Source organism: Macaca fascicularis, chromosome 14 (assembly GCF_037993035.2).
Source record: "Macaca fascicularis isolate 582-1 chromosome 14, T2T-MFA8v1.1".
Classification (NCBI taxonomy): Eukaryota; Metazoa; Chordata; class Mammalia; order Primates; family Cercopithecidae; genus Macaca; species Macaca fascicularis.
In genome coordinates, this window is record NC_088388.1 from 9,997,552 (window position 1) to 10,066,558 (window position 69,007).

Consider the following 69,007-nt stretch of genomic DNA (forward strand, 5'->3'; position numbering starts at 1 on the left):
CTTGGAGGCTGAGGCAAGAGGATCACTTGAGGCCAGGACTTTGACACTAGCCTGGGTGACATAGCAAGACCCCCATCTCTACAAAAAATAAAAATAAAAGATTTAATTAAAAAAAAAATAGCTGGGCATAGTGTCATGCACCTGCAGTCCTAGCTACTCAGGAGGCTGAGGCTGAGGAACTCCTGAGCCCTGAGTTCAAGGCTGCAGTGAGCTGATTGCTCCACTGCACTCCCTCCTGGGTGACACAGCTAGACCCAGTCTCTTTTAAAAATGACAACAACAACAAAAAAAAAGTTACAAAGAATTCGACAATTTAAAAATACAGCCCAAGGTAACCTACAGAATGGGAAGAAATATTTGCAAATCATGTATCTGGTAAGAGATTAATATCCAGAATATAGAAATAACTCCTGCACTCAACGACAACACAAAAATCCAGAACTTAGAAAGTGTTCAAAGGGGACTAGGCGTAGTAGTTCATGCCTGTAATCCTAACACTTTGGGAGGCTGAGGCAAGAGGATCACCTGAGGTCAGCAGTTCGAGACCAGCCTGGCCAATACAGCAAAACCCTGTCTCTACTAAAAATACAAAAAAATTAGCTGAGCATGGTGGCAGGCACCTGTAATCCCAATTACTTGGGAGGCGAAGGAAGGAGAATCTCCTGAACCCGGGGGGCAGAGGTTGCAGCGAGTCGAGATCGTACCACTTCACTCCAGCCTGGGCTAAAGAGTGAAGCTCCATCAAAAAAAAAAAAAAAACAGAAAGAAAGTGTGCAAAGGACTTAAATAAAAATTTATCCTGGCTGGGTACGGCCGGGCACAACTACTCAGGAGGCCAAGGCAAAAGGATCACTTGAACCCTGGAGGCAGAGGTTTCAGTGAGCCAAGACTGTGTCACTGCACTCCAGCCTGGGCAACAGAGCAAGACCCTGTCTCTAAAAAAGAGAGAGAGGCTGAATGCAGAGACTCATGCCTATAATCCCAGCACTTTGCGGGGCCAAGGCAGGTGGATCACCTGAGGTCAGGAGTTCGAGACGAACCAGACCAACATGGTGAAACCCTGTCTCTACTAAAAATACAAAAGTTAGCCAGGCATGATGGCACATGTCTGTAATCCCAACTACTCAGGAGGCTGAGGCAGGAGAATGACTTGAACCCGGGAGGTGGAGGTTGCAGTGAGCTGAGATCAGGCCACTGCACTCCAGCCTGGGCAACAGAGTGAGACTCTGTCTCAAAAAAAAAAAAAAAAGAATTAGGGACAGTGTCAAGTCCGTCCATTCTGGCCGCAGTGTCCAACTTCAGGGACAGTAGGTGGCTTCTGGAGCACAGAGCCAGAGGCTGCAGTGGGGCCAGGCATGGCACCCCGTGTTCAATGGTGGCAGTGGCCGACCGCTCCTGTGGCCTGACTTTGCCTCGGGTTCTGGGAGCCGCACCCTGTTTCTGTGGTTCTCCAGCCTTCCTGGTACCTCCAGAATCCCTTCCAGCCCCCAAGGATAAGGTTATGTGCCCCAATCTCACGTGCTCCCTGGAACCACTTCCCTCGCAGCCTCATCAGCTGAGGTCTTTGTCCCCACACCACACGAGCACCCACTGAGGGCAGAGACCAAGCTTCATCTTGTCCACTCCTCTATCCCTGGGCCCAGCTCCAGCCTTACACATAGAGAAAGTTCTCATTGTCAATGAACGCCTGACTCTTTGGAAACAGAAACAGAACCAGGAAAGGACTGGTCCAAAGTCCACTGCAGAGATTGAGCTCCCCCAGCCCCAACAAGGCCCCGCACTGCAGAGGCCTAGGGAACAACCCCAGAAGGGAAATCAGGAACCAGCCTGGGAATGGAATGTCCTAGATCTGCCTGAGATCAGGACCCTCATTCCCTTCCCAGCATGCAGTGACCTGCAAGAGTCACACAGAAGAGCGAGTCCTGGGACCATTCTCCCTCCTACAAAGAAACCCTAAGAGGCAAAGCTGCAGCAACTGCTTCAGAAGGACAGGCTGAGTGGCTGGGCGCGGTAGCTCACGCCTGTAATCCCAGCACGTGGCGGGTGGATCACCTGAGGTTGGGAGTTCAAGACCAGCCTGGAAACATGGTGAAACTCCGTCTCTACTAAAAATACAAAAATTAGCTGGGCGTGGTAGCGGGTGCCTATAATCCCAGCTATTTGGGAGCCGAGCCTGAGGCAGGAGAATCACTTGAACCTGGGAGGCGGAGTTTGCAGAGGAGAGGTCACGCCACTGTACTCTCCAGAGCCTGGGCAATAGAATGAGACTCCATCTCAAAAAAAAAAAAAAAAAAAAAAAAAAGGACAGGCTGAGCTCCAAGCTCCCTGGCTTCTGGGGAGAGAGCAAGGGGCCTGCCCAGAGCTGAGTGACCCGGGATGATGGGTGCAAGGGAAGATGACCTCCCTGCAAATTAATGAGGCAGCTTCTGTTCATAAACCACCTCCCATGACAAGCCTGACCTGTTCCCAAGATAATGTCCAGGTTCAGAGCAAGCCAGATCCAGAACAGTTTCCAAACTACATTCCAGGGAACCCCAGTACTCTACAGGCGTTCCTGGGTGCGCCATGGAGAGCCCTGAATTAAACACACATCACGATGCAGGGCTCCCCAGAGCATTTAATGCGCTGAAGCCCTTGATGACTTTCCAAGAGGCAGCACAGTATACGGCTGATGACACCCTTTTGCTATCTATCATAACCTTACAACCTCCTTGAGCTCCAAGGAACATAGCTTGCAAATGCTGCTGTGGGCAGCACCCCACTACCTTCCACTGAGAAACTGAGGTCCCATCTCTTAAGTCTCACTCCCACCCTCTGCTGGGGGCAGTGGGGAGCCAGCCTGTCCTCCCCTCGTGGGGCTCTGCACACACAGCACACGCCTCCCTCCAGGGAAAGGGGTGCCAGGGAACTTCTGGGCCTGATGAGCCAAAATACAGACTTGGAGTGTGAATTGGCCAAGCCTCTGCCTCCTCCCTGGGAGTCCCTCCCTTTGGCACCTGCCGCCTTATCTAGGGAGAGGCCACCGTGGCACAGAGCTCCAGGCTCCATGGGGGGCTACTGATCTTCACCCGCCCCTGGGCCAAGTCCACTCTCTCTTTTTTTTTTTTTTTTTGAGACAGAGTCTTGCCCTGCCACCCAGGCTGCAGCGCAGTGGTGCAATCTCAGCTCACCACAACCTCCGCCCATGGGTTCATGTGATTTTCCTGCCTCAGCTTCCCAAGTAGCTGGGACTATAGGCATGGGCCACCACACCCAGCTAATCTTTGTATTCTTTTAGTAATGATGGGGTTTCACCCTGTTGGCCAGGCTGGTCTCGAACTCCTGACCTCAAGTCATCCACCTGCCTTGGCCTCCCAAAGTGCTGGGATTACAGGTGTGAGCCACCACACCCAGCCCCAAGTCCACTCTCATTCTTGCCCTACCTCCTGCAGGCCACAGGACAACCCTCGGTAGTAAGCACTGAAGGCTGGTAAATAAACAACCTCAGCCCCTTGGAAGTCCCAAGAGATCCCAGCTCCTTCCCCTGCCTTGTCACCGCACCTGAAGAACGGTGGTGTGTGGTGGAAGGAGCACAGCCCTGCTCCCGGCCGTCAGCTACCTGCATGCCCCCTCTGCTGGAGCCCTGGGCCTCTCTGCTGGGCCAGTGTCCACTTCCCACCCCACAGCCAGGCCAGACTTCCTTAGAAGCTCCCCATCACTGAGCCCACTTCCTCTGCCAGTTACACATATCACCCAGATGGGGTGATTTCTTACGGCAGAACACTTCGTTAATTGACACACCATTGAACTGAGCTGATGACTCCTGTGACTATGTATCCTTAGTCCCTGAAATGGTTTGGCTGTGTCCCCACCCAAATCTCATCTTGAACTGTAGTTTCCATAATCCCCACGTGTAGTGGGAGGGACCTGGTGGGAGGTAATTGAATCATGGGGGTGGTTAACCCCATGCTGTTCTCATGATAGTGAGTGAGTTCTCATGAGACCTGATGGTTTTATAATGGGCTTTCCATCTTCGCTCATTCTTTTCTCTCCTGCTGCCCTGTGAAGAAGGATGTGTTTGCTTTCCCTTCTCCCATGATTTTAAGTTTCCTGAGGCCTCCCCAGCTCTGGGAGCTGTGAGTCAATTAAACCTCTTTTCTTTGTAAATTGCGCAGTCTTGGATATGTCTTTATTGGCAGTATGAGAATGGACTAATACAGTACCAATGCGTTTTCCTGATTCACTCATGGCACCTGAAGATGGGAGGAAGTAGCACAGACACAGCCGTAATTTCCAGCCCCTCTATGAACTGCATGCTGACCCTTGGACGTGAAGATTCTCTTTCTTGGCTCTGGACGGTGTCAAGAAACAAAATGATAAAGGGAGATGCAGCCTGGCTAAAGGAGAGTCCGGCAGTAGGGTGGACTTCAGGGTTGCTTCGATCCAGCAGCTCAGCTGTGCCCTCAGGACTTGACTTCTTTCCTCTCTCCTCTGTCATCCATACCCTCAGCTGGACCCTGAAGTACAGTCCCCTTGGGGTGACAGGCTGGCTGCCAGCCACCATTAGGGCTCGGTGCTTCCTCATCTGTGACCAGCAGAAATGGGTGAGCATCTACCCCAGCATCCCATGCATTCCAGCAACTGACCTAAAGCAAGCTTGGAGGGACCAGAAAGCACAAGTGGGAGGAACAGGAGCTGGGTAAGCTACACACACAACGCAAAATCACAGATCAAAGCCACTTGGTCCTGGGCCAGGCTCAGAGTCCATGCTCAAATATCAGCTACCACTTTTATTCTGTGTAAGCCAATATTTGGGCTAATAACAAGCCCATCTTTCCTTGATGCTAACAGTTTAAGGGGTGGTGAGATGACATGAAAAGACACCTGGAGTCTCCACCAATGACTGGCCTCATCATCACAAGCAAGATCTTCCCATACCTTTTCCATCCGCAGAATGAGGGTTAAAATCTCTCCCCACCAAACTCACAGGAGAAATCATGCTTTATAAATGCAGAGATGTTGGCCATGAGGCTTCTGATCCTTGCTACATGCTTTCAGATCTTTATTCTGAGCATTGGCAACAACATGTTTCTGAGAACATCTCCTTTGGCAAATGGTAGGTCAAGCAGAACTGCTTCAACTGAAGATGTTTTGGCTTTAAAAAAAAAAAAAAAAAAGTATATGCCTTTTAATCCAACTGGCTGAATTGCTGATTCAATCAGCAAACATGGAACAGACTGAGAAAGTGCAGCGTGAGCTTCAAGACAGCAAAGAGGGCCATGAACTTCAAGGATGTTGAAGTTCAGCAGTTGCTGAAACCAGCTTTCCAAAGAGGTAAGTCTCCACCAGGCAATAGGGAGGCACGATGCTGGGAGTGCCGTGGGATTTACAATGTTCATTAAGTCCATCAGCTTCCACCTCCCTCTGCAACTTGCATATCCAGCTCAGCTACTCAGGGGCAAAAACAAGGTATCCAGCTAAATTACCAAGATTCTTAGTGCCCGGCTGCACACCCACAGAGCACAGCCCACCTCAGCACCTGCCACCCCTGGGGATTCCAGGACATGTTGACTGTCTCCCACGTGCTCAGGTCCAAGCTCACACCTGGCTTCCACCTGGCCCCATCCTCTCTGCATCCGCTGCTTCTGCTGGCCTCCAGTGTTCCCAGGCTGCCAGTCCTAGAGAGTCAAGGTTAAGCTAGGGTTGGGGCAGAAACACACGACTTTGTGCTGTCCCATAGCTGCACTGTTCTTTGTCACCCAGGCCAGAAGGGACACCGCCTGAGACCAGAGGTTGGCTACCACTCCCAGAAACAGATCCCCAGGCCCCAGCCCAGCCATCGCTTCACAGCATCCACTTCCACCCTTCTTGCTGCCCCTTCCTCTCCCAGGGCACCTCTGCACCAAACGACTTCTTTCTCCTCCAGTTCTGAGAGATAAAACCAGCGTGCTTGTCTGTTCCTGCAAACAGGACTGAGTCAACACAAGGCCCCCAGGCCCACAAAGAGCAGGCTCTGTTCCCAGTACAGACGCCTCAGGGACACCCTGCTATATCCATGTCAAAATTCCCTTTATTCATGAATAGAGGTGGGAAGTGAGGCATCGGGTGTGCTCAAAAGCTTTGCTATCGGTTAAGAATTGCATCTAGGGCCGGGGGCGGTGGCTCAAGCCTGTAATCCCAGCACTTTGGGAGGCCAAGACGGGCGGATCACGAGGTCAGGAGATCGAGACCATCCTGGCTAACACAGTGAAACCCCGTCTCTACTAAAAAATACAAAAAACTAGCCAGGTGAGGTGGCGGGCGCCTGTCGTCCCAGCTACTCGGGAGGCTGAGGCAGGAGAACAGCGTAAACCCGGCGTAAACCCAGGAGGCAGAGCTTGCAGTGAGCTGAGATCCGGCCACTGCACTCCAGCCTCGGCAACAGAGCGAGACTCCGTCTCAAAAAAAAAAAAAAAAAAAAAAAAAAGAATTGCATCTGGCTACAAGCTACAGAGAACCAAAATAACAGTAGCTATAGTAAGGGAGAGGTTAAATTTTGCTCTCATGTAAAAAGAAGTCTGGAGGTAACCAGCCCAGGGTTGATACAGCAGCTCCACAGCCACCAGTGACCCAGGCTTATTCTATCTTGCTCTCTGCCGTCATTAACATGAGGCTCCCAACCTTGGGGCTACCTCATGATCCCAAAATGGCTACTGCAGCTCCAGACATCACATCCACATTTCAAGCAGCAGAGAGTAGAAAGGGGCAAGGGGAAAGGACATGCCTCTCAGCTTAGTCAGCCTCCTTTGGAGAGCTTTCCCAGAAACCATATTCAATAACCTTTGCTAGTATCTTATAGGCCTATTTCTGAAAGGTTAGGAAATGTGGTGTTATAAAAAGCCCATTGACACACCCAACACTATAGCTTTATAGCTTTTATGTTGCTAAGGAAGCTAAGGAAGACAGGAGTATGGAAAATACCAGCCTCGGCCATACTTTTTTTTTTTTTTTTTTTTTTTTGAGACAGAGTCTCGCTCTGCCGCCCAGGCTGGAGTGCAGTGGCACGATCTCGGCTCACTGCAGTCTCCACCTCCCAAGTTCAAGTGATTCTCCTGCCTCAGCCTCTAGAGTAGCTGAGATAACAGGCATGCACCACTGTGCCTGGCTAATTTTTGTATTTTTGGTAGAGACAAGATTACACATGTTAGCCAGGCTGGTATCGAACTCCTGGCCTCAAGTGATCCGCCCATCTTGGTCTCCCAAAATACCAGTATTACAGGTATGAGCCACTGCACCTGGCAAACAATACTTTCTAGAGAACTGAATAAAACTAAGAGGATAGGACCCCAAACTAATTTCTCACCTGGATTCTTGTGGAGAATAATACAACAGTGATTATGACACCAAAAAAGAGGAGGCAAAGTACCAGGTGTTCTCAGCCCATTCTACACCTAAGATGCAGCACTGTTTTGTGGTGCTTACCTTAACAAATCTGCTATCATATTCCACTGCTGACAGCTGGTGGTCTACTGGGACCTCAGAGTCTTCATCTCTTGAGTGTTCACACAATTGATTCCTCCTCTTCCATCTTTCATTTGTGTTCTTTGCTTTTTCTCCTTGAAACAGTTTAATTTCATGGGCTGCATGATGATGTTTTGGACAATAAAGGACCATATATTCCGTGGTGGTCCCATAGGATTATAATGGAGGCTGGCTGTGGTGGCTCATGCCTATAATCCCGGCACTTTGGGAAGCTGAGGTGGCCATATCTCTTCAGGCCAGGAGTTCGATACCAGCCTGGCTAGCATGGTTGAGACTTGGGAGGCTGAGGCAGAAGGATTGCTTGAAGCTAGGAGCTTGACTCCAGCCTGGGCAACATAGCAAGAGCCTGTCTGTATTCTTAAAAAAAAAAAAAAAAAAAAAAAAAAAAAAAAAGGAAGAAAGAAAAGAAAAGAAAAATAACAAAAATAAAAGATTATAAGGGAGCTGAAAAAATTTTATCATCTAGTGATGTCATAGCCATCATAGCATCATATAGTGCAATGTGCCACCTTTTCTATGATTAGATATGTTGAGATACACAAATACCATTGTATTCCAATTGCCTCCGCTACTCAGCACTTCCTGCCACACAGGTTTGTGGCGTAGGAGCGATCAGCTGTACCATTTAGCCTAGCTGCGTCGTGGGCTACCCATCCAGGTTTGTGTAAGTGCACTCTGATGGTCACACAATGACGAAATCACCTAACGATGCATTTCTCAGAATGTGTCCCCGTGGCTAAGTGACTCATGGCTGTATTCTGGAATCTTGTCATTCCAGACCACAGTCTTCACATTGAGATACCAAGTTGTGGATCAGAATGGAAAGCTAGGCTATGATGAGGGACAACGCGCTGTCACATAACTGACATGATTTATTTCACAAAGACAGCAAATGGAGCTGCCATGCCACCTCCAGCAAAGGGAGCCCGGGGCTGGTGTCTGTGGAGCTCCAGGCTCTGCAGAGTCGGAGTGAGAACCAGATCCTTGGGGCAAAGAGAGCTAAAACGGGTAGCAGAGGAAAGCGAAGCACCACACATCTGCTAGAAAGAAATGTTTCTCAGGCAGGAGATAACCTTGAGAGGCAGCATAACCGCTTAACCACTGTGGTTAAGGGCTTAGTTCTGAAGCAGGGAGGCCTGGGCTCTCGGGCCAACGCCTGTGGATGCCTTTGTGTGACCTTGGACAATTTACTTTCACTCTGTAATCCTCAATTTCTTCATCCACAAAATGGAAATAATTGCAGATGATGATAATGTAGAACCTGTTCGTGAAAGAAAATTGTAGACAGTGCTGGGCCCGGTGCGTGGCTCCTGGTACAGGGAAGGATTCAATAATAACATTAGCCATGACTATTAGGTATCTAACAACAGCGGCAGCAGGGATCCCATGTGTGACCTTCTACCTGTGTGGCACAGGGCCTGTCACATCATGAGTCTCAGTAAATGGGCTCAACATCATTGCTACTCTTGTTATTAAAGGAAACAGCCAGAAAGTGCTTCCTCTTTCCACAGGCAACCACAGACACTTTCTCTGGACTTGACTCACTTGGGCAAGAAGAACCTTCCGGGCTGAGCTTCCAAGCCCCAGCCAGGGGAGATGCAGGGCACGGAAGGCCCCGCTGAGGCGGATTGGAGAGCTCAGAGCTGCAGAGTCCGTTTGGCGTCTGCAGCTCTCGGTGGAGAAACGCCTGCCCCCGCTAAGCAGTCAGTGCCCGCCTGGCCTCACGGGCTCCCAGGCAGCCTGCCTTGTGACAGGTCTACAGGGACATCTGTTGGTGAGCAGGCCCTGCCAGACACCTGTTGGCCCCCGCTGGGCAGGAAAAATAACACAGAGAGGCTCCGAGGACCTGGGTATGGCATGGTGGGAGTAGGGGACACAGCAGATACCCTTACTCTGTAGAAAACCAGCTTTCCACTACAGTGGGTGATGGCAGGGAATTCTGGCAGAGAATACTGGTTTTTGAGAGCTCCTAGCATAAAATTGGATCTGTGTCCCTATGGAAAATTCCACATTACAGAAAGCATGGCCCAGGGAGGCAGAAAGCCTCGGCTGGGCATCACAGGAATTCGTTTTGCCAGTTGGCAGCCCTGTGGCTCTGGCTAAGTCCCTTCCCCTCTGTGCCTCAGTCTCCCCATTAGGAAAGTTCAGGAGGTTCATGAGGTCGGTGGCTCCATATCTTGAATATACACCATGGAAGGTTGTGGGTTTTTTGTGTTTTTTTTTTTTTGAGACAGAGTCTTGCTCTGCCACCCAGGCTGAAGTGCAGTGGTACAATCATAGCACACTGTAACTTTGAACTCCTGACCTCAAGCAATCCTCCCGCCTCAGCCTCCCAAAGTACTGGGATTATAGGAATGAGTCACTGCACATGACCCTGGGAAGCTTTTTTAAAAGCAGATTCCCAGACCCCACTCCCTGAAATTCTGATTCAGCCAGTTACAGGGGGCCCAGAAACCTGCCTGAGGCTCCTCCCAGAGGACCCCACTCCCTGGTTGCCTCTCAACCTGCAGTTTCAGGCATCCCAGAGTGCCCCACTGTCTCCCAGACCCCAGGGAGAATCAGAAAGAGTGGGGGCACCGTGGGGAGCAAGCAGGAGGGAGGAGTCACAGAGGCCCCGGCCGGGTGACTGCTGTCTTCAAATCTCCCAGAGCAAACTCACAGAGCCGGCCCAGGACCCGCCCACCTTCGGTCCAGTGCGATGGGGGAAGCTGTCAGATGCCAGCATCCGTGTGAGGTGCACTTATGGAAACTGCCATCCCTGCCTTCCCTGCTGAAAAGTCCTTACCTCTGAGGTTTTCAGGAATCTGAAAGGAAAGGCTTCTTTCCATGAAAATGTGCCAAAAGACCACTGCACACCTGCACGTACGCGCCGTCCTGTGGGAGCCAGCCTGAGTCGGCCTGGCTTGGATGGCAGCAACCTCCATGCCCCACCCATCCCAGGGGCCCTCCTGCCCTCTGCCTAGGAGGTGTTCCAAGTGCTTGGTGTGCATCACTTGGCCTTATCTTTGCAAAGCCACGAGGCCGCCAACGTTATTGCCCCGTTTCATGGAAAAGGTTACGAAGGCACAGAGAGGGTCGGTAATTTGCCCAAGGTCACCTAGCTAAGAATCGATGGAGATGGGCTTCACACTCCATCAGGGAAGCTCCTGAGGCCAAGCTTTGAGACCCGCTTCATCTTCTAGCTTGGAGATATATTCACTATTTTTTGCAGTAGAGCCCTTTTCAATGTAAAAGAATCTGTCAAATGTAACAGAATCTTACATTTGACCCCAGCATAAGAAACAGATCAAAGCAAAGCCACTCTGGTTAAAGGGGAGGGACTATCCAGCCATCCTGCCTCCCCTTGCCCTGCTCATGGAGACCTCCTCAGAGCACCAGGGTTCTGCAGAACTGAGTCTAAGAGTCAACAAAGAAGTCATGGCTCAGAGAGGGAGTGTGCCTTGCCCAAGGCCACACAGCCTGCAGGTGGCAGAGTTGTTGTGACACAGGCAGCATCCAGAGAAACATGGGATGTGTGGGGCAGCCTGGGAAATGGGCCCTGCTCACCTAGCCAGCCCACACGGAGCACCTAGATGGGGAGAGGAGAGCACTGATGGTCCAGGTTGACCCCAGGCAGGGGGCTTAACTGGGGTTGCTAGGGAATGGCTGAATCTACAAGTATATTCATTTGTTCACTCAACAAACATCACCTGAGACCTACCATGTGCCAGGTATGATGTGGCACCAAGGATACAATGGTGAATGATGTGGACAGTCTTGTCCCTCCCCACCATGCTCATATCACAGACGGACAGAGTGATAATTAAACAATGACAGCAGGCCGGGTGTGGTGGCTTATGCCTGTAATCCCAGCATTTTGGGGGCACTAAGCGGGTGGATCACCTGAGGTCAGGAGTTCGAGACCAGCCTGGCCAACACGGTGAAACCCCATTTCTACTAAAAATACAAAAATTAGCCGGGCATGGTGGTGGACACCTGTAGTCCCAGCTAGCTGGGAGGCTGAGGCAGGAGAATCCCCCGAACCCGAGAGGTTGCCGTGAGCTGAGATCATGCCACTGCACTCCCGCCTGGGCGACAGAGTAAGACCCTGTCTCCAAAAGAAGAAAAGACAATGACAGCAACACAGAGGGATGGCTGCTTCGAAGGGAACTGCTGCCTACTGAGGGCACACAGAGTCGGGGCTTGTAGGCTAGTGGAGAGGTCAGGAGGGGCTGCTCTGCGAAACAAGGCCATCCGAGCATTAACGGATGACATGGCATCAGCCTGGCCAAGAGAAGGGGAAAGCGTGCACCACAGAGGGAACGGCACGTGCAAAGAATGAGCACAATGCATTTGAGGACCTGGAAGAGGTTTGATCTGGCCAGAGCCGAGCCCATGGCAGGAGATGGTGAGAAAGGGGACTGGAGAGGTAACGGGCCAGGCTGCATGGGTCATGGAAAGAGGCGTGGGCTTTATCCTACAGAAGTTGAATGATTAGATATGTGTTGCTCTCATTGTTTTAACTCCCCTGGCTTCTATATGGAGGACCGTATGGAGGAGGGGTGGGAGATGCTTGGGAGGTCATTCATAGGGAATAGTGGTGTCCAGAGAAGACACAATGGTGATTTGATGTGATAATCACGGGAAGGAGAAGAATGGACGATCTGCCAACATCCATCCCTTTCTTCGCCTCCTCTGCATTGAGGGAGAGAGGTGAGGGGGGTAGGTAATAAGTCTGGCCAATGACATGGCCAGCAGTGATATACATCACTTCCAGAATATCCCCACACTCTCCTTCACCCCCATCTCCCTGGGATGGTAATGTTCCCAAGGTAAGCCTGGGAGCCTCAGGCCAAGTCCCTAGAGCCTGCATCCGAGAGCCCCTGGCTCCCTTTGCCCCACTGGACTGCAGCAGGAGGGACCTACCACGCCTCTCTGCCCTGAGACAAAGACCGGTCCCCTCTCTAATAACAATCCTTATCTCTGGAGGAGGAAGAAGGATGGATGGGGAGGAATCTACAACCACTCCCACATTAGTGATGCTCATGCATGCATACATGCCTGATCATTCTTTGAGCTCTTCATCTGTTTTTCATTTGTTTGTTTTTTCTCTATTTCCCCCTTAACCACGGCCCATTCAAACAGGTAACACTTGCCTTAGGGGAGGCAGGTGTTAGGTAAAAACACCTATGGGTTCTGGGTCACGCCTGTCAACCCAGCACTTTGGGAGGCTGAGGCAAGCGGATCACGAGGTCAGGAGATCGAGACCATCCTGGCCAACATGGTGAAACCCCGTCTCTACTAAAATACAAAAAGTTAGCTGGGCGTGGTGGTGTGCGCCTGTAGTCCCAGCTACTCGGGAGGCTGAGGCAGGGGAATTGCTTGAACCCGGGAGGCGGAGGTCTCAGTAAGCCGAGATCGCACCATTGCACTCTAGCCTGGTGAGAGAGACACGGTCTCAAAAAAAAAAAAAAACACCTATGGGTCTTCTTAACTTTTGTCCTCCAAAACTCCAAAATCCTTTGTCTTGGAGAAAAAGGAGAGCCAGACTTGGGCATCCTGAGAGCAGAGATTCCTGCCTCTACTTACAGGAGACTGCCAAGAGAAAGCCTAGGCCCCGGGGAGGAACTATGCTGGGGCCTCTCAACAGGGGGCCCACTAATGGCTTCCCCAGGGTCTCTTGCCCCAAGTGTGCCATGGAAGGATCTTGCGGGCTTCGAAGGCTGGGGTGTGGACGTGTCAGAAGTTCCTGTGTGCACCCATGATGGGGGCCCCCCCGACCCCTACTTGCTGCTCTGGTCCCTCAGAGGTCTGTGCTGCTGTGACAGGGCCCTGAGCAGGGCAGGAGATTCCCCAGGAAGGTTGGAAGCCTCTTCTTCTCTGCCAGTTCAGCCAAGGTCTTGATGTCAGAAACACTGCTGAGTGGTTAAAAACAAGTGGTGGGAGCGGGTGGCTCACACCTGTAATCCCAGCACTTTGGGAGGCCAAAGCGGGCAGATCACTTAAGGTCAGGAGTTTGAGACCAGCCTGGCCAACATAGTGAAACCTCGTCTCTACTAAAAATACAAAAATTAGTTGCATGTGGTGGTGCACACTTGTAATTCCAGCTACTTGAGAGGTTGAGGCAGGAGGATCGCTTGAACCCAGGAGGCAGAGGTTGCAGTGAGCTGAGATCGTGCCATTGCACTCCAGCCTGGGCAACAGAGTAAGACTCCATCTCAAAAAAAAAAAAAAAGTGATTTTTCTTGCACACCTGAGTCAGTGCCCTGAGCTTCTTACGTGTTACACAACAGTTATTAGGGACACCCTCCCTCGGTGACATCTGAGGGCAGCTGTGGAGGGCAGGGTCTTCCCCACAGCAGAGCCAAGCACCCCTCCTGGGAAGGCTCAGCTTTGGGGAGGAAGGGCTTCCCTTTCCAAGCAGGCCAGGGACTCCCCACACACATCCCAGGCCGCGACTGCCCTGGAGATGAAGTCACAAGCCAGCCTCAGGGTTACCTCCCAGCTCCAGTCCCCCCAGCCTGGTCCTGCGGTGCTCCTCCCCACAGCCCTTCTTTCCACATTCACAGGCGAAGCAAGATTCCTGGAGACAGTTCCCACCTGGTCCTGGTTCTGTCACCGCTCCCCTGACAGCCCCCACATGCCCACAGCGTCACCAGCACATCACTCCACGGTCAGAGGGGTCAGTGGCCGCCCGTGCCTGCTCCCAGCTCCCTTCTGCAGCCTCCGGGCCAGCCCCACCCAGCGCGGAGAGTCAGGGCTTCCTGGCGGGGTCTGAGTGCCACATCCCCCGGCTACAATACAGCCCCAGTAGAGAACAGGGTCTCCGTGGAGGGGAATCAACTGGAAGAATGAAGTGTTTACTTCAGAGCTTCTACCATGGCGCTGTGTGCTTCCCTCAGAGAGCAACACACTCACACACACTCACACCCACACACACACACTCACACATGTGCATTCACACACTGACACACACACACTGACACACACTAACACACACTCATACACACACTCAACACATTGACACACATTCACACACATACACTGACACACACTGACACACAGACACACACACATTCTTATGCACACTCACACATTCACACACACACTCATATGCTCACACACTGTCGCATGCTCACACACAATCACACTCAACATAAGCTTTGCTCACTCACACTTATATGTCCACACACTGTCACACATGTTCACACATGCACTCCATCACACAAAACACACACAGGCTTTGTTCACACACATTCATACACATTCACACTTACACATGCAAACACAATCTTCACAGCACACACCTGCATACACACCCACACACTTGTGCTTACACAGTTACACATCCACACTCATCCACATTCTCACACTCACATGCGCTCATGTACACACACTCCCGTACACCCACACACTCGTGCATTCACACGTGCTCGCTAGCATCCCACATTCACTCATACGTCTTCACACACTCACACAGACACACAGGTTCTCACACACAATCTCACACTGACACACGTATTTACTCACATACGCACATTCACATACGTAAGAGTGTGCTCCCACCCCCATCCTGGCCTCTGATGCCGAAAGGGGAAGGCCAGCTGCCCAGGGAAGGGGGACCGGGAGGGAGGGAAGAGCATCGCCCTCTCTTGCCTGGACATGGGTCCCTTCCTGAGCAAGCCTGAGCTGGTCTCAATTTTCCTGGGTTCTCCTAATAACTTTTTGGTAAGCTGCCTTTTGTGGGGGAATCCCAGCATGCCACGCACTTTGCCAAGGGTTTGGCCATGCTCCCGCCAGCAATTCCAGCGGCTGTTGTTCTATCCCCACTTCACTCCAGAGGCCACGGAGACTCGAGGCCACGGAGACTGAAGCCCAAGTGGCTCTGGTCACGACTGCACAGCTGAGAGGGGAAGAGCCCTGGTATGAAGCCACTGGGCGGCTCAGCTCTTGGTTCTGCAAAGCTTCCCTGCTGCCCAGCTCTCCTGCCCTCAAGCACGCCCACTCTCTGGGGGGCCTTCAGCACATCCCTGGAGTCACTCTCTCCCTCCCCCATGCAGACTGTGCCCCAGCCCATTCCCGCAGAGACAAAGGTCAGATCCACAACTTCTGTCCTTCGTTCCCTGCTCATGGTCCACAGCACCCTCCACCACCATCACGGGCCCAGCAGGGCTGCAGGGGGACTGCAGGGCAGGAAAGGGAGAGCATCCGCTCCCGCATCAGCCTCCAGGAGCTCCGCCAAGAAAAATGAGGGCAAGGACACACTCCGCTGGCGAGGCCTGCCGTTTCATTTTAAAGGAGACAGTGCTTCCTGGATCTTGCCCGTGCTGTTGCAAGTCATATAAAATGATAGGATCTTTCTGAAGGGCAGTGTGATCACATATATCAAAGACCTTTAAAATGTGCATGCAGGGGTACATCCTTTAGCCTATTAACTCCACTTCTAGGAAAAGTATCCTAAGGAAATATTTGAACAGGTGAGCAAAGACGTAGGTACAAGGATGTTCACTGAAGCACTGTTTAAAATAGCAAGGAGCTATAGCCAAAAATAGAAACAATCTAAATAAATCATAGCATACCCATACAATGAAGCACTCTACGGCTACAAAGAGTAATTGTAAAATATAGTCATTGACATAGAAAGATATTCACAATCTATTTTTGACTTTAGACAGGCTATAATAACCTATTTACATTTTGATGCCATTTCAACTAAAAATCTGTATCAATAAAGAAAATTCTAGGCCAGGCATGGTGGCTTACACCTGTAATCCCGACACTCTAGGAGTCCGAGGTGGGAGGATCACTTGAGTCCAGGAGTTCAAGACCAGCCTGGACAACATAGTGAGACCCCATCTCTACAGAAAACAAACAAACAAACAAAAAAATCGAAAAATGAGGTGGGAGAATTGCTTCAGCCCGGGGGGTTGAAGCTGCAATGAACTATGATCATGTCACCGCCCTACTGCCTGGGTGACAGAGTGAGACCCTGCCTCTAAAAGAAAAAAAAGAAAGAAAAACTTAGAAATGAATGTATCAGACCAGGTGAAGTGGTTCACACTTGTAAGTGGCACTTTGGGAGACCAACGTGGGTGGATCACCTGAGATCAGGCGTTCCAGACCAGCCTGGCCAACGTGGTGAAACCCCGTCTCTACTAATAATACAAAAATTAGCCTGGTGGTACATTGCGCACCTGTAATCCCAGCTACCTGGGAAGCTGAGGCAGGAGAATCGCTCAAACCTGGGAGTGGGAGGTTGCAGCGAGCTGAGATTCCGCCACTGTACTCCAGCCTGGGTGACACCGCAAGACTCCATCTCAAAATAATAATAATAATAATAAATGATGCATCAAAATATTAACTAACACAGATTATCTATGGAGAGTAATGCCATAAGTGATTTTTTTGAAATCTCCTTTGTATTTACTGATTTTTCCTAAAATTAACATTTAATTTATATGAATTGTTACTTACACATACAAATTATTATATATTTGTTCGACTACACATAAATATTCCTGGAAAACTACACAATAGCACATTAGCTCCCTCTGGCAACAACAGAAGGTTCGTGGCTGAGGGTCAGCATGTGGAAGAACATTTTTCACTATGTACTTTTATGGAGCCTTTGAATTTTGAATCTTATGAATATATATATATCATATATATATATATATATATATATATATTTTTTTTTTTTTTTTTTTTTTTTTTTTTTTTGAGGCAAGCTCTCATCTCACTATGGTGTCCAGGCTGGTCTGGAACTACTGGGCTCAAGGGATTCTCCCTCCTTGGCCTCCCACAGTACTGGGATTATAGGAGTGAGCCTCCACACTCGGTCAAATTTATCATCTTTTCACAAATACAAATACAAACTAAATTTTAATTTTAAAGCAAAATAAATTTTTTTTTTTTTTTTTTTTTGAGATGGAGTCTCGCTCTGTCGCCCAGGCTGGAGTGCAGTAGCACCATCTCCGCTCACTGCAACCTCCGCCTCCCGGGTTCAAGCGATTCCCCTCCCTCAGCCTCCTGAGTAGACGGGATTACAGGCCTGTGTCACCACACCCAGCTAATCTTTGTATTTTTAGGTAGAGACGGGGTTTTGCCATGGCTGGGTTGGTCTTGAACTCCTGACCTCAAGTGATTCGCCCGCCTCTGCCTCCAAAAGTGCTGGAATTACAGGCACGAGCCACACCGCGCCTGGCCAAAAATAAAAGATTTAAGGGGCGTCTTTGAAATTTCACAAAGCCCGTTTTTGTGCAGCAGTGACCATGGAAGGAGACTGTTTATATCAGAGTCACAAACTCAAATGCCTAGATGGGCCAGAGGGATAAATGCGGGACAGAACTGGTGTAATAATAGGGAGTGGTGGGGACTGCAGCAACCTGGAAAGCAGAGACCCTGTCTGTGGTGGCAGCGTGATTCTACTCCAGCTGATTAGACCATGCGGGAAGACTGCCCTGGGGCCAGCCCCTCCAGCTCATCAGTAGAAGCCTAACATCTAGGATTCCATATGCTTTTCCTCATTTTAGGCCAGGCGCGGCGGCTAATGCCTGTAGTCCCAACATTTTGGGAAGCAGATCACTTGAGCTCAGGAGTTCAAGACCAGCCTGGACAACTTGGTGAAACCCCATCTCTACAAAAATACAAAATTAGCCAGGCATGGTGGCGCATGCCTGTAATCCCAGCTACTTGGGTGGCTCAGGTGGGAGGATCACTTGGGCCCAGAAGGTTGAAGCTGTAGTGAGCCGAGATTGCACCACTACATTCAAGCGTGGACAACAGAGTAAAACACTGTCTCAAAAATTTAAAAAAGTGCTGACCCCAAAAATGACTTTCCATAGGCCAGGCACAGGCCAGTTTGCAATCTCTACATTCATATGGAATATTTTTGTTTACACCCCCAAAGTAGTTTAGGGAGAAGTAACTTGCTTAGAGTCAAACAGTAACTCTAGAACTTTGAGATCCTCAGCCTCCCTAGTACTGGGATTACATGCATGCACCACTATGCCTGGCTAATTTTTTTATTTTTAGTAAAGACAGGCTTTCACCATGTTGGCCAAGTGCTGGTCTCGAACTCCTGACCTCAGGTGATCCTCCCACCTCGGCCTCCTAAAGTGCTGGGATTACAGGCATGAGCCACTGTGCCTGGCCAGAACTTTAGTTCTAACAGTAGTTATTAATAGTTAACAGCAGGCCAGGAGCGGTGTCTCATGACTGTAATCCCAGCACTTTGGGAGGCCAAGGGGGGCGGATCACCTAAGGTCAGGAGTTTGAGACCAGCCTGACCAACATGGAGAAACCCCGTCTCTACTAAAAATACAAAATTAGCCAGGCATGGAGGCGCATGCCTGTAATCCCAGCTACTTGGGAGGCTGAGGCAGAAATGCCTGAACCCAGGAGGGGGAGGCTGCGGTGAGCCGAGATCGTGCCATTGCACTCCAGCCTGCGCAACCAGAGCAAAACTCCGTCTCAAAAAAAAAAAAAAAAGTTAACAGTGACTTGGAGGGAGCGAGAGGTTTACAGGGCTGTCGGACCCTTTCGGGGGCACCAACATTTTATCAGAGCAGGAAGCCCAAGCCTGCTCACTGAGGACATTTGAAGAGTGGAGTGGAAACAGAAGCCCAGTGCAGGAGGGTGAGCTCTCCTGGCACCCCTGGAAGAGCCAGCCTTCATGTTAGGCAAGGCTGGTCAGCAGCCAAAGTCAAGGTATAGAAGCAGGGAGCCAGACCTAAGACCTTGAGCACTGGTCTCTGGCCTCCCTACCTCCCTGCCTGTGCCCACCATGTCCCCTTCCACTCTGCCGGTTTACACCCTGCATCTCAGTCACATCTATCTCCCACCCGCAGGCTCCCTGACCACACAGAGAAGAGGCAGGATTCAAACAAAGGCTGGCTCATTCCTCTAAGTCACTGCTCTTTCCACCCCAGCATCCTCCCTTCTCTGGGTTACTGCATCCTCTGAACCCGTTTCTTCACCCCTGAAATGAGGCTAAGTACTCCAGAGGCTGAAGCAGAAGGATTGCTTGAGCCCAAGAGTTTGAGGCTGCAGTGAGCTATGATGGCACCACTGCATTCCAGCCTGGGCAACAGAGCAAGACCCCATCTCTAGGCCGGGCGCGGTGGCTCAAGCCTGTAATCCCAGCACTTTGGGAGGCCGAGACGGGCGGATCACTAGGTCAGGAGATCGAGACCATCCTGGCGAACATGGTGAAACCCCGTCTCTACTAAAAAATACAAAAAAAACTAGCCGGGCAAGGCGGCGGGCGCCTGTAGTCCCAGCTACTCGGGAGGCTGAGGCAGGAGAATGGCGTAAACCCCGGGGGCGGAGCTTGCAGTGAGCTGAGATCCGGCCACTGCACTCCAGCCCGGGCGACAGAGCCAGACTCCGTCTCAAAAAAAAAAAAAAAAAAAAAAAGACCCCATCTCTAAAAGCTAAATCAGGCAAAGCATGATGGCTCACACCTGTAATCCCATCATTTTGGGAGGCCAAGGTGGGCGGATCACCTGAGGTCAGCAGTTTGAGACCAGCCTGCCCAACATGGTGAAACCTCGTCTCTACTAAAAATACAAAATTAGCCAGTTGTGGTGGTGAGTGCCTGTAATCCCAGCTACTCGGGAGGCTGAGGCAGGTGAATCACTTGAACCCAGGAGGCAGAGGTTGCAGTGAGCTGAGATCACACCCCTGCACTCTAGTCTTGGGCAACAGAGTCAGACTCCGTCTCAAAAAAAAAAAAAAAATTTTTTTAATAAAAGCTTAATTAATTAATTAATAGGAAGAAATGAGGCTAAGGATACCTCTTTCATAGGGTGACTGTGAGTTACATGGAATGAGAGGTGAAGAAATTGAAGATGAGAGACTATTTTGCATCTACCCAATTAGCAAAGGTTTTGAAATGGTAATACTCAGTGCTTGTGAGTATTTGATGAAATGGGACGCTTTCATCTCCTTCAATGAGATTCCCACCTCAAGTGCTCAGAATGGTCCCTACACGTTGGAAGAGATCAGTAAATCTCAATAAATTCCTGGTGACTGAGTGACCACACTCTTACATCTGTTAATTCTCTAGTTCCTCTTTTCAACAAATAGGGAAGCCTGGGGGTGTTAAGTGACTTGCTAAAGTCACACAGCTGGTAACACAGGAGTCAGAATTAGAGCCTCAGAATTTCTTCTGTCCTCCCGAGGGCCTTGTCCTGGGCCCCTTCCTGTTCTCTCAGACCACCAGGATGGGACACAGCTGGCGCCCGCATACCCGCCCTTTCCACTCCCCTGGGGCCCCACCTCCCACAAGGCCTGCCTGGTTCGCCTCTCCTGGGCACCTCTGGGTCCCAGGCCAGATCCCCAGGCCTCCCGGGGACAGGAGGGGAAGGTCCACGTGAGATGATCTCACAGGGTAGTCACAGGGAGAGAAACGATGGGGAGGCGGGGCAGGGTGGGGTCCAGACAGACCCTGAGGGGGGAGCTGTCAGAACATCCCCATGTGTGGACAAAAGGCCCTGACCTGTGGTGCTGGCAAAGGTGCTCAGGCCACAACCGCCCTATGGCCACACACACGCACACACACACTCCGCAAGGATCACACAGGGAGGAATCTCGGACACTCCCTGAGGGGAACCAAGCTCTGATCCCAGTGAGGGCCCTAATGAGTAGGGCTGTTCCGCTCACTCCCACCTTCACTGACCACCCAGCCGGGTTCAAGGGACTTCCCTCCAGGGCCCACCCCTCCCCTACTCTCCACCCAATGAGCCTCCAGAGGGGAGGCCATGTTCCAGATCTAAGCCAATCAGCACACTGCCTCCCTGGCCACAGTGATTGGTTCAGTGTGGGCACATGACCTCAGTGGCTCCAATCAGAGCACAGCTCAGGACTTCCACTGGGAATCATGGAACAGCTTCCATCTCCAGATTTCCGTCTGGAGCCCCTGGAGTGCCTGGCCCTCGTCTTGGGTCCATAAGGAGAGTCTTCCAGACTGGACCACCACCAAGAAAACAATAAAAAGCTGAGACTCGGCAGCTGAGTCCCGATCATGTGCTTCACTCTGGACTAGGTCTTGCCTGAAGCTATCGAGAAGCTGCGTTGTTACAAGAGCCCCCGAAAACCCTGTGTTTTGCTTAAGCAAGTTTGGGTTGGGTTTTGTCTTACAGACAGTCCCCGACTGACTTATGCTTGACACAAATTATTCGACCTACGATGGGTAATCCCATCGTAAGTCAGGAAACTCCTTACCATTTATGTTTTCTACTGAAAGCCTATCGCTTTGGCACCATGGTAAAGTTGAAAGCCAGTAAATCAAACGATCCTAAGTCGGGCACCGTCTGCTGTGTTGCAGACATTAAATGTATTTTCGGCTTTCAGCATTTTCTATTTAAGTTGGGTTTATCGGGATGTAATTCCACCCTAAGTCAAGCAGCAGCTGTATTTACGACCAAGAGAATCCTAAATGATACCCAGCAGAGCTGTCCAGACATACACCCAGAATGAGAGTTGCGCCCTCCTGCTCATAGCAAAAGTCAAGGAGCAAAGAAGAGTCTGCCTGTCCCTCCCCACTGAGGTCCCAAACTCCATGGGCTAGCAGCCTGTCTGCCCAGAATCTCTGCTCTAGACACCCACAACACAAATGAGAACACACAGATGCCACACACAGCACTGGGTGGACTTTTATTTTAAAGTCAAAGGCACAGCCTAGATGGGCTGAGGCAGTGACCATGGATGCCCAGCCCAGACCCCCAAGGCCCCACCCCCAGCCAGGAGTAGCTGTGCCAAAGGGGAGGGGGTGGGTGAGAAGAGGGCCTCCTCTTTTAGGGGCCACCTATCTCCTTCCTAAGCCCCAACAGGGGAGAAGCAGGTGACATAAAATGAGGCAGAAATGCTTCAGGGGGTCCCCAGGGCCCCTCCTTCAGTCCCCCCAACACAGGTCTTTGGTGGACGTAATTGCACAGACAGTCCATAAAGTGACAGTTGAGGGGTGACCCTCCCAGGAACGGGGCCTTAGGGGAGAACAGGGGAGGGGGTCCCAGTTTAGGAGTTAGCACTCCTAACTCAGTGCTTAGAAGTGGGGGAGGGGCCCTTTCCTGTTGGAGCAGTCCCCCTGGAGGGGCCTTCTGCCCAGAAGAGGCAGTGTTGTGGGATAGGGCCCCCCAAACCCCACTCCCCAGCAGGCCCCCCCTTCCCTGCATTTCTATCTGGTAAGACATAAAAAATTCTCTGCTTATAAAAATACTTCTGCTCTGTCTGGGAGTGGGGTGGGGTAGGAGAGGGAAGGACAGTCCCTTAGGGATCAGGTCGGCTGCTGGCAGAGGCCTCCAGGAGTGAGCCGGGCTCCCACGTCACAGCCCCTATGAGGGAAGGGGGTCACAGTGGCAGGGATTAGGAGGGGGGCAGGGGGCCATTGGCTCGGCGGGGGGCCCCCTTGGCGGCGGTGGGGGCTCGACCCGGGGCGGCTGGTGCGGGGGAGCCCCGGCGGGAGGCGGTGGCGCTCCGCAGCTTCTGCTTCCGCCGCTTGGCCAGGGGTGCGTTCTCCACGCTCTTCAGGAAGAAGCCCTCCCGCTTGCCCCGGTTGAACGCCTGGCAGAAAGGAAAGGGTGATCACGTGCCCCCACCCCCCTGACCCCGGCTTCCAGATCTGACTTTGACCCCCATTCCCAGACCCTGCCTCCAGCCGCCTAAGTCAAGGCCTAGGCCGACAGGGCCTTGGCCTCCAGACCGACCAGAGGCCGGATTCGGTTCACCTCCCCTTTTTTTTTTTTTTTTTTTTTTTTGACGGAGTCTCGCTCTGTCGCCCAGGCTGGAGTGCAGTTGTGCAATCTCAGCTCACTGCAACCTCCGCCTCCTGGGTTCAAGAGATTCTCCTGACTCAGCCTCTGAGTAGCTGGGATTACAGGCGCGCGCCACCACGCCCAGCTAATTTTTGTATTTTTAGTAGAGACGGGGTTTCACCATGTTGTTCCAGCGGGTCTCGAACTCCTGACCTCCTGATCCGCCCGCCTCAGCCTCCCAAAGCGTTGGGATTACAGGGGTGAGCCACTGCGCCCGGCCGCACCTCCCCTTTCTGGGCTCCGATGGCCCCGCCTTCCCAGACCCCACCTCTCGAGGCTCTGCCCACCCCTTCAACGGACCCCGCCCCTTACCATGAAGGTGGCGTTGAGACCCGAGCGCACTGCGGGCCCAGAGGACTCGAGCACGTCGGGCGTCCGGAGCGGGGGCGAGGAGCGCGCGCTGCCGTCTTGCAGCCACGAGCTGTCCCGCAGTCCCTCGAGCTTCAGCCGCTTGGTGGGGTCCACAGTCAGGAGCCCTGGAGGCGGGGCAAGGAAGTGTGGGAGGAGCCTGGTGTAGAGGCTGAGCCCCAAAGAGATGGTAACAGCTCCACTCTCCTCCCCTACCCATCTCCAACCAGGACACATGACCCAGTGACCATCTCTGTCCAGCGTCCCCCTCCCCAACCATGGTCTGTGACCTCCAGCTCCGCACCTCGGACCAGCTCCTTGGCTTCCTCGGATACGCCCTGCCAGGCCTCCCCGTCAAGGGAGAAGCGCCCTTCGCGGATTTTGCACATGATCTCGGCCGCCTGGCTCTGCCCGCCCTGGCCAGAGGCCCCCTGGAAGGGGACCTGTCCCGACAGCATCATGTACTAGGAGGGGTGAAGGGAAGGTGAGACCGGCCCAGGCTGCGGGGCCGAGGCTGACCCCTCAGCTCCCACAGAACCACTCACCCTCCCCACTAGGAGCACTCCTGAGACCCACGCGTGGTGAACCTTGACTTCTAACCCCCAATAGCCGGATGCTCCGACTCTAGCACCAGAGCGACCCTGCCTCTGTTTTTTTTGTTTGTTTGTTTGTTTTGTTTTTTTGAGATAGTCTCGCTCTGTCGCCCGGGCTGAAGTGCAGTGGCCGGATCTCAGCTCACTGCAAGTTCCGCCTCCCGGGTTTACGCCATTCTCCTGCCTCAGCCTCCCCAGTAGCTGGGACTACAGGCGCCCGCCACCTCGCCCAGCTAGTTTTTTGTATTTTTTAGTAGAGACGGGGTTTCACCGTGTTAGCCAGGATGGTCTCGATCTCCTGACCTCGTGATCCGCCCGTCTCGGCCTCCCAAAGTGCTGGGATTACAGGCTTGAGCCACCGCGCCCGGCCCCGCCTCTGTATTTGAATCACCCCGATCCCAGCCTCAGACGAAACCCAGCCGCCCCCACCAAGATGACCCCTATTCCCTCCCTCGTGCTGCTCCATATCAGGAAGACGCCAGAGCGACCCTGACACCGCCTCGAGGACCGCGTCCCATACCAGAATGACACCGAGGCTCCAAAGGTCGCAGGACTCGTCGTAGCCCTGCTGGGCCAGCAGCTCCGGGGCAGCGTACTGCAGCGTGAAGCAGGGCGTCTGCATGGGCACCCCGGGACTCTGCGGCCGCAGCCGCGCGAACCCGAAGTCGATGATCTTCACCGGGGCCCCGGGCGTGTCGTCAGCGTACAGGATGTTCTGCGAGGGCGGCGGGGTGGTGGTCAGAGGCAGCCCCGGACGCCACAGCCCCGCCCCGCCGCCAAGGCCGCTCGCCCACCTCTGGCTTGAGGTCGCGGTGCACCACGCCCGCCTCCTCGTGCATGAAGCTCACGGCCGACACGAGGCTGCGCAGGATCTGGCTCGCTTCCGACTCACTGAAGTGCCGCTTCTTGCGGATGTGCTCCAGCAGCTCCCCACCCCGCAGTAGCTCCAGAACCAGGTACGTGTGCAGCTGCGGGCGGAGTGGCGGGCCACGGTCACCACCTGCCCACCTGCCCACGGTGGCGGGCCCTCTCCCACCACCCAGGCCCGGTCCCCAGCCCTCGGGCCCTGCCCAAGTTCAAGCACCCCCTCCTCAAAATCCTTTTTCTTTCTTTTTTTTTTTTTTTTTTTTTTGGAGCCAGTCTCGCTTTGTCGCCCAGGCTGGAGTACAGTGGCATGATCTCGGCTCACTGTAACCTCTGCCTCCCGGGTTCAAGCGATTCTCGTGCCTCAGCCTCCCAAGTAGCTGGGATTACAGGCGCATGCCACAGCGTCCGGCTAATTTTTGTATTTTTCGCGGTGTTCCCAGGCTGGTCTTGAACTCCTGACCTCAAGTGATCAGCCCACCTCCGCCTCCCAAAGTGCTGGGATCACAGGCGTGAGCCATCGTGCCCAGCCAAAGTCCCTTTTCCTGTCCATCCTCAGCTCCGCCTTCCTGTCCTTAGGCCCTACTCCCCTCAAATTCCACTTCCTGCGCCTCCCTGGTCCCTTCGGGCCCCAATCAAACGCTAGGCCCCTCCCAATTTGCCCCTAGATCCCGCCCATAGTGCCCCCAAGCCCCGCCGCCTGCCCCTTTTCTCTCCGCCCTCCCCCAGCCGGAAGCCATCACCTGGTCGTGATGCACCTCGTGCAGATTCACCACGTTGGGATGTGACTGGCACAGGCGCAGGGCAGCCACTTCGCGCTGCGTGTTCGCCTCCAGCCTGGGGGACGCAGCAGGAGTTACGGTCTCCGTGCTTCGGCCCCGCCCCCGGGACGGCGCTCTGCCACCCCACCCCTACCCACGCCTGGGCCCTCCCACCTGCGACTGAGGATCTTGACTGCGAACTCCTGGCCGCTCTGGCGCTGGCGGCAGCGGCGACACACAGAGAAGCTGCCCTGGCCCAGAGCAGGCTCCCGCAGGTCCAGCTCGTACTGCTGGAAGAAGGGCGAGTCCTGGAGGCGAAGGCGAAGGGGGCGTGTCAGAGGTCCCACCTGGTAGCCCCGCGGCCCCGCCACGCCCCATGTCGCAGAGGCTTGGGACCTCACCGAGCTCACGCTGCAGGCACCAGTTGGATCTAGGCCTAGAGTCCCCCCGGCCTAGGCCTCTCCTAAAACCAATTTCCCCCCAGCCCAGCCCAGCCCACCTGCATCATAGCGCTCCTGGCCACCGCTGCCCGACCTGGCGGGTCTCCAGCACCAGGCGCTTCCAGCACATCGGTCATCACCGCATTGTTGTGGTCGAAGAGGATGGAGGGTGCCACAAAGGAGTATCCCTGCAGGGCGGGAGTCGGGGGGATGGGCATGGGGGTTGGGGGTGCAGGTGAGGAGACTCTGGTGGGGAACCAGGCAGAGGCAAGACCCTGGACAAGGGGGCAGTGGCGGGTGTTCCAATTGCATCCTGGCACACATAGGATGTATGGACACATTTTATTCCACCTGGTTTTATAATCACTTGGAGTCATGTCTGTCCCCACCAGCCTGTGACCCCAACTTTCTCATCAGAGTGACCACCTATTCCTCTCCAGGTGCCAAGGGGTGAAGGCCCTGAAAGGATCACTGAATGTATTCAAAGTGTGGCCTGAATTCACGCTTAGCCTATGACAATCCAACTCTATCCGCTGAGGAAAAAAACCTTTATTCCTCCCTTTCAAGCCAGACTTTGGCTTCTTCTGCAAGGGGAGCTACTGAAGAAATGCAAAAAGAAACCAGAGTTAATTATTTGCTTTTCCTAAAGATCCATGTCCTGGCAATTTGAGGAGCTTTCAAGGGTCATTTTAATTGTGTGTTGCGGCCAGGCACGGTGGCTCATGCCTGTAATCCCAGCACTTTGGGAGGCTGAGGCAGGTAGATCACCTGAGGTCAGGAGTTTGAGACCAGCCTGACCAACATGGAGAAACCCCATCTCTACTAATAATACAAAAATTAGCCAGGCATGGTGGCACATGCCTGTAATCCCAGCCACTCAGGAGGCTGAGGCACATAGAATCGCTTGAACCCGGGAGGCAGAGGTTGCGGTGAGCCAATATCATGCCATTGCACTCTAGCCTGGGCAACAAGAGTGAAACTCCATCTCAAAAAAAATGATAATAATAATTATCTGGGTGTGGTGGCACTTGCCTATAGTCCTAGCTATTGGGCAGGCTGAGGTGGGAGGATCACTCAAGTCCAGGAGTTCAAGATTGCAGTGAGCCATGGTTGCCCAACTGCACTCCAGCCTGGGTGACAGAACAAGATCCTGTCTCTAAAAAAATTAATTAATTAATTAATTTTAAAAATAATTTTAAAAATAAACTATGTGTCATTTTCTCCTAAAAATGTAGTACCCAGATCCGTACATGGAATATTTTAGGCACTCACTACACATTTTTGAATCATTAAATGAATGAATGAAAGTACCTACCAATTCACGAGAAAGAACTTTCTCATGAGGGCTGTGAGACAATGGAATGGAATGTGGACATTCAAGCACAGAGTTGTCAATTCTAAGAGCTTCAGAGAAGGGATTTATCCAGCCATACTTGGTCTGTCTATTAAACAAGCCATACTGGTTTATTTAGTGATAATGATATGATCATTATGGCAACATGATAAACTGCACAGAAGGAGGTGCTGTCCACAGAGGACTGCAGCACAGAGAAAGGGTAACTGACCCCCTGGGCCAGGTGAGCAGACAAGGAGGCCTAAAAGAGATGAGAAGCTTGCCTGGTAGACTACTGTAAGGAATGTACTCCAGGTAGCAGGAATAGCACGTGCAAAGGCACAGAGGTGTATTCTGGAACCTCTGAGCAGTTCGATCATGCCCTCCAGAGCATCAAGTAGGAAAATGATGAGAACTGAGGCTCAGGTTCTAAGCAAGGACCACATCATGAAGGGCCTCAATGCCAAGCAAAGGGAGTTTGGACTTGTCCAAAAGGTGTAAGCTTCTAAAATTCAGTGGAGGGGGCTGGGCGTGGTGGTTCACGCCTCTAATCCCAGCACTTTGGGAGGCTGAGGCGGGCGGACCGCAAGGTCAAAAGATCAAGACCATCCAGGCCAACATGGTGAAACCCTGTCTGTACTAAAAATGCAAAAATTAGCTGGGCGTGGTGGCACATGCCTGTAGTCCCGACTACTCAGGAGGCTGAGGCAGGAGAATCGTTTGAAGCCAGGAGGCGGAGATTGCAGTGAGCCAAGATCGAGCCACTGCACTCTAGCCTGGCGACAGACTGAGACTCCATCTCAAAAAAATAAAAAATAAAAAATCAGTGGAGGGGACCCGTCCCTCCAGGAGTGTACCATGGTATGCCAAGGGCGTGCAAAGCCACAATATCGACATGTGTCTCCTCCTAGGTGTCCACATAAGCAGGTGAAGATCTCTTTTTTCTTTGTTTTGTTTTTTTTTGAGACAGAGTTTTACTCTGTCATCCAGCCTGGAATGCAATGGTGCGATCTCAGCTCACTGCAACCTCCACCTCCCAGGTTCAAGCGATTCTCCCACCTCAGCCTCCGGAGTAGCTGGGATTACATGCACCCACCACCACATCCAGCTAATTTTTATATTTTTAGTAGAGATGGGGTTTCACCATGTTGGCCAGGCTGGTCTTGAACTCCTGACCTGAGGTGATCTGCCCACGTCAGCCTCCCAAAGTGCTGGGATTACAGGTGTGAGCCACCTCACCCAGCTGCAAGTGAATAAATTTAAATAATATTTTTACATAACAATAAAGAGATGATGGAATAGAAGGGAAATTAACAGAAGGTTTAAAGATAAATCATGAACTATCAAACACACATCCTGCCCCGGTGGTCTCTGTGACCGACAACCCTAGGTCCCCTTTACGTGGAGACATCTAGGGGAGACGTTGAGTCCCAATCAGGACACAAGGCCTAGGCAGTGTCCTCGGGTCAGCCAGGGCTGAGGCAGACAGCGACATCTCATCTCTCCTGCATCTGAGTTCCATGAGTTTATCCTCACCTGAAAGATGCGGGGGTCCCCAGGTGGGGGGCTGCCAGGGGGTGAGTAGACAGGCTCCAGCCGAGTGAATTCCTCTGCAAAGTTGCCCACATCCAGCTCTGAGCGGATTTGGGGCCGGAATGGGGCTGGAATCTTCCTGGCAGCCAGAGCAGCCCAATCTAGGCCCTGAGGGAAGGGAATCAGAGATTAGGTGTCAAAGGTCAGGCACGAGAAACTCCCTTCACTCAGCCCACCCTCACTGGGCAGTTCCTCCATGAGGCAAGGGCCCATCTGGCATTTGGGGTGGGCAGCTATTCCTCCTCCCTCCCTGGCTTCTCTCTCCCTCTGATAATACAATCCCTGTTCCCCTTAGAGAACCACCATTCCACCACACTTAGTCAGTTCTGGAACTTTTAATAGAATTGGTGTGAAAAGGTTGGGCATGGTGTCTCATGCCTATAATCCCAGGATTTTGGGAGGCCGAGGAGGCTGGATCACCTGAGGTCAGGAGTTCAAGACCAGCCTGGTTAACACGGTGAAACCCCATCTCTACTAAAAATACAAAAAAAAAAAAATTAGCTGGGCATGGTGGTGCACACCTGTAATCCCAGCTACTTGGGAGGCTGAGGCAGGAGAATCGCTTGTACTCAGGAAGCAAAGGCTGCAGTGAGCCAAGATAGCGCCACTGCACTCCAGCCTGGGTGACAAGAGTGAAAACCCCGTTTCAAAAAAAAAAAAAGAGTTGGCGTGAAAAAACAAACAAATCTCTTTCTCCTACTGGACTTAAATCTAAAAGGATGTGGTCTGGAACTGCTGGGGACCCTGTCAGGGTTAGATGAAGTCCCCATGCAGAAAAGCAGAACCAAGGGACATAGTTTCAGCACCTGGATGTGCTTAAGTCAGATAACTTTCCCTTGGCCTTTTCACTTATGGGAGCCAAAACGTGCCCTTTTATGTTTAAGCTAATGTGGCAGAACCTGTGGATTGCCTGCTCAATATCCATTCTCCCTATCTTCCTTAGTACCATAGCCCCAGTTTTATTCCAGGAACCAATATACACAGTTAAAAGAATATTTTACAAACTTGCTTGCAGTTAGGGGTGACCAAAACTTATCAGCAAAAATTATTACGTAGGATTCCAGGGAAAGATCCTCAAGAGGGAGGTTGCTAGTTGGCAAGTGCCCGTTTTGCCCCTTCTCCTTCCTCCTGCTCCCTACCTGGGAGACAGCTTAGATGGCAAGAGCTCCAGCAACCATGTTGGACCATGAAGCAACCCCAGGGATAGAAGCTACTTGGCTAAGAATTTAAAAAAAAAAAAAATTTTTTTTAAAAAAAGAAGAAGAGTTTGGATTCCCGAAGACAATGTGGCACCGTGAAGACACCACGGCAGCCCTGGTCTGCTAATCTGGGCTTCTTTTATGTGAGAAGAAAAATAAGTAAGCCACTTATTTATAAGTAAGTATAATAAAAGGTTTACTTATAAGCAAACCTCTTAGGTCACTCTGTTCATTCTGATCTCTGTTGCTAGCACCAAACTTGATTCCAACGGATATCACCATTTTGAGTTGGACTTTTTGTCACTGTAGCCAAGGTGACTGACTCAAGTTGGAAGGCCCCAGTTCTACCACCAAGGACCTAAGCACTGCTATCACCAAAGAAGCTGTCCAAGAAAAGGCAGAAGGAGGTCAGGTGCGGTGGCTCACGTCTGTAATCCCAGCACTTTGGGAGACCAAGGTGGGTGGATCATGAGGCCAGGAGTTTGAAACCAACCTGGCCGACATGGTGAATCCCTAACTCTACTAAAAATACAAAAATTAGCTGGCCACGATGGTGCGCACCTGTAATCCCAGCTACTCGGGAGGCTGAGGCAGGAGAATCACTTGAACCAGGGAGGCAGAGGTTGCAGTGAGCCGAGATCATGCCACTGCACTCTCGGCGATAGAGTAAGACTCTGTCTCCAAAAAAGAAAAAAGAAAAAGGAAAGACAGAAGGAGGGAAAGACCCCTGCCACACATCAGGCCTTGAAGACCTTGGGGCCTCTCCTGTATTACTGGTCAACCCATTCCAGCATCTGGCGCAGCACCCAGCATAGGCGAAGGGTGGGCTTGAGGAATTCACTGAAAGAGACCAACACTGCTCAGATGCTTTCCCCGCCCCCAACTCCCCACCCTGTGCAAAGGGACATCTTCACCTCAAAGACATAGATCCCTGTCTAAGAAATCATCTCAGGCAGGCCCTCCCAGGGCTTGGAAGATTCAAAGAGACGGCACTCGAAGTATGAGTAACACAGTACCTGGCCCACAATAAGTGCCCAGAAATGGGTGCTTTTGTTTAGATGTCAGATGAGTGGCAAATCTGATGCCTACACTTAAGCAGAAGACCATTAAGGACAGGCATTCAAGCCACCCAGCCTTGGGTTGAATCTGAGCTCCATCACTTCCTGGACAAAGTACTTAATTGTTTGGAGCCTCAGCTTCCTCATCTGTAAAGATGGGGACAAGAATCAAGGTGGTTGCCCCTTGTCCCCACAGCAGGGCGCTGTGGCTTACGCCTGTAATCCCAGCACTTTGGGAGGCTGAGGCAGGTGGATCACTTGAGGTCAGGAGTTCGAGACCAGCCTGGCCAAAATGGTGAAACCCCGTCTCTACTAAAAATATAAAAATGAGCCACTCGTGGTGGCATGTGCCTGTAATCCCAACTACTTGGGAGGCTGAGGCAGCAGGATCGCTTGAACTCGTGAACTGGAGGTTGCAGTGAGCTGAGATCGCACCACTGTACTCCAGCCCCGGAGACAAAGTGAAACTCCATCTAAAAAATAAGAATCAGGTAGTTGTGAGGGTGAAATGTGTTCATGTCTATAAAGGGCCGACACACAGTAGGTATTCACTGTTACAAAGTCCTGCTGGGCGATGACGCTGGCCAGGCCCAGCCCCTGAGTCAGAGCATTCTCACATGGCCAGATTCACTCTGCACTGTACTCTAACGTGTGTGCTCCTAACAAGTGAGCAAACACCCATGTGTGCTGACCAACTGTCCTTCTGAATGACAGGCACACAGACTGCACAGGGAGGGACAGGGATAAAGAACAAAATGCCTGGGTGGGTGCTAAAAGCCGTAAGTGTGGGTTTTAGTACTGATCTGGGCCAGCAGGAGATCTATCTAGAGCCAAGGTCTGTTCCCAGCTCAGCACCATTTACTGTGCCATCTGGGGCAGGTCACCTGCCTTCTCTGGGTCTGTCCAATGAAAGGACCAACCAATCCATTCTCAAATCCCTGACAGTCCCAACAGCCAATGAACCTAGAGTCCTTTCTTTCAGGAATGCATCTGCCAAGTTTCAGTGGGGATGGATGTGAAGAGAAACCTAGCTTACACACACTTGCTTTCTTTCTCTGGGGGGATTTCCAAATAAAGTGAAACTGGCCAGGCACAACCTCAACCTGGAACAGCAGCCCCACCTGGGTATGCACCAGGGGGTGTGGGGCCCTGAGTCAGGAGCCTCACCTGGAAGAAAGGGTGGTTCCGGACTTCCTGTGCCCCCTGGGGCCCCGCGCCCAATCGCTTCTTGGGATCCTTGCAAAGCAGCCGCTGCAGCAGGTCCTGCGCCACGGGCCCGATCCGAGGGGGGAAGGGAGGGGAGCACTTCAGGATCCGTCTGGGAGGATTGGGGGGGCGTCAGGGGCAGCAAGCCCCCCCCCACAGCGCTGCCCAGGCAGGCCCTGCAGCCCCCTGGCCGCCCTCCACGTCCAGCTCTGCTCACCGAGACACCTCAGCCTGCGTGTTCCTCTCACCCTCCAGGGTGAAGGGCGAGGCTCCCGTCAGCAGCTCGAAGAGCAAGATGCCCAGGCTCCACCAGTCCACAGCCTGTGGGTGGAGCCAGGGTGAGAGCCTGCGTCTCCCCTGCCTCACACCCCCCCTTTCCACCTCCCCCAGCCCCACTTCCCTGCCAACCCACCTTGCCATGACCCGCCTTGCTACGGATGATTTCCGGGGCCATGTACTCAATGGTGCCACAGAAGGAGAAGGTCCGCTCTTTCTGGGAGGGCAAGAGGTCCTGTTTAGATGGCCAAGCCTCTCCTGTGCTGCAGCGCCCCACAAGGCCCAGAGTAAGACTTGCTCAACTTGTGAGGTCGGAGAGTTGAGCTGTGGAAACTTCTTGGAGCTATTCACTTCTGCAGCCCCAGAATGCAGGCCCAGAGCAGGAAGAGGCAGGAAGGAGGATCAAATGGGACACCGCAGGCAGAGACAACCTCCACTCACCTCCTCCGTCAGGAACTCCTTGCTCAGCCCGAAGTCCGTGAGGACAATGTGGCCCTCGGAGTCCAGCAGCACATTCTCCAGTTTCAGGTCTCGGTAAATGATGCCGAGCTGGTAGGAGCAAGAGAGGTGCTGAGGCCTCCTCTCCCAAACCCTCCCTAGCTCCTGCAGCTCCCGGCCCTGCTCAGGATAAGGAGACCCCCCCCCCCAGAGAAGGTCATCTGCCTGTAGAGGGGGGTCTTCAGGGCAGAGCCACTGAATAAAAAAGGCCATTTAAGATATAAAGCAGGCCGGGCGCGGTGGCTAACGCCTGTAATCCCAGCACTTTGGGAGGCCGAGGCGAGTGGATCACGAGGTCAGGAGATCAAGACCATCCTGGCTAACATGGTGAAACCCCGTCTCTACTAAAAATAGAAAAAATAAACCGGGTGTGGTGGCGGGTGCCTGTAGTCCCAGCTACTTGGGAGGCTGAGGCAGGAGAATGGCCTGAACCCAGGAGGCGGAGCTTGCAGTGAGCCGAGATCGCACCACTGCACTCCAGCCTGGGTGACAGAGCGAGACTCCGTCTCAAAAAAAAAAAAAAAAAAAAAAAGATATAAAGCAAAGAAGGAGGGCCCCGTGGGACAGGCCCCAAGGTCCCAGAGAGAGGAAAGTCTGCGTGAAGAGCCCCATTTCAAGGGGGCCTTTGGAGCCAGGCCATGAGGTTTCCGTTTGAGGAAGTTCTGTGAATGCAGCCCTGAGTTCCCTGAAAAAGGAAAGCCCCTTCGAGGAGGTGCCAGGGGAGGGGACCCCAGCAGGCAGCGATGAGGCTTCTTGTAAGGGGTGCTGGGGAAGTAGCTCCAGTTCCCACCCAGCTCACCACTGGCCCCCCAGGAAGCCCAGGGGGAAGCCTGAGGCTGCCCTGCCTGCAGATTCCTTCGAAGGCCCAGACCCAGTTCCCATGGCAACAGCCTGTGACCAGGTCTTCACCCACCTTGTGCAGGTGTTCCAGGGCCAGCACGATCTCACCCCCATACACGCGCACCTCAGCCTCCTTGAAGTACTGGCGCTGGTAGAGGTGGGTGAACATCTCTCCGCCGCTCACATAGTCTGGGAGGTGCAGTGGAAGTTAGGAAGCAGCCCCGTCAGGTGGCCTCGCCTGCCCCCAGCCACACCACCCCCGTTGGGATGTGGCGTGCGCTCACCCAGGATGAGGTGCAGCTTGGCATCCGTCTGGAAAGCGTAGTGCAGCGTGACCAGGAAGGGCGCCTGGCGCACAAGCTCCAGCACGGAGCGCTCGGTGCGCGTGTGCTCCTGCGTCTTGGCGCGCTGCACCAGCGCCGCCTTGCGCAGCACCTTCATGGCGTACAGCTTCCCCGCGTCATGCCCGCCCGCCTTCCGCACCAGGAACACCTTGCCGTAGGCTGTGGGAGCAGCGAGTGGGTGGAGGGTAGGCTGTGAGCGGGAGATTGGTGCAGGCTTGGGGGGTGGGGGCGATGCCAACCCAGGAGGGTGTGCAAATTAGGCGAAGGAGCCGGGGCAAGAGGCAGGTGTGCAAAAAGCTGGCAGAGCCTTCTAAGGAAAGGGTGTGCACACCCCGGGAGGGTGCCCAGCAAAACCAGGGAAAGGATGTGCAAACCAGGCTGGAGAGCATGCAACTCCAGGGGGCCTGCTTCGAGGCGTGGGGGCGGGGCATGTGCAAATCTGCGAGAGATCAGATGGATGTGAAAAGATGCCAGTGCAAGGAAGGGAGGCAGAGGTGTGCACCTGGCTGGGGAAGAGATGCGCAAACCAGCGCTGGGGCGTTTGCAAAATGTGGGAGGGGATCCCATATTGAAAGAAAGGGAGGAGCTATGCAAATAACTTGAGAGGGGTGCAAGTCCCCCTCCCCAAGGTGTTGGCAAATCCAGGGGGGTATGCACGCACAGGACCGTGGAGGGAGGAGTGATGTCAACGTGGAGTGCCCTGGAAGTGGGCATGCAAACCCTGGCAAGGCAGGGCGGGGCAGGCAAGGCAGGCTGTGCCGGGAAAGGGTGGGGGGCCTGCTCAGTGGCCTGGCCCAGGCCCAGGAGTGAGCAGGCAGGAGGTCAGGGGCACCGCGCCTGGGACGCCTGCCCGGTGGATGGGGGTCCTCACCTCCCGTGCCCAGCACCTTGAGCAGCTCGAAGTTCTCCACGCTCACCTTCTCCTCGTGCCCGGTCAGGTTGGCTGTGGGCACAGGGGGTGAATGAACCCAGCCGGTCCATGACCCGGCCCGGCCCGCCCGGGGCAGCCGCAGTCAGGGCCCACACCCACCTTCAGTGATCCGCAGCTCCACGGCGCAGCTCTCATCCTCGTCTTCGTCCCCCATGGCGGGCGGGTCGCTGGGGCCCGCGCGGCTCGGGCTCCGGGCGGCGCCGGTTACATGGCGGCTCCGGCCGGGGCGGGCGCTTCCTGGTGCCGCCTCCGGGGCCGAGGCGGGCGCCGGCACCGCCTCCCGGCTCCCCGCCCTACGCGGCCTGAGTCAGGCGGCTGGAACGTGACAGCGCCGGGCTGCCGGTGGGCGGCCGGCTGGGGACGCCCTGTCTCCCGAGCCCCCCGGCCAAGCCTCAGGGCCGTGCGCTCCGGGACCTTACTCGACTCTCCAGAGAACTGGAAACACCCCGTGGGAGCCATCCCTGAGCCCGTGGGTAACCTGGAGCCTCTGGGGCATTTGCCCCCAAGACAGGGGTCTGCCTGGGAATGCCGGCTGCAGCCAGTGGCTGGAGGACACCAGGAGTCTGTGCCCCAAGATGGGGGGCGAGGTACCTGGTGCTGGGCAGGCTGAGAAGGGGTCTGGATCCTGGAAGTCACTCAGCTCTCAGGCAGTGGGGCCTGCCCTACTCCACCTTCCTGGGGGTGGCCACCAGGGTCCCACTCCCCAGCGGACTGGCCTTTGCAAAGAGGAGCCTCATCACCAAGAGGGGGCTGGAGCCAAGCCTGGGACCCCATGGCAAGGAGGAGTGGCCAGTTTTCTGACCAGCTCTCTGTAGAGGGGGCCTGCAGAATCACATCAGCCCCCAGCCACCATGCAGAGCCCACCAGGTGCCATGCGCACCTCATGTGTGCTGCCCCTGTTGTCTCCTAACCTGATGCAGTACCCAGCTTAGAGCCCTGAGTAGGCCTCAAGCAGAGATGTCAGTGCCACACGGGGTTGCCCCCTCTCCCCATGAGGCCCAGGGCCCCTGCTGACTGGTCCTCCTGAGCCTCTGCTCCCTCTTCTTCTTCTTGCCTTCCCCTTCCTGACCACCAATGGGGCCACCTAGCAAAGTGGGACAGCCATGAGGCCCCAGGCCCTGAGACCAGTGGGGAGGGGCTCGCTGCTCCTCTGCCAGCTGGAGAGGCCAGGATGTCCACCCCACGCCGTGTCCTGTGAAGCCCTGGCTGAGAGGAGGAGGGACTCAGGCTGCTGCAGGTCACACCTGGGAGGCTGGTCAGGCTGCCCCTCCCAGCTCTGCATCCCCCAAGTTCAGGCTGCCTCATCTCAGCCCTGGGCAGCCCCACCCTCCCCTGGGCGGCCCCAGGTACCCTGACTCACATCCTGCACCTCAACCTAATTGCCCCCCTTCTCAGGCATCATGCTAGAGGCCCTGGTCAGAGAGCCAGCATCCCTCCCACCCCTCCTGGCAGCCCCTGGCATTAAGTGATGCCCCACCAGGCTGTGAACTGCCCCCCACCCCTTAGCCCAGATCTTAGACTCCAATCCCTGCTGGCTACCCAGGATGTCATCCCCTCTCCACCTCACCAGGACATTCGGGCTTTGGCCAGCCGGACTGGCCAAGCCCCTGGAGAAAGGCCTGTGTCGCCCTGTCCAGGCAGGGGCCTTCTGCCCACAAACCCCCGCCAACCAGGAGGACTGGGGCGGCATGTATTCCTGGTGCCCCGGGGTACCCAATGCAGCCAACAGACAGAGCAAGACTCAGAAGGCTGCAGTTCAGCTTTATTCTCATGCCCCTCATGTCCAGCTGAGGCTCAAGATCAGCCCAGGCCACAGTCCCCCGGCACTGGGACTCAGCTCCCTGCCTGGACTGGGCAGGGGGCTCTCTTGCCTACTCCTGCCAGCCTCCTTCAGCTGGGGGATCCCCCAGAGACCGCTGCCTCAGCGGGAGCCACCTGGAAGAGCCAGAATCCCGGCCTAGAGCCACTCGTGTGGACCAGCTGTCCCCCCTGTCCACACACTTGTCCCAGCTCCACCTCCGGGCCCCGGCACCGACCATGGAGGATCTCCAGGCCCAGGCCTCCTTGTCCAAGGACTCCCCTTGGGGGCCCTGGCTCCCTGAGCTCTTGGGCTGCCTGGGGCCCCCGCTGACACTCCAGCGGCAAGAGGGCTGCACTCCCGATCCTGCTGTCCCCATGGTGTCACTGGCTGAGGGACGGGGTGAGGGGACGTTTCTCCGGTTCCTGTACCTCGGGGCCTAGAGGGAAAGGCTCAGCTCAGACCCGCCTCCCTCAGGAGGACTTCCAGAGTCCCAGGAGGCCTACAGGCTCGAGCACCTTGTGCCCACCCCCAACCTGCCAATACCCACCGCTTCCAGCTGCACCATGCCTGCTCTTCCCTCAGCGGTTCCCTCTGCCCAGAATGGTGTTCTCAGGCGTGTCCACACGATAAACTCTCCCCTCAAGTCTTTGCTCCAACTTTACCTCCTCTCTGAGGCCCACCCCAGCACCCAAGTTACTAAAACTCCAACTAGCCTGCCCAGAGGTCCTGAGCTCCTGACCCCTCCCCTGCTCTCCTTTCTTCCCAGAGCATTAGCGCCTCCTGATGGTCCATGGGGTGTAGGGCTGAGCTGCCCTGGGTGAGCTGAGCAGGTGAGATGGGGCTGGCCTGTGACGTGCTTCAAAGATCTACTATGTTTTTTGTTTTTTGTTTTTGAGGCAGTCTCACTCTGTCACCAAGGCTGGAGTGCAATGGCGTGATCTTGGCTCACTGCACCGTCCGCCTCCCAGGTTCAAGTGATTCTCCTGCCTCAGTCCCCTGAGTAGGTGGGATTACAGGCATCCCATACCTGACTAATTTTTGTATTTTTAGCAGAGACAGAGTTCCACCATGTTGGCTAGGCTGGTTTCTAACTTCTGGCCTCAAGTGATCTGCCTGCCTTGGCCTCCCAAACTGCCAAAGACTTACTATGAAAAAAATCACATCTGGCCGGGTGCAGTGGCTCACACCTATAATCCCAGCACTTTGGGAGGCCGAAGTGGGCAGATCATCTGAGGTCAAGAGTTCGAGACCAGCCTGACCAACATAGTGGAACCCCCATCTCTACTAAAATAATAATAATACAAAATTAGCCTGGCGTGGTGGCCCATGCCTGTAATCCCAGCTACTCGAGAGGCTGAAGCAGGAGAATCGTTTGAACCCGGGAGGCAGAGGTTGCAGTGAGCCAAAGAGTGAAACTCCATCTCAAAAAAAAAAAAAAGTCATGTCTAATAGCTCATTCATGATTTTTACACTGGCTACATGCTGAAATGGTAATAGTGTAGGCATATTGAGTTAAATGTTATTAAAATCCATTTTACCTGTCTCTTTTCACTTTTTCTGGTGAGCCTACTGGAAAAGTTAAAATTATCAGGTGGTTCACACCGTATTTCTAGTGGACAGGGCTGTTGTAGATAATAATTATTTTTAGGCAAATTGTTTACTACTATCTGCCTCCTCACACCAGAATGTTCCCTGCTGTGTCCCCTGCCAGCACGTCACCTGGCACTTGGTAAAGGATCATTGTCAAGTGACAGAATGGATGAATGAGGTTCTGCCAGGGGTCCCAGGCAGGACAAAGAACGCTGCTCCTTCCTCAGGCCCCCACTCACCCTCTCGGTTGGCATCTGTTTCGTGCTCCTGGAGGGTCTCAACGGAGTTCTCCCATCCCACACCAGGTCCTGGGAGGCACAAGGCAACCACTGGGCCCAGGGCCAGGGCGGAAGTGGACAGAGCTTGCAGGAGACACAGGGGACAAGAAGGAAGCCTCCTCCCCCAAGGAGCTGGTGGGTCCACAAAGAGTTGGGGGGCCGGCTGGGACAGTGACCCTTGTCCCTCACCTTTGCTGTGGGAGATGGGTGCCCCCAGGGGCCCTGGACGGCGCTGTCGGAATCGTTGCCTAGGGGTGTCCCCAGGGCTGAATGACTCAGAGCTTCGGCCCACCGGGAACCTTGAGCTGAGTTTCCGCCGCTGCCCGCCTGCCAAGGTCTCATCCCGCAGGCAGAGGGAGCTCTGGGCCCGGCGCATGGGTGCCGGGGAAGGGAACCCTGCAAGAGGCACAGGCAGGGAGGGGGTCAGAGGAGGGGAGGGGGGCTGAGGCTCATGCAGGGAGGGGGTCAGAGGAGGGGAGGGGGGCTGAGGCTCATGCAGGGAGGAGGTCAGAGAAGGGAAAGTGGGGCTGAGGCTTATGCAGGGAGGGGGTCAGAGGAGGGGAGCGGGGGCTGAGACTCATGCAGGGAGGGGGTCAGAGAAGGGAAAGGGGGGCTGAGGCTCATGCAGGAAGGGGGTCAGAGGAGGGGAGGGGGAACTGAGGCTCATGCAGGGAGGGGGTCAGAGGAGGGGAGGGGGGCTGAGGCTCATGCAGGGAGGAGGTCAGAGAAGGGAAAGGGGGGCTGAGGCTCATGCAGGAAGGGGGTCAGAGGAGGGGAAGAGGGCTGAGGCTCATGTAGGGAGGGGGTCAGAGGACCAGGGGCCTGGGTGGAGTGGAGGGGCCAGTGGGTGAAGCTGCCCAGGGCCAGGGAGAGGAGGTGCAGAGAGGGGGTAGGAGCCAGGCAAATGAGGGGGCAGCAGGACGCTGGCCCTGTGCTGGCCTTGACACTAACTCACTGCATGACCTTGGGCAAGGAGCTTCCCCTCCCGGGGCCTCAGTCTCCTCATCTGCAGTCTAGGATCAATGACCTCTCCCTAGAGTCCTCTGCACCTCCCAGATCCTGGGCTCCTCTGCAGATGGGGCAGGCTGGGTGGGGGATAGCACAGGCAGGAGAGAGGTGTGGGCCAAGGGTGACCCTGCAGGGCCCAGGGCAAAGAGCCCCTGGTGGCATCAGGGCAGGCTGAGCAGGCCTCAGGGAAGGCCAATGGGGTCATGCATGCAGGCCAGGCAGTGAGGCAGGTGCCAAGGTAGGGGCAGAGGATGTGGGGCAGGGACCATCCTGGCCACCTGACCCCCAGACCCACCTGTCCCATCTGCCTCCCTGCCCTCAGGAAGCTCCGTCTCCGGGGGGCCCCCCAGGCTCTCGGTGCTGCCAGCCCCATCGGCCCCCAGGCGCAGCCCCCCAGGGGGGCCCCCCTCCCGCCGGGGCCGCATCAGCCTCTTCACCTTGTCTGCCAGCCAGCTGCCCTTCCTGGGGGCAAGAGGGCACAAGACGGGATCAGGACAGGGAGGAGGGAGGGAGCAAAGGGTGTCCTGGGGATGGCAAAGGCCAGGTTGACCTTCATGGGGCCTGGACCTGAGCTGGGCCTGGGGTCAGAGGCCAGGGCAGGGGCAGAGGTTAGCAGGATGTCCAGCCTGAGGGAGGTGACAGGGCTGCTCACTTGGTCCGGGGCAGGGGCCCAGGCTCCAGCACGCGGTATTGGTCCATGATCTTCTCCACGAGCTTCTGCTTCTCTCGGCGCAGGGCATTAAGCTGTTCCCTGGCAGGAGTGAGAAGGGAGAGGTGGGTGTGAGGCCCAGGGAAACCAAGGCAGTAGCAAGGCACAGGCTGCAGCGAGGACGCACTGGTCCCATGCCACAGATCGGACTGACCTGGAAGGTCAGCTCCAACCCTGTCCCTAGGCCCTCACTGGGGGATCTCCCCAGGAACGCCCAAAGGGGATGCAGGCCCTACCCGGCTCCCAGTCAGCCCACTCACAGGTACTCCCGCTGCTCGCGGTGCAGGTGGTCCCGGCTCTCCAGGCTGCGCTCCAGGAGCTCCCTGTTCTCCCGGCTCAGGGCCTGCACTTCAGTCAGCAGCTGCCGGTTCTCCTCTTCCTGGGCACTCCGCAGCTGTGTCAATAGCTGGCAGGAGGGCAACATGGGTCAGGGGGTGGGACCCAGCTCAGGACCACCTGGGTATAGGCTTCCTGCTCCCCCACACACACCCACACCCCCGCCGGCCCCCCAGCCACACCTCACACTGTGTGGTCAGCCGGCAGGCGCTCAGGTCCAGCTGCTGGTTGGACTCGCGCAGCTGCTGGCTCTGCATCTCCAGCTGTGCCCGCTCCAGCTCCAGCCGCGCCAGCCGGCCCCGTAGCTCCCCGCGTTCACCCTGAAGTTCACCCCGCTCCCGAGACACCTCTGCCAGCAGCAGCTGAGCCCTTGGGAGGCAAGGAGAGCTGTTCTCCAAGGGACCTGGGTCCTCAGTCCGAGTGCTGGCCAGAGGAGTTATGCCGGAGAGGGGAGGCCAGGCAGGACCCCACACCCCCAACCCACTTTCGGGATGGGGCCATTGAGAGCTGCTAGGGGCTGTGGCAGGGCCGGCACCTGTCGTGCTCGCTCTGAAGCCTCCGCAGCTCCTCCTCCAGGCCCCGCTGCCGATGCCCATCCTGCATCAGGCGTTCACGCTCTGCCAGTAGGGCCACCTCCTGTGCCTCCACGCTGGCCCGCTGGGCCTGCAGCTGCTCATGCCTGGGATGGACAAGGGGCTAAGAGGGCTGCGTGAACCTATGGCCACCACAAGCAGCCAGCTGGACTATCTGAGCCCAGAGGAGGTCTGTCACCTCCTAAGCATAGGTCCCCCAGGGAAAGCCATTGGGCAGAAAGCCATGCCAGGTGCCCACCACTCCCAACAGGTGAGCCCGACGGGGAGCCCAGCCCAGAAGTGTGGGGAGCACAACAGTGGCGGGGGTATCACAGAGCGGAGGTGGAGGTGCTTCCTGATGGGAGTCAGACCTGCCAAGGGGAGTCTTCTCTGGCAGATAGGGGGTGCCAGGGGAGGAGCTGGGCATTTGGTGATGCTCACCTGCCCTGCAGCTCCCGGTGAGCCAACTCCAGTGCCCGCATGTTGGCCTTGAGGTCTCGGTGCCGCACCAGCAGTCCCTCTAGCTCGGCCTCCTGCCGCCGCTGCAGCTGTGCCAGGGCCTCGTGGTCCCGAAGCAGGGCCTGCTGCTGCCCGCGGGTCTCCTCCTGGGACCGCCGCGCCGACCGCACCTCCTCCTCCAGCACCTCCAGCTTCCGATGCAGCTCCTGGCCCTTAATCTCCAGCACAGACTTCTCGGCCTGGGATGGAGGAGGGAAGCAGAGGCTGCTGGAGAGGAACCCCTGGCTGGAAATCGGGTGAAGGGTCGGGGGCTAAGGGCAGAGGGTAGGGCCCAAGACAAGGAGAGAGCTGTGGAGGAGGCAGAGGGCTGGGGGCACAGGAGGCAGCACAAACCCCAGCCAGAGGCTGATGGCGAGCAGGGGAGAGGCGGCAGAGGCTGGCTAGGCCAGGCTGTCCGGGAGGGGCACAGGGCAGAATGGGACTAATGGCTCCCTGTGGAGGGGAGGGCTGGGACGGTGAGAGGGCAGGAGGACACAGGTGCAGATGTGGGGGCTGGCAGCAGGTAGGAGGAGACAGCGGCAGGGAGGATGGTGCACAATGGTGGCTGGGGTCAGAGGACAAGGATAAATGAAGCTGTAGAAGAGGTGGGGCAGCTGGCTGGGAGCTGGGATAGAAAAAGGCCACAGGACGATCCAAAAGGGGCAGGAGGGGGCAGTACATGGGCAGGGATGGGCACCCGGGCAGCCACCCACCTGCAGGCGGCTGCTGTGCTCCTGCGCCCGCTGGCTCTGCAGCAGCAGCTCCTGGGCACGGCCCTGCAGGCTCCCCAGCTGCCCCTCCATGTGCTGCAGCTGCCCCTGCAAAGCTGCCTTCTCTGCCACCAGTGTTGCATTCTGCCCAGAAGTGGGGGTTAGCGGTAGCCAGGTGGCGGGGGCACCCCCAGTGCCTACCACAGGCCCACAATCACACTGCACGGGGCACCCCCACCCCCGGGCCCACTGTGGGCCCACACTCACACTGCACAGGGCACCTCCCCAGTGCTCACACTGCACCAGGCACCTCCCCCCGCCCAGGACCCACTGTGGGTCCACACTCACACTACATGGGGCACCTCCCCAGGGCTCACTGTGGCCCACACTCACACTGCGTTCCACCTCAATAAGTCGCACATTCTGGGTCTCCACCAGCTGAGGCTCCGCATGCTCTTTGGGCCCCAGCCCCGCGGGGCCCTGGCGCAGCTGCAAGGAGAGTCCCTTGGAAGTCATGCAGGGCAGCGGCTTGGGGATGCCGCAAGGACCTGCGCTTATGGGCCTGTCCTGCCAGCAGCATTTAGCCAGGGCCACCCTGCCCCAATCTCATGCCTTCCCTTGGATCCCACAAGTCCCTGCTCCTGGTTCCTGAAGCTCCACCATCTCCACCCTGCCCTTCTCAACTTCTCTGTCTGCAGCAGAGCCTTCTTCTCATAACACCTCTCCATCCCACTACTCCTCTAAGCCTCTTTGGTTTTCGGTTTTTGTTTTTGTTTTTGTTTTGAGACAGAGTCTCGCTCTGTAGCCCAGGCTGGAGTGCAGTGGTGTGATCTCAGCTCACTGCAACCTCTGCCTCCCGGATTCAAGCAATTCTCCTGCCTCAGCCTCCCGAGTAGCTGGGACTACAGATGTGGGCCACCTCGCCCAGCTAATTTTTGGGGTTTTTTGTTTTTGTTTTTTGTGGGGTTTTTTTGAGACGGAGTCTCACTCTGTCGCCTGGGCTGGAGTGCAGTGGTGCGATCTCAGCTCACTACAACCTCTGCCTCCCGGGTTCAAGCAATTCCCCTGCCTCGGCCTCCCAAGTAGCTGGGACTACAGGCACCCGCCAACATGCCCAGTTAATTTGTGTGTGTGTGTTTAGTAGAGATGGGGTTTCACAGTGTTCATCAGGATGGTCTCAATCTCCTGACCTCGTGATCCATCTGCCTCGGCCTCCCAAAGTGCTGGGATTACAGGCTTGAGCCACCACGCCTGGCCTGGTTTTTGTATTTTTAGTAGAGATGGGATTTCACCATATTGGTCATGCTGGTCTCGAACTCCTGACCTCAGGTGATCCACCCGCCTTGGCCTCCCAAAGTGCTGGGATTACAGGCATGAGTTGCTGCACGGGGCCTCCTCTAAGCCTGTGTTTCAACCCCACCTCCTCCACAAAACCTCCCCTGATTGACTCACATGCACCTGCTGGGTACCTTGCTGGGTGGCACCCTCCCAAGCCCCTGTATGGCCTCCTCACAGCCCCTGGCACCTAGTTATCATCACCTGTTTTCTTGCCTCTATCCTGCCTGGACTGTGAGCTCCCTGAGGATGGCAGCCTGGGATTAGGCCCCACCACCCCACCCTCCGTATGGAGCCCACACACAGCCCAGGCATCAGAAACCATAACTGACTTCCTTGATGCCAAGCGCTGAGCTCCCTAGGCAGTGGGGCACCCCGGGTGAGAGAGGCGGAGCAGTCATCCACAGCAGAAGTTCTGTCCATGTGCAGAATGGGGAAAATGAGACCCGGGGTAAGTCAACACGGCCACCTGACTCCCAGCACAGTGCTCCCTCCAACAGGCCCCACATGGGGAGTGAGACAAGTAGCTAGCCAAGAATCCAGGGGCAAGACCAGCAGCACACGCGACCCTGGCATCTGCTCATGGGATGGAGAGCGGGGTGGCATGGCCCCCAGCTCCCAGGCCATCAGGCATCACCTGGAACAGCTCCTCTTCCAGCTGCAGGGCCCTGGTCTTGAGCTCCATCAGCGCCTCCTCCTTGCTGGTCGCCGCCGCCTGCAGCTCAGCTTCCAGCCGCTGCTCCAAGCCCTGGTACCTGCCAGGAGAATCCTTGGCACCCAGCCCCACCCCACGCTCACCCCACCACACCCCTGCCTCCCTCACTTTTCCCATCAGCCCTGTCCCCACCTCTGGTGCTGGCTTTCCTGTTCTCGCAGAAATTCCTGGCGCTCCAGAGCTGCCTGCTCCAGTTCACGCTGCAGATGCTCCAGCCGGGCCCCCAGCTCCTTGCCCCGCACCACAGCTTTCTCCAGCTCCTGCGGGCAGGCAGAGCAGACTCAGGGCAAGGGGGCAGGGGACAGCCGGAGACAGAGGCCTGAGAGTCAAGAGAGCTGCCTTTCTGTCCTTGACCTGCAATCCTGGGCACGTATCGTTAGCCCTTTGGGCTCTACTTCCCCATCTATAAAATGGGAGCAAAGTCTGGTGCCCTCGAAATTGGGCATGAAAGAGTTGGGGTTCGTAAGCCTGGCAGGGCATGAGGAAGGCCCCTGGGCCAGGAGTCAGTGACACATATTGGGAAAGTACCATCACCTCTCTGAGCCCACGGTTCTTCATGTGCGCAGTGAAAGGTGGACGCACCCTGTGGGCTGCCACTCCAGCCATGTGACAGCTAGACAGCTAGAGAGGCTCAGCAGAGGCGGGTCTGGTGAGAGACCTTGGCTACAGGGAAAAGGTCACGGAGGACTGGCGGGACAGGAATTCGGGAGTTGACAGTGGGGGCTCGGGGGTGGGGGGGAGCCAGGATGCTGCCAGCCAGGTGACCTGCGGCCTTTGGCAGTTGGGCTGCACCACTTTGGAAGGAGATGGGAGGCCCATTCTGGCCTGCGGGCCCCAGAGGGAAGGAGACCAAACCATTCTGCCACGTGGGGGGCCTGGAAGGATGAAGCTTCAGGGACAGCACCCATGACCAGTTGCCAGCCAAATCCTGCCTTGGAAGACAAGCCTACAAGCCTTGCTGCTGAAAACTACCTTCCTGGATTAATAACCATACCTAGGCCTTGCCCAGGGGGCACTGCACCTCCTGACACCCTTGGCCACCACCTCTCCCTGAAAAACTACAAGTCCCATGAGGCACTGCTGCCTGTCTGGCTGGCAGCCACTAGCGCAAGTACTGGGGTAGGAGGCACAGTGACTAGAACCTCCCGCCCAGTCCCTGCCCTGCCCTCCTCTGGGCCCTGGCCACAGCCCTCCTAGGGCCCCCTCCCCCCAGCCTGGGAGGCTTCCCCACCCAGTAGACAACCTGAGAGGCTCCTGGTTCCCTGACCTCGCCCTGGCCAGCCACCTTCTCCTGCTCCAACCAGGAAATCTCACAAAATTCTCCCTTTGTCCCCAGCTTCCCCCACCTTCTCAGTCCTTGGAGCCAGCTCTTCCAGCCCGCCAGCCCTACCCTACCTGCTGGCATTCCCTCCCATGGAACAGGTCCATTCTAGGTGCCAGGCATTGCCCCAAGCTCCCTACGCTGATTATCTTACAGGATCCTGTGAGGCAGGTACAATTTTTTTTTTTTTTTTTTTTTTTTAGAAGGAGTCTTGCTCTGTCACCCAGACTGGACTGCAGTGGCACGATCTTGGCTCACTGCAACCTCTCCCTCCTGGGTTCAAGCAATTCTCCTGCCTCAGCCTCCCAAGTAGCTGGGGTTACAGGTGTGTGCCACCACACCCGACTAATTTTGTATTTTTAGTAGAGTCGGGTTTTCGCCATGTTGGCCAGGCTTGTCTCAAACTCCTGACCTCTGGTCATCTGCCTGCCTCAGCCTCCCAAAGTGCTGGGATTACAGGTATGAGCCACCGTGCCCAGCCGAAGCAGGTACAATTTTTATTCCAGTTTTACAGGCGAGAAAACTGAGACTCAGAGAGGTTAAGTAACTTGCCCCAAGCCACACAGCTGGAAAGTAGGCAGGTCGCCGGGCCAGACAGCATCTCAGCCACACCCCACAGAGTGGACCCCAGAGACGGTCTCTCACCTTCCTTCACATTCACCAGAACCACCTTACCCTGGGCCTGTCTTGCATAACACCTGACCCCACATCTACCCAGCAGTGTGCTCCCTACCCCCCATCCTCATAAGGGGTCTCTGAGCAAATTACTCTTCCTCCCTGAATTTCAGTGTCCTTGTCTGTACAGAAATGGGACTGGAAACTGCCTGTGCAGGAGGACTCAGTCCCTACCTGTGTTGCAATCTCACAGGTCCCCTAGCACTGGGGCCCACTGGCCCAAACATCCTTCCTGGCGCCTTTTCACATGCAGACCTGACCATTTTGCTCACTTTGCCCATTGGGGAGCCTTCAGTGGCTGCGCAGTCCCCCATGGCAAAAGCCCTAACCCCTTCCTTAGCTTGGAAGGAAGCTGAAGCCATGCCCAAACACTGGAGTGCTAGCTTCCTGGTCACTGCTGTGTGCCCAGAGCCTGGTACAGGGCCTGGCACCAAGAAGATGCCCATAAACATGTTTAAATGAATAAGTAAAAGTGTGTCAGCTGGGCGTGGTGGCTCACGCCTGTAATCCCAGAACTTTGGGAGGCCAAGGTGGGCGGATCACCTGAGGTCAAGAGATCAAGACCATCCTGGTCAACATGGTGAAACCCTGTCTCTACTAAAAATTTAAAAAATTAGCTGGGCATGGTGGCGCACACCTGTAGTCCCAGCTACTTGGGAGGCTGAGGCAGGAAAGTCTCTTGAACCTGGGAGGTGGAGGTTGCAGTGAGCCAAGATCGCGCCTCCAGCCTGGTGACAGAGTGAGACTCCGTCTCAAAAAAAAAAAAAAAAAGGAAACTAGCTGGGCCAACGTGATGAAACCCGGTCTCTACTAAAAATACAAAAATTAGCCAGGCATGGTGGTGTGTGCCTGTAGTCCCAGCTACTCAAGAGGCTGAGGCAGGAGAATCTCTTCAACTTGAGAGGCGGAGGTTGCAATGAGCCGAGATCGCCCCACTGCACTCTAGCCTGGGCAACAGAGTGAGACTCCGTTTCAAACAGAAAAAAGTGTCCAGTCCTTCTCTCACCCCCGCTCCCATGCCGCCCTAGTCAGCTTCCTCTGCCACTTACACCATGGCCACTACCTCCTTATAACCCCAAGCTCCCCTGTCCACCAAGGTGACCCTCCTCAAGCGTAGCCCCACACAGTTCTGCGCTGGCTTTCCCTGCCTGGGGAGGCAGGACCAATACATTCAAAGCTGGCCCTCATCTCCCCTTCCTCCTGAGCCCTGAGCATTCTTTTTTTGTTGTTGTTTCATTGGATGGTGTTTGTTTGTTTGTTTGTTTGTTTTGAGACAGAGTCTCGCTCTGTCGCCCAGGCTGGAGTACAGTGGCACAATCTCAGCTCACTGCAACCTCCACCTCCCGGGTTCAAGCAATTCTCCTGCCTCAGCCTCCCAAGTAACTGAGATTACAGGCGCCTGCCACCACGCCAGGCTGATTTTTATATTTTTAGTAGAGATGGGGTTTCGCCATGTTGGCCAGGCTGTTATCGAACTCCTGACCTCAAGTAATCCACCCGCCTCAGCCTCCCAAAGTGCTGGGATTACAAGTGTGAGCCACCACGCCTGGCCCCTGAGCGTCTTTAATGCCTTTGTCTTTGCACATGCCATTCCTTCTGGACAATACGTCCTCCCCACCTAGTGATATTGTGGTCACTCCTCCTAAAGCCTCCTTGCCTCCACTTAGGCATCAGCTCACCCTCCCACGGGCTCTCGTAGCACTTGGCTCTGAATAACCAGTGCTTGAACACTTACAACATACCCTTGCCGGCATGAACCTTTACAGCTACTGTCTCCCGAGGTCCTCCCTAAGACGGGCCCAGCTGGCCAGGAATAGCACCTCTGTTTTACAGAAGGAGGACTGGAGTGGAGATGAGTCGACTGCTGTAGCCAGACAGTCAAGATGTGCACTGGGCAATCTCACCCCCTCCCACAGTGCCCCATCACACAGTGGACATGGCTCTGTGCCCCAGGCCAGGCACACCTTTGGAAGGCAGGGTTGGTCTTGGCCTTTCTATCTCCAGCCCCAGCTTGGTGCTGGGCACCCACTGAACAGCTGCTGATGGAATCAGTAACTCCCAATAGCCTGGAACCCTGTTTCCCAACCCCGGCTGTGAGCCCCGACCTGACCTACCGCCTGGAGGGCCTCCTTCTCCCGGCGCTCCCTCTCAGCCTCCTCCAGGTGCTGGCGGCCCTCGCTCTCCAGCGCCTGCATCCGTTCCTCGGCGGCCTCCGACTGGGCCCGCAGCCTGGACCCCTCACGTTCCCACTGCCTCCGCTCCCGGCCCGCTGATGCCAGCGCCTCCACCAGCGCCTCCCGTTCCTGGGACGCAGCCTCCAGCTCCCGGCCGGCAGCCTCCACTGCCTCCTGCAGCCGGGCTTGCTCCCAGGCCTGGGCCTCTGCCTCCCGGTGGGCCTCGGCCTCTGCCCTTCGCGCTTGGGCCAGTTCCTTGGAGAGGCGGGCAGCCTCCATGTCTTGGGCCTCCAGCTTGCGGGCCTGGGCTTCCAGCTCAGCTCCAAGGGCCTCAGCCTTTCTCCTCAGCTGTGCCACCTCCTTCCTGAGCGCCTCCTGCTCTGCGACACCACTGGCCAGGCTCTCCCCCGTGACTGGGCCCTCCCAGGCCTGGACCTCAAGAGCCCCTTCTGACTTCTGCTGTGGTTTTTGCCAGGCTGGGTTCCCGACCATCCCCTCCAGCCTCTGGTCATGCTCTCTGGCCTCTGTTTGTCCCGTGGCCAGGTCCAGGCCCTGGTTGGGGCCCTCCTGCTCCTCCAGCTGCACAGAGCTGGGCTCCGAAGGCCTTGGCTTGTGCTCAGGGTCCTCCTGTCTCAACCCCCGGGCCTCAGGCACCAACTCACCTTGGGGAGCCTCTCTTCCCTCAGTCTCTCCTCCCAGCAACTGCGGGGCCTGAATTTTGGTCCCTGGACCCTGAGGTGGGGCCACAGAGGCAGGGCTCTGGAGAGAGGCACAGCCAGCCTTCTCCGGGGACTCCTGTGTCTCCACAGGACAGTCTGACTCTTGGGGGGACCAGTCTGAGGCCTGGGGGTCCACAGTAGCTGCCTGAAGGGGACTCTCTGCCTCCTGTGGGTCCGAATCAGGTGCCTGGGGACACTCAGCTGACCCCTTGAGCACTGAGTCTGATGCTGGGGAAGCCAAGTTCAAGGCCTGGGGGCCTCCATCCCTTGCCTTCTGAGCCAAGCCCTGGGGACTGTGGTCGGAGGCCACAGGAGTCTGGGGAGCCTCCTCCAGCACCGGAAGCACAGGGTCCTCTCTCGGTGCCTCCAGCAGGGGGTGCTGAGGGCATAGGAGAGGGACAGTCAGGCGCAGGGAGGGACTAGGGGAAGGGCCAGCCAGGACCATGGGGAGAGGACTCACCTGGCCCCCTGGCTGCCCCTGAAGCACCTGAAGCAGCCCCCGAAGCTCCTGGTTCTCTCTCTCGAGGGTCCGAAGCCGCCCAGCCTCTGCCTCCCTCACCTCATCTTGCAGCGAGGGGGCTGCTCCTGGCAGGGGTGCTGAGGATGAGAGATGAGGTCAGGACTCCTCCCTTACTGCCTGGCTCCTCACATACACACCCCAGAGGCGTGGGGGAAGGGAGGAAGTCAGAGGCTCTCCCCAATACACCTGCTGGAAAGCACAGGCAGCCGCCACCCAAACCCCTCCACTGGGGTCCCTCACCCTCCCCAGGGGATCCTGGGGGCGGCTCCAAGCTCCGCTGAAGCTCCAGCTCCAGCTCCACATTCTCCTCAGCCAGCTGGTCGACCTGATGCCGCAGAGAGTCCAGTTCCTGGGGGTAAGGGTAGGGTCAGACAAGCCCTCCACACCATGGCCAGGCCGACTGTGTAGGTCGGAGGGTCACTAGAGGTCACCAAGAGCAGAGGTTGCAGGAATCACTAGGGACCCCCAGGGAATCAATGGGGCCACGGGGTGATGGGGCAACCCAGCTGGGATCACTCTGGCGACCTCACCGCATGGGCCTCGCCCAGCCGGGTCCGCAGCAGCAGGTTCTCGCGCTGGGTCTCGTGCAGCCGGGCGCAGCGCTCTCGGGCAGCCTCCAGCTGCTCTTCCAGCAGCGCCTTGGAGGCCTCCAGCACCCCTGAGAGCACCCGCTCCTCCTGGTGGGAGAGCAGGGAGAACCGGTAGCCATGCAGCTCTCATGCACTCCAGGGCCTGAGGGTTCCAAACTCCTTTCCCTCGGCCTGTCACAGACCCTGCCTCCCTCCCACACCCTGCACCCCATCAGTCTCTAGGCCCCGCCACTCCCTTCCATCTTCTCTCCGAGGTTTCTTCAGGTACTTTCTCCCCCACCCCGGCCCCGCCCTTTGTGCAGGCCCCGCCCTTCTGTCCATGCCCCTCCCCTCCCCCCCAGGAACCGCCTTCCTTCCAAGGCTGCCTCTCCCCTCCACCTGCCCCATCCTCCGGAGGCCCTTTTCTAGACGCTTCCTCCCTGAATTTGTCCTCACCCATTTCTCCACCCGTGACTGTCACCTCCAGAGAATCTGCCTCTCTCCCCTCGGGACGCAATCTCGCTCCTCCTCCTGGCCCGCCCCCTTGCGCAGGCCCTGCCCCACGGCCCCGCCTCCGCCTCACCTCCAGCTGGCTCTTGCAGGCCTCAGCCGCCTGCAGCCGCTCGCTGCAGCGCCGCAGCTCCTCCTGCAGGCGGGGCAGGCGGCCGGCCCGCTCCCGCAGCACCTCTACCTCCTCGCGGTACAGCTCGGCCCGCTTGGCCTGTCCCGACAGCGCCTGGGCCTGGGCCAGACGGTGTGGAGCTGGGAACAGCCAGCCGCGGGCCAGAGGGATTAGGGACGGGAAGGAGCCGGGTTGGGAGGGAGGCAATAGGACCGGGTGCGAGGAGGTTAGGGAACACCGCGGTGGCGGGGAGCATATGAGCGCACCTCCTGGCGGAGCCTTCTTATTTCGACCTCCAAACCCTGCACCTCGGCCTGGGAGTCTAGCAGCAACTCGGCCTTCTCTTCCCTGGAGGGAAGGGGAGGCTGGAGAGGGTCTGGGGGCCCACAACCCCCAGGCCTTCCCAAGCCTGGCCCCTCCTGTAGCCACCAGGGCTAGGGTCTCATCCAGGCTTAATCTGCCCCTCTCCACTCATTCCCCTTCCCAGGCTGCGCACACTCACAGCTCCTGCCGCAGACGCCGCAGCTGAGCCTTGGCGTTGGCCAGCTGCAGGGCCAGATGGTGCGAGGGGCCCTCGGCGGGAGCCCTAGAGGGAGCCTCAGGCCTCAAGCAGAGGGGTTCTCGCTCCAGCAGCAGTTCAGCCAGCCGCTGTAGGTCCGGGGTCAAGGGTCAGGACTAACTTATCCAATGCCTCTGCACATCGACCCCCAACCACAACACCAGACATGGGGTTGTGGTCTGGGGTCTTGGGCCATCTGGTTGTGACAGCCCCGATGGCCCAAGACCTCAGACCACAACCCCATGCCTGGGCCCCAAACTTCCATCTCCCTTGCACAACCGGCCCCCTGATGGTCCTCCAGTTCCTCAGCCTGAGTCCACGATGCCCCTGCTGCCCCTACCTGGGCCCCCAGGTCACGCTCCCGCGCCAGCCTCGACAGTGTCCCCATCAGGCTCCGGGACAGCATCTCCAGCTCGGCAGGTGTCAGCTCCCCAGGCTCTGGCCCAGAGAGTGCCAGCACCACGCCGGTCCCTGGCTGGGTCACCTGGGGCGCAAGGAGAACAGTTCAGTGGAAGACGCGGTGCGGCAAGGGCGTCCCAGGCGCCATACCAGTCTGGGCTGCCAACCCGTCTCAATACCTCCTGGATGGCAGCGGCCAGCTCGCTCTGGACCTCGAGACTGAGGCCCTGGATGTGGCGGATGAAGAGTTCCCGGTGCTCACACTGAGGGGCAACAGGAAGGGGAGCTGGTGCAGGATCTCCCTCCTCTGCCGCCAAAGCTCAACCCTAGCCTTTCCTTCCCACCCCCAGCTCACCTGTACTGACGCTCCCAACAGTAGCCGAAGAACGCCTTCCAGCTGCTCCACCGCTTCTTCTGCAAGGCACATGTCACAAGGGGTTAACTGAGGCAGGGAAGGTAGAGTAGTGCGGGGGCAGAGGCAGGAGGGGGTGGATGGGAAGAGCACCTGAGAGGGGGTCAAACCCCAATGTCTGGAGGTCTGGGGGTGGCGACAGGATCAGCAGCTGCAGCTCCTCCTGGAGGCAGAGGGGCAGACTATATGAGGGGCCTTCCCGAAGGGGCTCCCCTTCCCCTCCCGTCTTCGCCTTTCGCGCTCGAGACCCCTTACCTGGTAGAAGTCCCTCAGTCGGCTCCACAGGTGGTTCAGGTTCCACACTCGCCAGGCAGCAGGTCCGTCAAGGCCTCGGAGCATCCGAGGCCCCCCTCGGGAGGTGGGGGCACTATGGGCAGGAGGTGGAATCGAGGACCCGCCTCCCGTCAACAGGCCCCGCCCATTGCCCATCAGGCTCCGCCCACCCACTTCCCCTCCCCTCGGATCCTTCCCCGCCACCTCCCTGGCCCGATGCCCCTTACATGATGCCCAGCACCCGGAGGAGCAGGGCCCCATCGCTGAGGCGCAGGAACCTCTTCTCCAGCCAAAGGGGCCGCTCTTCCTCCTCTTCCTCTTCTTCCCCCTCCGACTCCTCCGCCTCCCCAACCAGCCCGGCCAGTCCTAGCGCCTGTGAGGAGCCCAGAGGGGTCGGCTGACCAGCAGAGTGAACCCTGAGCCCCTCCGACGTGCCCCAGTGAGCCCAAGCACCCCTTCTCACCAGTCCTCTAAGTGCCTCTGGGCCCTCTTCCCTCACTACAGCCTCCCTCCACCATATCTCCATCCCCTACATTTGAACCCAACCCTCCCCCAGCCAGCCCCAACACCAGCCCCTGGCTGGGGCTCACTTCCCCTCCCCAACCCGCTGCCACCTCTCCCCTCACCCAGGTAGCCAGACTCCCACTCAGGAAGTCTCTGAGCCTGGGCCCCTTGCCCCCCTCCATGCCCGGGTCAGGGTGCCCGTCTCGCTGTGGCAGCTGCACCTGCCCTGAGAGGAAGAGGAAGTCCCCGAGTGGGGGATCCCGGGGCCAGCCACAGACACCCTGTGCAGCTTCCTTCTTCCGGGTGCAGGCGGGCCTGGGCAGTCTGAGTCCTACCTCAGCCCCCACCTCACCTCCCTGCATCCTCCCAGCATCTCCGCAGGGCTAGCCCAGAGGTCGGCGGTGGAAGGCCCACAGCTCCCCTGGCTCCATGGACAGTGGTGGAACAGCGCTTCACCTCTCTGGGCCTTGTTTTCTCAAACTGAAACTGGAGAGGATGACCCCAGCCTGGGGCCTCAAAAGGGCTCTGGGCCTTGCATGGTGAGTCTGGGCACCCACACACCCATCTTCCCAAATGCCAAGCTTCACTCACTACAGTGTCCTTTCTTTTCCCTTCAGTGTTTCTCAAACTTATCCAAACCACATCCCCAGCCTGGGAGGTCTGCTTCAGATGCTCCTCCAAGAAGCCTCCTCTGAACCCCAGACAGAAGGGAGAGTGTCACTCCTGTGACCTCACCCCAGCCCGTCCTCTATACACTCGAGACTGTTGTAGCCGTACTAGGTGCTATGAAGGGGAGGGGATCTGACCTTGGCAGGATGATCAGGGAAGGCATCCTGGAGGAGGCATGAGATCAGGGATGGCTGGATTAACAGAGCAAAGTGGAAAGGAAGGGAGGGTATTCCAGGCAGCAGGAACAGAATGTGCAACTGCTGTGAGGCAGCTGGAAGTATGGTCAGCATAAAGATTGGAAATTATGCACGTTTTATCTATTCCAAGATGCTTAATGTTCACATTTCACTTTTTTATTTTTTTTTAAGAGACAGAGTCTCAATCTGTGACTTAAACTGGAGTGCAGTTACAAGATCACAACTCACTGTAACTTCAACCTCCTGGGCTTAAGCAATCCTCCTACTTCAGCCTCCTGAGTACTGGGACTACAGGTGTGTGCCACCACACCTGGCTAATTCTTTTGCTTGTATTTTGTAGAGACAGAGTCTCACTATGTTGGCTGGGCTGGTCTCGAGCTCCTAGGCTCAAGTGATCCTTCCGCCTTGGCCTCCTGAAGTGCTGAGATGACAGGGTGTGAGCTGCCACACGCAGTCCCCATTCTACATCTCTGAAGTGAGTTTACCTGGTACAGTTGCTGTCTGGCTAACTGCAGTCCCAACATCACTGTCAGGACCCACGCCTCAAAAGCGCCAGCATCAAATCCTTCGGAAGAGTGTCAGCAGCTTGGAAGAAATCCTAGAGCAAGTGGAGCCCTTTTTAGCCCTGGGACCCAAATGGTGGGAATCCCCAGGGAAAGGAAACCAGGCTTGTCAGTGTGTCAGTGACACTCCCTTTTTTTTTTTTTTTTTTTTTTTTTGAGACGGAGTCTCGCTGTCTCCCAGGCTGGAGTGCAGTGGCATGATCTCGGCTCACTGCAAGCTCCGCCTCCGGGGTTCACGCCATTCTCCCGCCTCAGCCTCCCAAGTAGCTAGGCACCCGCCACCATGCCCGGCTGATTTTTTGTATTTTTAGTAAAGACGGGGTTTCACCGTGTTAGCCAGGATGGTCTCGATCTCCTGACCTCGTGATCCGCCCACCTCGGCCTCCCAAAGTGCCGGGATTACAGGCGTGAGCCACCACGTGCAGCCTTTTTTTTTTTTTTTTTTTTTTTTTTTTGAGACAGTCTTGCTCTGCCTGTCACCCAGGCTGGAGTGCAGTGGTGCAATCAATCTCGGGTCACTGCAACCTCCATCTCCCAGGTTCAAGCGATTCTCCTGCCTCAGTCACTCAAGTAGCTGAGATTACAGGCACCTGCCACCACACCCAGATACTTTTTTGTATTTTTAATACAGACGGGGTTTCACCATGTTGGCCAGGCTGGTCTCGAACTCCTGACCTCAGGCAATCCGTCCGCCTTGGCCTCCCAAAGTGCTGGGATTACAGGGGTGAGCCACCATGCCTGGCCTGTCAGTGACACTCCCAAAGCAGAGTGAAAAGTCGGCTCCATTTCCTCTGCACAGTTGCAAAGCTGGCTTAAGAGTTCCTGGCTGTTTTATGGCTGTTTTATGGAATGTTTGGAGCAGTACTGCTCTCCGTAGAACTCTCAAGGGCTCAGAGAAGGAGGTGGCAGGGAGACACAGACATCACGACTCTCAGACCAAAAATGATTCACACGAGTCGGACTCTAAATGTGAAGTTTTCTGAACACGGTAACCAATTTATTTTGCTTCTATTATCCTTTTTATATGTACATGAGAATTATATATGATGAGAATCTACATTTAAGTCAAACAGAGCTCTTTCGGGAAATATAAAAGAAAAATTCTAGTGATGAAAGAACCTTGGGACATTGTTAACTGGCAGCATTCTTTTTTCTTAGTGACATTTTTATAATCGATGACATCTTAGTTTTTTTTGTTTTTTGTTTTGAGACGGGATCTCTGTTACCCAGGCTGGAGTGCAGTGATGCAATCACAACTCACTGCAGCCTCAACCTCCCTGGCTCAAGGGATCCTCCCACCTCATCCTCCTCAGTATCTGGGACCACAGACATCCACCATCCACCCAACTAACTTTTGTATTTTTTGTAAAGATGGGGTTTCACCATGTTGCCCAGGCTGGTCTTGAACTCCTGGTCTCAAGCAATCTGCTTGCCTTGACCTCCCAAAGTGCTGGGATTGCAGGCGTGCACCACCACGTCTGGTCAACTTCTTAGATTTGATTAAATATGGCATAATAATGACATCATAACAAACATGGGCTTCCCTTGAGCTAGGCATGGTTATAAGTGCTTTACACTTACTAACTTTTTGGCTCTGGACTAGTCTATGAAATAAGGACTATGGATTAGCTCCATTTTATAGAGGAGGAAACAGAGAGGTTAAGTAACTTGCCTAAGGTCACACAGCTTTTAAGCAGCAGAGCCAACTAAAAGAAGGCAGTGGGGCAAGAGTGCAAGGCGCAAGGGGCACCCATGGTCAAGGTGAGCTGGGCTTGACCAGCCCACAGGAAACCACACAGGATTAGTAGCAGAGGAGCACAGCCAGCTGTTCAGCCCTTTTGAAATTCCTCTGGAAATGGGAGTGATCCTCTCACAGAGTTGTTGCCAGAATTCCAGGTGCTGATGCCCAGTGCAAGCCTTCATTAAATGTCCCTGGGGTGATTATTATCATTAATTAATAAATTAATTTTTATTTATTTATTTATTTATTTTGAGATGGAGTCTCGCCCTATCACCCAGGCTGGAGTGCAGTGGAGCAATCTCGGCTCACTGCAACCTCTATCTCCTGGGTTCAAGCGATTCTTCTGCCTCAGCTCCCCACAGAGCTGGGATTACAGGCATGCGCCACCGTGCCTGGCTAATTTTTGTATTTTTTTTAGTAGAGATAAGGTTTCATCATGTTGGCCTGGCTGGTCTCAAAAGCCCGACCTTAGGTGATCTACCCACCTCAGCCTCCCAAAGTGCTGGGATTACAGGTGTGAGCTACCACACCCAGCCTGATTATTATCTTTAGTATTAATAATATCAAGGATTAAGGCCAGGCGCGGTGGCTCACACCTATAATCCCAGCAGTTTGGGAGGCTGAGGTGGGCGGATCACCTGAGGTCCGGAGTTCGAGACCAGCCTGACCAACATGGAGAAACCCCATCTCTACTAAAAATACAAAACTAGCCGGGCATGGTGGCTCATGCCTCTCAACCCAGCTACTCGGGAGGCTGAAGCAGGAGAATCGCTTGAACCCAGGAGGCAGAGGTTGTGGTGATCCGAAATCACGCCATTGCACTCCAGCCTGCAACAAGAGCGAAACTCCATCTCAAAAAAAAAAAAAAAAAAAGGGAGAGAAAGAGATCATGTCCTTTGCGGGACATGGATGGAGCTAGAGGCCATTATTCTTAGCAAACTTATGTAGGAACAGGAAACCAAACACCGCATGTTGTCCCTCATAAGTGGGAGTTAAATGATGAGAACCCACGGACACAAAGATGGGAACAACACACACTGGTGCCTGCTTGAGGGTGGAGGGTGGGAGGAGGGAGAGGAGCAGGAAAAATAACTATTGGGTACTGGGCTTAATACCTGGGTAACAAAATAATCTGTACAACCAACCCCCGTGGCATGAGTTTTCCTATATAACAAAGCTGCACGTGTGCCCTTGAACCTAAAAATGTAAGTTTTTTTAAAATTCTATACCGGGCCAGGCACAGTGGCTCACACCTGTAATCCCTGCACTGTGGGAGGCCGAGGTGGGCGGATCACCTGAGGTCAGGAGTTTGAGACCAGCCTGGCCAATATGGTGAAACCCCGTCTCTACTAAAAATACAAAAATTAGCCAGGCATGGTGGTGATGGGTGCCTGTAGTCCCTGGGGAGACTGAGGCATGAGAATTGCTTGAACTCAGAGGAGGAGACTGCAGTGAGCCGAGACCAGGTCACTACATTCCAGCCTGGGAAACAAGAGCGAAACTCTGTCTCAAAAAAAAAAAAAATCTATACTGAATTAAAAATACTAACCCTTTCTGAATTTTATTATTTTTTTTTTTATTTTACTTTTTGTTTGGGGAGACTGAGTCTTACTCACTCTATTGCCCAGGCTGGAGTACAGTGGTGTGATCTCAGCTTACTGCAGTCTCCACCTCTGGGTTCAAGCAATTCTAATGCCTCAGCCTCCCCAGGGACTACAGGCACCCATCACCACCACGCCTGGCTAATTTTTGTATTTTTTGTAGAGATAGGGTTTTCACCATATTGCCCAGGCTGGTCTCAAACTCCTGACCTCAAGTGACTCAGCCTCCCAATGTTCTGCGATTACAGGCATGAGCCACACCTGACCTAACCCTTCCTGAATTTTAATAAATTATTTTATAATATTAAAATAATAATAATATCAAGCATCTGCCCACTCGGCAAAGCTTGTTCCTATTTGCATACCCACCCAGTCACAGGCATCCCTCAGGAGCACCTGTGCTGTGCGTGCCCAGCAGCTCCCTCAGGGTTAGCCAAGTGTGGTGACAAGGGCTCACCTCCTGGTGACTGAGGGCCTCTGTCTTGCTCAACATCTGAGTCACACCCTTCCTCGGGCCTCTGGGGCAGGGCTGTGTCTCTATTGCTTTCACATTCTGTCACTCCAGACAAGCCTGGCTGCACCTCCATCTGGTTATCTGACTCGACTCAGCTGAGTCAGGCAGAGAGAGTCTGCGGGGAGGAGGGGGAGGCCGGAGAGGGGCTTCGCTCATCAGCTGACACTGAGATCCGGGAATTCCAAGGCTCAATTAGGTGTTCAGGGGTGTTCGTTAAAGGGTGGAAGTGGTCCCTTTACTTTGGACTTTTCCCTTAAAATTTTTTTTCAGATACATACACATGATCAAAAACGTCAAGAATGAGACCGGGCGTGGTGGCTCATGCCTGTAATCCAAGCATCTTGGGACGCCGAGGCAGGAGGATCACTTGAGCCTGGAGACCAGCCTGGACAATACAGCAATACCCCATCTGTGCAAAAAACTAAAAAATTAACTGGGCATGGTGGTGCATGCCTATGGTCCCAACTACTCGGGAGGCTGAGGTGGGAGGATCCCTTGAGCCAGGAAGGTCAAGGCTGCAGTGAGTTGTGATCACATCACTGCACTCCAACTTGGGTGACAGAGCAAGATCCTGTCTCAAGAAAAAAAAAACAATGTCAGCCAGGCATGGTGGCTCACGCCTGTAATCCCAGCACTTTGGGAGGCCAAGGCGGGCAGATCACCTGAGGCCAGGAGTTCGAGACCAGCCTGACCAACACAGAGAAACCCTGTCTCTACTAAAAATACAAAAATTAGCCAGGCATGGTGGCGCATGCTTGTAATCCCAGCTACTCGGGAGCCTGAGGCAGGAGAATCACTTGAACCCAGGAGGCAGAGGTTGCAGTGAGCTGAGATAGTGCCATTGCATTCCAGCCTGGGCAACAAGAGTGAAACTCCGTCTCAAAAAAGAAAAAGAAAAACAATGTCAAGAGTACATCGAGGCCGGACGCCGTGGCACACGCCTGTAATCCCAGCACTTTGGGAAGCTGAGGCAGGCAGATCACCTAAGGTCAGGAGTTCGAGACCAGTCTGGCCAACATGGAGAAACCCCGTTTCTGCTAAAAAAAAAATACAAAAATTAGCCAGGCGTGATGGCAGGCGCCTACATGTAATCTCAGGCAGGAAGCTGAGGCATGAGAATCGCTTGAACCTGGGAGTTGGAGGTTGCAGTGAGCCGAGATTACTCCCCTGCATTCCAGCCTGGAGGATAAAGCAAGACTCTGTCTCCAAAAAAAAAAAAATAAAGCACATAAGAGTATAGAGAAAAAAATTGTCTCCCATCCCTTCACCGGGTCCCCATCCCCTGTCCAAAGGCAATTTCTGTGTCCTTCCTGAGGATACAAATGGCTGCATGTGTGAGCTTGTAACAAGTGGCTGCAACCACATATACAGCCACACACCTTCCTTGCTTCACAATATATTTTGCAGTCCATTTCATTTCTGTTCAGAACCTTGACCTTTTTAACAGCTGTGTAGTATTTTACCACCTTGCTATCTCGTCATCATTTAAATAGCCTTCTGCTGACAGATACTTTAAATGTTTGCAGATTTTGCTGTGACTACAGTGGCATAATAACTGGCTTTCTCAGATATCTCTTCCTTGCAGCTTTTCATGGGGCTCAGTGGCAGCCGGGCACGGTGGCTCATGCCTGTATCCCAGCACTTTGGGAGGCCGGAGCGGGTGGATCATTTGAGGTCAGGAGTTTGAGACCAGCCTAGTCAACATGGTGAAACCCTGCCTCTACTGAAATACAAAAATTAGCCGGGCATGGTGGTACACGCCTATAATCCCAGCTACTCTGGAGGCTGAGGCAGAAGAATTGCTTGAATCCGGGAGGTGGAAGTTGCAGTGAGCCAAAATCGTGCCACTGCACTCTAGCCTGGGCAACAGAGCGAGACTGTCTTAAAAAAAAAAAAAAAAAAAGGTAGTGGGGGAGGGCTCATTGTCCACTGCTGCCCAGCATGGGGACCCCAGAGGTGGACAAGAAGCTGAGAAAGACAGACAGAGGGACAGCACAGTCAACCTCTGTTTCCTCCCCAGGGAATCGGCTTCTTCATCCACGCAGGTGGGGCTGGGAAGGACTCCATCTCCCAGTCCTCTTTTAGGCTCTAATTTTTGGGGGTTTTTTGTTTTATTTTGGTTTTTGAGATGGAGTTTCGCTCTTGTCACCCAGGTTGGAGTGCAATGGCGCGATCTTGGCTCACTGCAACCTCTGCCTCCCAGGTTCAAGTGATTCTCCTGTCTCAGCCTCCCGAGTAGCTGGGATTACAGGCGTGTGCCCCCACGCCCGGCTAATTTTTGTATTTTTAGTAGAGACAGGGGTTTCACCATGTTGGCCAGGCTGGTCTGGAGCTCCTGACCTCAGGTGATCCACCTGCTTCAGCTTCCCAAAGTGCTGGGATTACAGGTGTGAGCCACTGCACCTGGCCTGGGTTCGAATTTTTTAGCTAGCTCTGGTTCAGTCTCAAAGGCTAGAAGCAGGAGGACTCTGGGATTTGGGTGGAAGGGGAAGCCAGGGAGGCCAGGGCAGGTGGGGGCCCAGATCCAGCAAGAGCCCTGAGCCAACCAGAGGCAGGTCAGAGTGAGGCTTTCTCCCTGCTGGAGGCAGCCCTGGAGCTCCGCCTGGCACCCCAGCGGCCTGGCTGGGGCCCAGCTCTGTAAGTACATGATTCAAGGCCCCAGGCTCAAAAAACAAAACACAGCCTCCAAAGCCTTCTGGGCAGCTGACCCTCTGGTGCTAGGTCTTCAGGGTACCCCTCCTCCCCACCCAAGTGTCTGAGAAAGGGTCGTCTCCCCACCCACCACTTGAGGGTGAAATAGTGGAGCCAGAGTTAGCAGTAATGCCCAAGGGAGTGGTCCCAAAGAGCTACTGAGGTGGCAGGAAGCCGTGGGAAGCCAGAGCCAGGAAGGGTGGGGCCCAGGGCCATCTGCCCAGTGCCCGTCCAGGTGCCCCGTGACTCAGAGTGCAGCCTGCAGGGCCTGGGGTCACACAACTGTAGAGTGAGGTCCAGCCCCACCCCCACTACCTGACACCAGGCCAGCTCGCCCTTCCTCTTCTCCCCGGGCACTCCCATGCTCCAGGGGGGCACTTGCTGTGCCTCGCCCTGTGCCCCCAAGCCATGCTGGGTTGCAGGCTCGAATCCTCCTCCAGGGGGCATCCACCCAGCACTCAAGGAGTCATTCAGACACTGCCTGGCTCTCGGCCATGCCCGGCTTAAAGCTCTCCAGTGGCTTCTCCCTGTGCTTTGACTCAGTGACTCACCATGACATTCAAGGCCCTGGAGAGGGGCCCCCTCACCACCCCGACCTCATCCTTCCTCCTCCCCTCTACTCTGGCCACGCTGGTTCCTCAATCGCTCTGCTCCACTCAGCACCTTTGCATCATCGACCACTCGGCCTGGAGCTCAAAATATCTGAGTCACACCCTCCCCAACTCCCCACACACATTCACACATGCTCACACACTCCCACATTCACACATGGTCACACACTCACACGCACATTCACACATGCTCACACACATTCACACATGGTCACACACATGCACATTCACACATGCTCACACACATTCACACATGGTCACACACATGCACATTCACACATGCTCACACACATTCACACATGGTCACACACATGCACATTCACACATGCTCACACACACGCACATTCATACATGCTCACACACATTCACACATGGTCACACACATGCACATTCACACATGCTCACACACACGCACATTCACACATGCTCACACATTCACACATTCACACATGGTCACACACACGCACATTCACACATGCTCACACACACGCACATTCACACATGCTCACACATGTGCACAGTCACACATGTTCACACACGCACATTCACATATATTCACGCATACACATTCACATATACTCACACATGCTCATTCACACATACACACACACACATTCACACATGCTTACACACCCACATCACACATGGTCACACACATTCACTTTCACACACATGCACATTCACATGCTCACACACATTCACATGCTCACACACGCACATTCACACAAGCTCATACATTCATACATGCTCACATACGCACATTCATACATGCTCACACATTCACACATGCTCACACACACAATTCATATATGCTCACACATGCTCACACACACATGCACATGCTCACACATTCACACATGCTCACACACACACTCACAGATGCTCACACATTCACACATGCTCTCACACACATGCACATGCTCACACACACACACATGCTCACACATGCACATTCACACATGCTCACACATTCACACATGCTCACACATTCACACATGCTCACACACACGCACATTCACACATGCTCACACATTCACGCATGCTCACACACACGCACATTCACGCATGCTCACACATACATTCACTCATGGTCACACACATTCACACATGCTCACACACTCGCACATTCACATATACACACACATATTCACACATGCTCACACACACACTCAGACACACTCACACACCCATACGCTCACACACACTTGCATGGTCACATACACACCTGCTCACTCACACATGCTTGCACGCCCACACACATTCACACACTAACAGTCACACACACAGTCACACACACATGCTCACACACACACTCACAAGCATGCTCTCACATGCATTCACACTCATACACACACACACACCACACACACACACCCTTTCCAAGACTGGCCCCTTATCCCATACTGGTCTCTCAACTGTCCATTTCTCAGAAAAGTCCTTTCATGACCTGGCATAGTAGCTCACACCTGTAATCCCAACACTTTGTGAGGCTGAGGCAAGAGGATCGCTTGAGCCCAGGGGTTCAAGACCAACTTGGGCAACATGGTGAGACCTCATCTCTACAAAAAAATCCAAAAATTAGCCTCACATGATGGAGCACACCTGTTGTCCCAGCAACAAGGGAGGTTGAGGCAGAAGGATCACTTGAGCCCAGGAGTTCAAGGCTGCAGTGAGCTGTGATCACACCACTGCACTCCAGGCTGGGTGACAAAGTAAGACCCTGTCTCAAAAAAAAGAAAAGAAAAGAAAGCCAGCCGCGGTGGCTCACGCCTGTAATCCCAGCACTTTGGGAGGCCGAGGCCAGTGGATCACGAGGTCACGAGATCGAGACCATCCTGGCTAACACAGTGAACCCTTGTCTCTACTAAAAATACAAAAAAATTAGCTGGGTGTGGTGGCGGGCGCCTGTAGTCCCAGCTATTCGGGAGGCTGAGGCAGGAGAATGGCCTGAACCCGGGAGGCAGAGCTTGCAGTGAGCCGAGATCTTGTCACTGCACTCCAGCCTGGGCGACAGAGCGAGACTCCGTCTCAAAAAAAAAAAAAAGAAAAAAAAGAGAGAAAAGAACAGTCCTTTCTCTTGTAAAGCAGCCCCCATCCTCTTCCCACAGCAGGGTTCCACTCTGTGGCCACCCAGCACCTTCGCGTGCTTGCTTTGCCTGCTCCCCTCTCAAGTGGAAGCCATCATAGGCTCACCCATGACTGCAGTGCAGACAGCGCAGTGCTGAGCCCACTGGGTCCATGGGAGCACCGACGTCCACTGCTCGCTGATCTGTGCTGGGCTCCATTCGAAGCACTTCCCACATCTCAATCACTTAATCCCCTCCTCAGCTGTAAAACACAGGAACTATTGGTTATCCCCATTTTACAATGAAAAAATGGATGCCCAGAGAGGTTAAGTCACTTGCTTAAGGCCACACAGCCAGGAAGTGGTGAAGCCAAGATACTTAAGGCAGATTTTTTTTTTTTTTTTAATGTTTTTGAACAAATGAACTCTTGTTTCAGAGGCCAGGAAAGTGCAGCTCAGAAGGGAATGGGGGTAAGTGGGGCAGCTGAGGCTGAAATCTCAGTCCTCCTCTGGTGCTAAGAGCTCACAGTCTCCCAGCCCCACTCTACCCACAACCCCACCCCACCCTCCACCCCCTGCTCCCCACCACCTCCTCCACTCCATTCCTTTGTGTTTTGTTTTTTGTTTTGTTTTGTTTTTGGAGACAGAGTCTTGCTCTTACCCAGGCTGAAGTGCAGTGACTGGATCTCGGCTCACTGCAACCTCTGCCTCCTGGGTTCAAGCGATTCTCCTGCCTCAGCCTCCCACATAGCTGGGATTACAGGCATGCACCACCATGCCTGGCTAATTTTGTATTTTTAGTAGAGACGAGGTTTCTCCATGTTGGTCAGGCTGGTCTCGAACTCCCAACCTCAGGTGATCCACCCGCCTCGGCCTCCCAAAGTGCTGGGATTACAGGCGTGAGCCACTGCACCTGCCTCCACTCCACTCCTTGTTGCTGTCAGGTGTGACAGCAAGGCTGGAGCCCAGCACCCAATTAGGAAACAAGGTGGAAACCCAGGGCCAAGTCCCGTGGCTGCCAGTTGCCCTCGTAATTAAAGACACACACATTAAAGACAGCTCCGAGGTGTCATTAAACATCCATTAAACTGGCAAAAATAAATCCCAAAGGTAAAACTCAACTCTAGTTGGCAACTGCAGTAGAGAACACAGCACAGGTCACAGGTGGCTCAGAAGCAACAGCCCTTGCACCTGGCTCCCTGTCCCTGCCCTGAATTGCTCCATGTGGGAATTGGACCACAACTGGTCGGCTTCATCAAAGATAGATTTGCCAAATTGGCATACAATTCACATGTCATAAAATTCACTCTCTAAAAGCATACAAGTCAGCACGGTCTCATAATTTCCTGAGACCAATAAAACCACCCCAGCCCTTAGACCCAGCACTCCGGCGTTTGGGAATAAACCCTGTAGAAGGAGCCCAAGAGGAAACAAAAATAGATGTGTGTCCAAAGCTGGAAGCTGCCCCAGCCAAACACTGGAAATACCCAGCTCTCCACCAAAAGAACCCACGCGAGCTGCTTGTGGGCAATGTCCCATCTCCATCCTCACCACTGCTCAGACCAGACCTCCTTCATCTTCCTGGCCATGCACGGCATATTCGCTGCTGTGTCCCCAGAGCCTGGCACGGTGCCTGGTGCAGAGATGATTTTCAGCAAAGAGCCACTGAAGAGAAGATACCTACGTGACTGCGAGGAGACACAGGCGAGCAAGCGGAACCTCTGAACACCTGATTGGGCCTCTCATAATGACATGAGAACTGCAGTGCTCAGAGGAGAGAAGCAGCTTCTTTTGGTGAGAAGTCACTGAGATTAAAGATCTGTCTTAGGGTCGGGCATAGTGTCTCATGCCTGTAATTCCAGCACTTTGGGAGGCCAAGGCAGGAGGATCACTTGAGGTCAGGAGTTCGAGTCAGCCTGGCCAACATGGCAAAACCCCATCTCTACTAAAAATACAAAAAATCAGCTGGGCGTGGTGGCAGGTGCCTATAATCCCAGCTACTTGAGAGACTGAGGCAGGAGAACCACTTGAACCCGGGAGCAGGAGGTTTCGGTGACCCAAGATTGCGCCACTGCACTCCAGCCTGGGCAACAGAGAGAGACTTTGTCTCAAAAAAAAAAAAAAGACAAAACAAAGATCTGTCTTAGGGCCAGGACTAGTGTCTCATGCCTGTAACCCCAGCGCTTTGGGAAGCCAAAGCAAGAGGATCACTTGAGCAGAGGAGTTTGAGACCAGCCCGAGCAACATAGAGAGATTTTGTCTCTACAAAAAAAAAATCAGAAATTATCTGAGCATGGTGGTTCATGCCTGTAGTCCCAGTTACTAGGGAGACTGAGGCAGGAAGATCACTTGAACCCAGGAGGTAGAGGCTGGTAGTGAGCCAAGATCATGCCACTGCACTCCAGCCTGGGTGACAGAGTGAGACCCTGTGTCAAAAAAAAAAAAAAAAAAAAAAAAGATCTGCCTTTGCCTTAGTGGTGATGGTTGCATAACTTGGTGAATATGTTAAAAACCACCAACTTGTATACTTTTAAAAAGAAAATAGAGACAAGTTCTCGTTATATTGCCCAGACTGGTCTCAAACTCCTGGACTCAAGTAAGTACCCCCCTTGCCCTCACAAAGTGCTAGGATTACAGGCATGAGCCACCATGCCTTGCCTTTGTACAATTTTACAGGCTGAATTTTATGTGAATTGTTTGTCAATTTGGCAAATCTATCTTTGATGAAGCCTAACCGTGTCACTCAGTTCCCACAGAAACTAATTCAAGAAAGGGACAGGGAACCAGGAAAGAGGGCTGTTGTCCTCAGCAGTGAAACTTGGGACCCCGAAGGCTAGAGCGTCTTGGGCAGGGGCATCCCAGCGGGGAACATTGTCTGGCAGATGCTGAAGAGGGAAGCAATTGGAGGACCCACAACTGGGAATCAGGGTGACGTTGGTGACCCAGGTTGCAGGGAATGGGAACAGAGGCTTGGAGAGAAGTCACTGGGGGCCGGGCGCGGTGGCTCAAGCCTGTAATCCCAGCACTTTGGGAGGCCAAGATGGGTGAATCATGAGGTCAGGAGATCGAGACCATCCTGGCTAACACAGTGAAACCCCATCTCTACTAAAAAATACAAAAAACTAGCCGGGCGAGGTGGCGGGCGCCTGTAGTCCCAGCTACTCGGGAGGCTGAGGCAGGAGAATGGCGTGAACCCGGGAGGCGGAGCTTGCAGTGAGCCGAGATCCGGCCACTGCACTCCAGCCTGGGCAACAGAGCAAGACTCCGTCTCAAAAAAAAAAAAAAAAGAGTGAGAAGTCACTGGGGAGATGAGGGGACCACACAGGGATCTGGGCCAGTTTCATAGTAACCATGCCCTTCCAAGGCTGATGGGAAAGGCAGGGAAGTGAACATCTCCTGGGAGGCATGGAGCCTTCAAAGGTTCCTCTTCTCAGAGGTGATCCCCGTGTGGCCCACACTGCTTGCTGTCCACCCAATATCCTTTCTCTCTCTCTCCCTGACTAACAAAACTCATAATTTTTAATTTAGACGCATGGCACCCTGGAATGAAGTTGACACTTCTCAGCTTCCCTTGCAGCTAGTATGACCATGTGACTAAGTTCTGTCCAATGAGATGTAAGTGATATACAGCAGCTTCCAGAAAAAGCTTCTTGACAGACAGCTGGCATGGGCCTTTTATCTTCTGTTCTTCATTTCCTCTTTCCTGCATACTGGATGATGAATGTGATGGCTGGAACTCAAGCAGCCACAGTGGATCATAAGGTAAAGACACATGTTTAAAATGGCAGAGCAGCAAGACAGAAGGAATAATCACACAGCTAGCATACTAGCTCAACCTCTCTAGTGCATACCTGTGAGCTAAGCCTTTGGTTTTTTTGTTGTTGTTGTGTTGTTTTGTTTTGTTTTGAGACAGAGTTTTGCTCTTGTTGCCCAGGCTGGAGTGCAATGGCACAATCTCGGCTCACTGCAACCTCCACCTCCCAGGTTCAAGCAATTCTCCTGCCTCAGCCTCCTGAGTAGCTGGGATTACAAGCATGCACCACCACGCCTTGCTAATTTTGTATTTTTAGTAGAGGGATTTCTCCATGTTGGTCAGGTTGGTCTCGAACTCCAGATTTAGGGTGATCTGCCCACCTCTGCCTCCCAAAGTGCTGGCATTATAGGTGTGAGCTACCATGCCTGGACTTCACTTCTTTACTCCTTCCCAAAACATGCGTTGAGTATTATCTGTGTTCCCCACCCTGAGCAGGACTCCTTACCTGTGTTAAGTAAAAAGACATGGTTCCCAACTCCAGGAGTGAGAGTTGATGACACAAATATAATCACCTGGCAGGCCAGCATGCATCTCGTTAACACCAAGAATCTGTGCCTTCACATAGATGTTACCCGAACTTCTCCGGAAGTTATACCCATGCACACATTGCACTCTCTGCTGTCACTTCTCAATGCCTGTGTCACCAAACCCCAACCACGCCCAG

At 54.7% G+C, this 69,007-nt stretch overlaps 2 protein-coding genes and 1 long non-coding RNA gene across 8 annotated transcripts; 1 reads left to right on the forward strand and 2 right to left on the reverse strand.

Moving 5' to 3' along the window:
* Positions 1-22,111: 22,111 nt before the first annotated feature.
* RPS6KA4 (ribosomal protein S6 kinase A4) lies at positions 22,112-35,797 on the reverse strand. Of its 2 annotated transcripts, none has more exons than XM_005577413.4 (17): positions 35,678-35,797; positions 35,565-35,590; positions 34,588-34,806; positions 34,377-34,492; positions 33,407-33,514; positions 33,102-33,182; positions 32,907-33,010; positions 32,651-32,801; positions 29,170-29,334; positions 26,360-26,488; positions 26,035-26,168; positions 25,843-25,936; positions 25,030-25,203; positions 24,756-24,950; positions 23,947-24,106; positions 23,607-23,770; positions 22,112-23,043 (listed from the first exon to the last, which is right to left on the reverse strand). In XM_005577413.4, exons 3-17 carry the CDS (start codon positions 34,742-34,744, stop codon positions 22,846-22,848), a joined length of 2,130 nt encoding a protein of 709 aa, XP_005577470.1. In that variant the 5' UTR covers positions 34,745-34,806; positions 35,565-35,590; positions 35,678-35,797; the 3' UTR covers positions 22,112-22,845. The 2 variants fall into 2 exon arrangements, with proteins under 2 accessions (XP_005577470.1, XP_005577468.1); XM_005577411.4 differs by having other exon boundaries at positions 35,519-35,590.
* Positions 35,798-37,319: 1,522 nt separating this feature from the next.
* CCDC88B (coiled-coil domain containing 88B) lies at positions 37,320-54,105 on the reverse strand. Of its 5 annotated transcripts, XM_045370547.3 has the most exons (27): positions 54,000-54,105; positions 53,601-53,746; positions 53,356-53,467; positions 53,194-53,263; positions 53,044-53,102; positions 52,868-52,951; positions 52,630-52,773; positions 52,233-52,378; positions 51,997-52,078; positions 51,692-51,850; positions 51,070-51,216; positions 50,780-50,888; positions 50,480-50,616; positions 49,241-50,398; positions 45,263-45,390; positions 45,053-45,170; positions 43,474-43,569; positions 43,084-43,224; positions 42,314-42,570; positions 41,836-41,979; positions 41,483-41,669; positions 41,225-41,370; positions 40,908-41,006; positions 40,551-40,717; positions 39,437-39,643; positions 39,209-39,277; positions 37,320-37,815 (listed from the first exon to the last, which is right to left on the reverse strand). In XM_045370547.3, exons 1-27 carry the CDS (start codon positions 54,057-54,059, stop codon positions 37,760-37,762), a joined length of 4,428 nt encoding a protein of 1,475 aa, XP_045226482.2. In that variant the 5' UTR covers positions 54,060-54,105; the 3' UTR covers positions 37,320-37,759. The 5 variants fall into 5 exon arrangements, 4 of the variants coding, with proteins under 4 accessions (XP_045226482.2, XP_045226484.2, XP_065385499.1 ...); XM_045370549.3 differs by lacking the exon at positions 54,000-54,105 and having other exon boundaries at positions 53,601-53,920; XR_012423119.1 differs by lacking the exons at positions 40,551-40,717; positions 54,000-54,105 and having other exon boundaries at positions 53,601-53,923.
* A 65-nt stretch (positions 54,106-54,170) lies between these two features.
* Positions 54,171-60,219, forward strand: LOC135967205 (uncharacterized). The gene is made up of 2 exons (XR_010581167.2): positions 54,171-54,416; positions 59,433-60,219. It is a non-coding gene; the product is annotated as an uncharacterized lncRNA (long non-coding RNA).
* Positions 60,220-69,007: the final 8,788 nt, after the last annotated feature.

What these genes read in the sequence shown, in the direction of transcription:
- RPS6KA4 (XM_005577411.4), bottom strand. Translation starts at nt 35,732, where the DNA reads ATGGGGGACGAAGACGAGGATGAGAGCTGCGCCGTGGAGCTGCGGATC. An exon ending in GTCAAGATCCTCAGTCGCAG is followed by an intron (nt 25,937 to 26,034) that starts GTGGGAGGGCCC and finishes TGCGTCCCCCAG; the next exon opens with GCTGGAGGCGAACACGCAGC. An exon ending in AGCCAAGGAGCTGGTCCGAG is followed by an intron (nt 23,771 to 23,946) that starts GTGCGGAGCTGG and finishes CCCCGCCTCCAG; the next exon opens with GGCTCCTGACTGTGGACCCC.
- CCDC88B (XM_045370549.3), bottom strand. Translation starts at nt 53,899, where the DNA reads ATGGAGATATGGTGGAGGGAGGCTGTAGTGAGGGAAGAGGGCCCAGAG. An exon ending in TAAGAAGGCTCCGCCAGGAG is followed by an intron (nt 51,851 to 51,996) that starts GTGCGCTCATAT and finishes CGTCTGGCCCAG; the next exon opens with GCCCAGGCGCTGTCGGGACA. An exon ending in AGCACAGCAGCCGCCTGCAG is followed by an intron (nt 42,571 to 43,083) that starts GTGGGTGGCTGC and finishes CCTCCATCCCAG; the next exon opens with GCCGAGAAGTCTGTGCTGGA.